This window comes from Zootoca vivipara, chromosome 11, assembly GCF_963506605.1.
Source record: "Zootoca vivipara chromosome 11, rZooViv1.1, whole genome shotgun sequence".
NCBI lineage: Eukaryota > Metazoa > Chordata > Lepidosauria > Squamata > Lacertidae > Zootoca > Zootoca vivipara.
Genome location: NC_083286.1, coordinates 4,870,157 through 4,942,245, shown reverse-complemented (window position 1 = coordinate 4,942,245; position 72,089 = coordinate 4,870,157). Strand labels below are relative to the sequence as shown.

At 42.5% G+C, this 72,089-nt stretch overlaps 2 protein-coding genes across 9 annotated transcripts; both read right to left on the bottom strand.

The window, feature by feature from the left end:
* Positions 1-26,433: 26,433 nt before the first annotated feature.
* PSAT1 (phosphoserine aminotransferase 1) lies at positions 26,434-45,990 on the bottom strand. 4 transcript variants are annotated; one of them, XM_035099932.2, is made up of 9 exons: positions 45,838-45,990; positions 43,440-43,500; positions 42,671-42,740; positions 41,439-41,644; positions 39,088-39,260; positions 38,077-38,246; positions 30,926-31,054; positions 29,606-29,743; positions 26,434-27,010 (listed from the first exon to the last, which is right to left on the bottom strand). In XM_035099932.2, the coding sequence occupies exons 1-9, from the start codon at positions 45,895-45,897 to the stop codon at positions 26,905-26,907; spliced, it is 1,113 nt and encodes a 370-aa protein (XP_034955823.1). In that variant the 5' UTR covers positions 45,898-45,990; the 3' UTR covers positions 26,434-26,904. The 4 variants fall into 4 exon arrangements, with proteins under 4 accessions (XP_034955823.1, XP_034955824.2, XP_034955826.1 ...); XM_035099933.2 differs by lacking the exon at positions 45,838-45,990 and adding an exon at positions 45,623-45,831; XM_035099935.2 differs by lacking the exon at positions 45,838-45,990 and adding an exon at positions 45,455-45,604.
* Positions 45,991-49,406: 3,416 nt separating this feature from the next.
* On the bottom strand, positions 49,407-71,314 carry CEP78 (centrosomal protein 78). Of its 5 annotated transcripts, XM_035100074.2 has the most exons (16): positions 71,127-71,312; positions 69,645-69,927; positions 68,414-68,592; positions 68,257-68,329; positions 66,663-66,766; positions 65,633-65,807; positions 63,650-63,763; positions 61,525-61,589; positions 59,544-59,649; positions 57,251-57,386; positions 56,397-56,442; positions 55,991-56,131; positions 54,163-54,240; positions 53,561-53,727; positions 51,993-52,146; positions 49,407-50,116 (listed from the first exon to the last, which is right to left on the bottom strand). In XM_035100074.2, the coding sequence occupies exons 2-16, from the start codon at positions 69,895-69,897 to the stop codon at positions 49,619-49,621; spliced, it is 2,289 nt and encodes a 762-aa protein (XP_034955965.2). In that variant the 5' UTR covers positions 69,898-69,927; positions 71,127-71,312; the 3' UTR covers positions 49,407-49,618. The 5 variants fall into 5 exon arrangements, with proteins under 5 accessions (XP_034955965.2, XP_060136048.1, XP_060136047.1 ...); XM_060280065.1 differs by having other exon boundaries at positions 68,257-68,592; positions 71,114-71,314; XM_060280064.1 differs by having other exon boundaries at positions 68,257-68,592; positions 71,127-71,314.
* Positions 71,315-72,089: the final 775 nt, after the last annotated feature.

Genomic DNA, 72,089 nt, shown 5'->3' with positions numbered 1-72,089 from the left:
AAGCAGGCATGTCCAGAGTCTGTTTTGGGGGCTTAATCCAGCCCCTGTGGCAGTTTATTTTTTCCTGGGGCAAAATCCCCAAAAAAAGCTCAACAAAAAAAGTCAACAACTTTGGTCGGCCCTCACGCGTGTTCACTTCATCAAATCTGGCCCTCTTTGAAAAAAAGTTTGGGTACCCCTGCAAGCAAAACCAGTATGGAGGTCAGCTGTTTGGCTGCTCTAAAATTAGTGGGCAAACAATCCACAACTGCTCAGGAGATGGTAACAGAAGAAAGGAAAGAACACATTTGTCAACATAGGAAACATAACTATCTGTCACTGAACCAATCATGCAACATTCTCAAATATGCCTGACCTAAATTTGCACACACACACACACACACACACACACACACACCAGCATAAATACTACCAATGCCCTGAAGCACAGGAGTTACTGGAGCTTTCTTCTGTCTCCCCAAACCATACCTGAGTCTAGCTCAGGGGTAGGCAATGTTGTGCCCTCCATATATTTATTGTTGGACTACAACTCCCATCATCCTGCCCACTGGCTATGCTGGCTGGGGTGTAGCTCCCCTTCTCATGTACAAACAATATGTTTGCAGCCTTAGCCACATAGCAGCTTAGAGACAGCTGCTTCATTAAATATGGCTATACCCATTTCACAGATGCATACAAGGATCACCAAATGAGAAAGCTACAACTCAGATGGCTTACCGTTAACCTTTTTCAGCTCATTCTAAAAACTTCCTTGCTAGATTCACTGAGGAAACGCAGAGTAGGAATAAAAATAAATGTACGGTACTCTGGCAGCTGCCTCAGCGCTGCCACTGTGGTGCCTTGTGACACATAATTAGAAAATAAATGGCAGATTAGCTTAATAATATTCATTAGTATCTAATGAAACTGAGAGTGTTTCCTGTTCAAAGCATGTTGAACTGTTAGTTGAATTTAAGCAAATTCTATATTTTTCCCCTTCGACAAATTGAGGTGGGATTGGGGGGGGGGGGTTTAACAACTATTAACCCTTTCCCTAAAGGCTGCCTTTGACGCACATGCTTGTCCAAACGCTGCAAGGGAAGTGAATGCTTAACAGAAAAGCAATACTTCCTTTCAGACATTGTTGTTCTTTTGCTTAGCCCCCCCCCCCTCCAGTCTAAGAATTTAATGATATGCAGAAATTATAGCTGTCTTGCTGACCTCCCTTGACAGTTCTTAAATTATTCAGCTATCAAGGGCCTGCTAAACATTAAATTAAGCATCCTCTCTCCCCTGTCCTAAACCATTAAGTTATGCAAATGCACAGATAATGGGGCATATGACAGCTGGAGGCATTAATCAAGCCGCTCTCTCTCTGTTATGTAGAAACTGCATCTGCCAACAGACAGAACAGACACAATTAGATCCCACTCAGTGGGGTGAGAAAGAACTACCTCGCTCTCTACGTTCATGTAAGGTTGTCAACCTGGGATTGAATAAGACACTCGGGAAATCTCTCTCAGTTTCACTCTGTCTAGTTTTAACTCCCCACCTTCCCACAAGTTGTTTTTTTCTCTCTCTCTCCCCCTTCCCCCCCCTCTCTCCTCCTAATACCTGCTCCCTCATCAAAATGAAAAATTACCTATAATTGTTATCATTTGCAAACAAAGCCTGTCATAAGTTCCACCTGCTGTTTACAATGGAGGGGTTTTTTTGTTTTTGTTTTTCCCCCTCTTGTGCATAATTCAGGTTCTTGGGGGGATTTTATATATTTGTTTTTTATTATTTAACTAACATCTCATGGCAAAGGAGGGAGGGAGGCAAACAGAATCCTATCCCATGTTGGCCCTTCCAACGTGTGAATTATTGCTTTTTAAAAAGAAATATACTCCATCACCCTTCCAGAATTTAGTGCTGAAACACAAGACTGTTGTCTGTGCCTGTTTATTTCTCACCAATAAAGGGCTAATTATTTGTAACTTAAATGTTGGCAAACATTTTACGCAATTATTTTCCCTTGGTCCTTATAATGTAGTTCCAGGAAAGCGATGTCTTCTGAAAATAACTGACCATCTGAATTCTAGACAGAACATGGAAGGTGGTGTAGGAATCCCTTTGGGTAGAGATTGTACCTAAAGGAATCTTGGAACAAGAAGCCCCGGTTTAGTTTAGTTCCATCATGGGATGGAGAACCTTTTTCAGCCAAAAGGCCACATTGGCTTCTGGACAGCCTTCTAGAAGCCACGTGCCAATGTTTTTTGTTTTTTAAATGGCTTTTATTTTTTTATCTATATCATTTTAAATTGTGGTTGATATTAATGCTGTATTCTTAGTTTTAGATTTTATTATTTATGTGGCATAACTGCCAAGTCTCCTGTTTCCCCCGGGAAATCCCCGTTTTCCCAGCTGTTCCTAGCTGAAAAAAAACGGATTTTTTTGTTTTTTCCCGGTTTATTCTGGCGCTGCGGCCATTTTGGAACTGGGCGGAGCATGCTCAGAAGCGACTTTTGATGCTGCTCTGCCCAGTTCCGAAATGGCTGCAGTGCGACTTCTGGCGCGGCGGCCATTTTGGAACTGGGCAAAGCAGCATCAAAAGTCACTTCTGAGCATGCTCCGCCCAGTTCCAAAATGGCGGCAGTGCTACTTCCCGTCTGCTATTTCCGGCCAGGTCCCTTATTTCTCTGACAGCAACTTGGCAGGTATGTTATGTGGAAATTGTTTTCCATTTGGTTGTGTATCTTTTGATGTGTTTTATTTATTGCTTATGACTTTTGTTATGTTGGTAATTATGTAAATCTTGTCGTGCTGTAAGCCGCCTTGAGCATTGTTTAAACTATGGAAAGGCGGCATACAAATAAAATGATGCTGAGGGGCAGAGGCAAAAGTGGGCAGAGCAACTGATGCCATTTTTATCTTTGAACAGTAGGCTAGTTTCTATGCACACCACTCCCTATCGCCCACCCAGGCAATCAAAAGGCATTCTAGAGGTCCAAGGGCACATGCCAAGGGGAGGTATGGCTTGAGGAACTGCTTCTCCATTCCTAATATGTTGGAGCAATAAGAGCGAAACAAAAACCAGTTCACCAACCCTGTTTTAAAAAGAAATGGAACAAAATACTCTGCAGCAGGGGCCAGCAAAGTTTTTGTGGCTTGGGCCGGTTCACAGTCCCGCAGACACCGCGGTGGGTTGCGCACGCATGCGCAAACGCTATTTGCGTGTGGAGACCCTAGAACCTAGGCCTAGAAATAAACTCAAGACATGACTCATATTTTTGGTTTGGTTTTTGGCAGAATTTAGGCCACAACTTTATTGATTACAAATCAAGTGAGTGGTTGCATAGGCTCTGGTTCCCAAAGCTACCTTAAGCATTCAATGAATATAAGCCATACCCCGAAAATAAGACATAGTGATAAGCGCAGCAGCAATGCCGGCCACGGCAGGAGAAACTACAATATGCCCGGGAAGCATCAAGATCTACAGTAGCTGCGAGAAAGGGGACAGCTCAACGCAGCACCAATAAAGAGCATAGGTCTGTTCATTGGCTGTGCCTCAAATAAACCATAACTGATTTATAAATGTGTAGCTGAAGTCATTTGAAATGGCAACTGCCCAGAAAGGGGTTTGCTGCTTATACTTTATCAGGTGTACCATGCATACATCCTATACGTCTTTTAGAAGATGTTTGGAAACTGAGAGTCCTACTCTTGTTTAACTAATAATCTGGGAATACTTCTTGCTCTGTGGAGGCTGAACTAGATGGGCATTTGCCCTTTTCCTAACTCTGTAGGTCTTCCTGTCAGAGGCTAATTCGTGCTTTCTGACTCCTGGAAGAATAGTGAGACAACCTAGAAAGCAGCAGTTTGTTAAGGGAACTAGGACTATAAAGTTGCTGAGTATTCTCTCTCCAGTGAACAACTTTAATAATACCAAGTAAAATTAAACACATGCAGGTTTTTAATGTCAATTTCAGCTTCTTCCATGAAGAACAAATAAGGATAATGGAAGTTGGCTTGCAGTCAGAATGTTGGTCCCTCTAGCACAGTACTATCTACAATGACTGGCAGATATTTCATATAGGGTTCTCTTTCTCAGCGCTACTGGGAGATGCCAAGGATTGAACCTGGAACCTTCCACATGCAAGGATGATACTCTACAACTGAGCCACAGTTCCTTTCTATTATAATTTAGCCTATTTACAATTAACTTCTTTCTAATTCATGTCCAGTTTTATTATTCTATTAGCTGGCCCTGCCACGCGTTGCTGTGGGTTATTTGTGTGATTTCCCCTACCCTGTGCCGATCCATGACGTATCCCTGTGATTCCCCCACTTCTCCCCTCACCCCCCGGCTTATCCCTGCAATTGCCCCCTCATCCCCCTCCCTCATCCCCCAACTCTGTCCTGATCCATGACCTATTATGCCCCCTCTTCCCCCCACCCCCGACTTATCCCTGTGATTTCCCCCCTCTCCTCCGTCCAACCCCCCCCCCCCCGGGGTTATACCTGTGACCCGTTCATTTTGCACACAATCATTCCCCCAATGCGTGTGTTCTGTAAAATTTTGCCCTGTCCCAACCCTGACTCCCCTACCTAGCTGTGTTATGTGAAATAACATTTATTCTACCCAAAGGCACAGCCCTGTAAAAGGCCCATATTCAGTTGATTGTATGCTGCGGCCTATTCCCCCCCCCCCCCCGGCAGGCCCCTAAATCCACTCAGCCTAGTCTGCAAAGCCGAGGCAAGATACTGTGGAGAGGGCAGGTTTCATCCCTGTGTCTCCCCCCACCCTGTTCTGACCCATTACCTATCCCTGCCCCCTATTCGCCCCCACCCATCCACCCCAGGCAGGCCCCTACCTCCACTTGGCAATGTTGGGCCTTGTTGCTGCAAAAGGCCTGTTTTTAATTGGTTGGGCCTTGTTGCTGCAAAAGGCCTGTTTTCAGTTGGTTGCTATGGAATTTTGTGATGTCATCTGGTGGCGCGGCTTTGGAGGCAGCAGTGGGCGATCTGCCTTTCTATTGGATGCTGCTGGAGTCTTCAGAGCTTCTGCTAGTGACGTCTAATTTGGGCGCCACTTTTTGTGTTTAATCATTATTTTAGGTATGAAAGGTTTGCTTTTTTGGGAAAACAATTATGCCAGATCGCTCACTGATGGGCATGGAACGTTGTGGCCAAATTTGTTACATTACAGGACTGGCTCAGGATGTTTTGCCACATCAGGAAAAAACAGAAAATGCTGCCCCCTTTGCTGCTGTCAACTTCTCATCTGCACACACCACCTTGCATGCCTCCACCACCTGCCTCCTCCTCAGCAGGCAGTGGGCATGCAGATGTGGAGAACGTAGTGTCTGGCAGATGATGAAAAAGGGGGCAGTGGGCCAGGGAGGAGGCAGCCACCATGAACAGTAACAAAGGAGGCTGACTCTGCTGCCTGAGGGAACCACCTCCCCTCGCCTCATGGGCAACCATGCTTTTTAACTCTTTTAATCTCTACTGATTTCCTTACCTGTGTGGTAATTTCAGACATTCATTTTATCATGAACACTTGTATTGTGGAAGATGGTCTTTATCAAGTTTAACTCATTTTACTTTTGCTTAATGTGCTGATAAATGCCTCCAAAGGATCCCAGCTGTAACAGTAATTATTGCTCTTTTAATGTTCTTGAAGGGAAACATATGCTTTTGCCGGTTGTCTTCCCATCATCATCTTATAGTTGCCATAACTCTTGGAAATATATTATGTCCCTATTTGTTGTTATGTTTTATTATTTCCTTAAGTTATTCATCCCACAGCTTTACAGATCTCTGTCTAATATCTTTCTTCTGAATATGTTGGTTCTACCCATCTGCTGCTCTTATGCTCAGATGTGTTTTTGTAGATGTGTTAAGTGCTGTGTGCTAGGCATACTACGAAATCATTGTAATCCCATTGAAGACAATAAAAAAATCTGTGGGAATTACTTCCAAGCAATGTATTTAGGATCAAGGCAGCAGCCACACAGAATAAAAGACAGAATAAGAAAAGTTTGCTTTTTTCCCCCTACCACCACCATTTTAATAATATATATATATATATATATATATATATATATATATATATATATATATATATTGCAGAATGGAATGAATGAGCTAATAAGTTAAGTGAGTGAGTTACATAGTCCTGAAAGCTCTGCAGTTTTGGTAAACACACAGGTTTTGTGTGTCTTCAGCTCTTCACAGCAGTAGAGGTTAGTTTCACGGCTTTTTAAAGATGATGATAGTTTGGTAGGACTTTCATTACGGTAGGAAATCCAGCTGCAATGTTTGTAGCTGTGGCTGCTCACTCTGCATTCGCCAAAGACAGTTCATAGAATCATAGAAACATAGAATCATAGAGTTGGAAGAGACCACAAGGGTCATCCAGTCCAACCCCCTGCCAAGCAGGAAACACCATCAAAGCATTCCTGACATATGGCTGTCAAGCCTCCGCTTAAAGACCTCCAAAGAAGGAGACTCCACCACACTTCTTGGTAGCAAATTCCACTGCCGAACAGCTCTTACTGTCAGGAAGTTCTTCCTAATGTGTAGGTGGAATCTTCTTTCTTGTACTTTGAATCCATTGCTACGTGTCCACTTCTCCTCTATATGACATCATTTTATATATTTGAACATGGCTATCATATCACCCCTTAACCTTCTCTTCTCCAGGCTAAACATGCCAGTTCATCTGGCCCTGGAGACTTGAATACATCTAAACTAGCCAAGTATTCTTGTATTACTTCCTTACTTGTTCGGGGCTGTGTTTCCCCTGTTGAATCATCTGCTCCATATTCTTCAGGTCGGGCATTGTTTTGTTTTTTGGAGAAGACTGAGGTAAAGGAGGCATTGAGGAGTTCTGCCCTTTCTCTGTCCCCTGTTCGCATTTCACCATCTTCTCCTCTAAGTGACCCCACTGTTTCCTTATTCTTCCTTTTGCTAGGGACATACCCATAAAAGCCCTTTTTGTTGCTTTTCACCTCTCTAGCAAGCCTGAGTTCATTCTGTGCTTTAGCTTTTCTGACTTTGTCTCTACACATGCTGGCTATTTGTTTGAATTCCTCTCTGGTGGTTTCCCCCTTTTTCCATTTTTTGTACATATCCCTTTTAAATCTTAACTCATTTAAAAGTTCTTTAGATAGCCACCCTGGCTTCTTTAGGCACCTTCCATGTTTCCGTCTCATTGGTATTGCCTGAAGTTGTGCTTTTAATATCTCACTTTTAACAAACTCCCAAACATCATGAACTCCCTTCCCTTTTAGTATTACTGTCCATGAGCTGGCTCAGTAGATTACTGTGTTCTCTGGGATGACTTCATAGGACTTCACGGCAGGGCTCCATTGATGCAGCCACGTGTCAAGATCATGTCCCTACCTATCAATTAAAAGAATTTAAAGATTTATCAGGAAAATTAACAACATAGATACAATATCATAATTTGAACGAAGTATTTAAGAAAGACAGGATACAAGGGTTTTGAGAACAAACATCACAATTGGAGAGAGATCTGTTGGAATGTAACATTAAAGTGCTGACTAAAATGTGGAATGAGCCGCGCTTTGGCGTGAATCACTGTCCTAGGCCCATTTGTCACATCACCCTTGATTTACCTCTGCACACAGACAACAGCTCCAGGAGCAATCTTTACACTCTTCTGTGCCTCTCCGCCATCTTGTCCAGCCTCTCATCCATTGTTCCCAAAGTCTGCTTGTTATTTAAATGTGGTACAAATATTACAACGTTGTAAGATTTTTCTCTAGGAAACCTTTAAAAAATAGGATCTTTACATTGTTAATCATCTGAGGGTAAGAAGTATTTGGCCACCTGGGCTTTTGATTCAATAGGATTTTAATTCAATGAGACCTAGAAGTGGTAGCAACCACATCAGATTTCAAAGCTTTTAAAACTGAAATGACAAAAGAAATTAATAAAACAGTGTATCTCTAAACTCTGGTTCTAAACTGCTTTGCAGATTAGCATCCTAAAGGATAGAATTAATGGCTTTTTAAAAATGCCATTTTCTGTTTTAAAGATTAGCACAAGGAAGAGGCAATGCAATTTTCAGTGACCCAACAACGTTCCCTTCTTTTCCTTTTGTATTTTACTCCAAGATACATTATCAGTTGCCCAGGACAGCTAGAATACAGATATTTCGGAATACAGGTCTCAGTCCCTGCCCATAAGGAGCTCCACACACACATCAAATGCAGAAACTCCAGCCACTCCGCACAAGCAAGAGGCTTTAATTTCTGAATCACTACTTGTACACATGCTCCAGTTGGACTTGAATAGGAGCAGCATTTGACAAATTACATCCTTTTCAATGGGCCCCTCTCTTTCTTTGGAATTCATACATCTTTCTGAAGTTGTTTCATGGCGCATCCTTCTGAAGTACTGTAGCTTTTGTGGTTTTTAGTCAATGAGTAATGGCGCAGCACTCTCCACTTTCAGCCTTGAAGTGAACTCTCTACTTGGCCTTAATAAATGCTCAAAGTAACACCAAACTGCCAGTAATAACAGATTCATTTCTATATGTGTAATATTTTCCAGCACCAATTTCTAGTGTTTTTCTTCCTATTGTTTTACAACCCCGCTAATTTTAAAGCTTTTTTTTCACCCCTCATTTTCAACCCATTGTTCCCTAATCACAGCAAGATCCCCAAGATAATTATAGATACAATCACTTTTGTGTGGTCAGAAGTTGAACTCTAAACCCTCAGGCCCCAATAAACCCCCGAGGTATGCTGAAATTCATAATAACCCTTGGTTCATTTTGCCATATTACTTAATTAATCCAGCTGCTCCAGACTTGCATTACTGGATATTAAAACAACTTGTCAATCTGTAATTGCAGATCTCCTTCCTCCCCCTTTTTATCTAATTCAGTTGTGTTATATTAAGTCAGTCTCTTCCCTGCACTCAGTCCCTTTGTTTCATTAACTTCTAATAGAAATGCATTTGATAAAATGACTTGGAGTGAAAATGCAATCTGGCCGGCATGGACGGTGAGGTCCGTATTTATGAAACCTTATATATACTTGGGAACTGCACTAAAACATTATTACAAAAGACAGTAGGATATTATACAAGAAGAGTATGGGAAATAATGTCACTACTCCATCCCCTACATTACTATGCACTGGTGAAACTTTGTATTCTTTCATTTATATATTTTGCTTTTACATAAATGTATGGCTTTTGTGACATATAGAATTGCCCACTGTGTAAGATCAAGCATCTTTTACAGTTTTTCAATGAACACCGAACACCCATCTCAGAAGGGTTCCCTTGCCATGCATATGCAAATTCAGTGTAAAATTAATGGAGAAGATGTCTGGGCATATTCACATGTCTGTGCAAAAGAGGACATGAACATTTAAACATTGGTCATTGGCTTACGCCTAAGATAACACATTCATCTGATTGGTTCACACATCCTTATGCATCACCTGATTCCTTTTACCACTTGATCAATTGCAGCTAAACTTATTTGAAACAATGTTATTGCGGTCATATTATCTATGGTGTTTAATCTCTGAAGGCTTACTCGTGTATGTGGGTCACCACTTGATGGTGTAGTGATGAAGTGATAATCATGCATGTAGGAACCAACTCATAGCTGGGGCATGTCTAAAAAAGGAGCAAGACACTATTTGCATATTATATAGTGTGGCTTTTCTTAGTATCAAAGGTGCTTGAGTCCACATGTATCTGTTTCATATTTGAAAATGTGTTTTTTGCTCTATTTTCTTACATATGGAACAATGCTCTTGCTAAATATAAAAAAAGCATAAGGGTATCTTTTTCTGACTTCCATTAACTTTTTCAGCGTGGAAGACCTATTAGCATATTATCCCAGCATTTATCTCACATGTGAGTTCCTTATAGGGGGAGGGGAATGAGCCATGAAGAGAAATTAAAGTTTTAGATTCATTTTTGAAGTTTCGAAGTGTTAAATGACATTAAAACCCGAACTCATCCTCATGTATATGATTCATAAAGGTATGTGCCAGTCTGGTTTAGAGCTTTAAATGTTTCACATGGACTTGGGAAACTTTGCTGCAAAGGCAAAAGCCTTACCACTAGGCAGAGTGAGGCAGCTGCTTTAAGCATCTGATCTGGGGTGCCATCAAGATGTTATGGGCAGAGCAATTAAATAAGGGGGGAGGAAGAGAATCTGTCTTGATAGAAGCACCAAATCCACCTGGCAGTTTTATGCTGGCCAGGGTGGAAAGTGGCAGGGACACCTGAAGGGAGCATGCCCAGCCTAGGAGCATGCCGGGGGAATGGATAGCTTTAAATCCAGTACTCCCAGAGCTTGCCCTGTTCTTCCTCAAACACCCTCCATTTGCCTTCTTCATCCACCTTTGTGGCAGTCTTTCTGACAGCAACTGGGAGGGAGCTTTTGAGCATAGGGCATCTGCAAAATTCTGTGTCCCTTAATTGTGCCCCTAATTATTATTACTGCTAGGTTGAGGGAGAAGCAGAGCCGTAGCTGGGGGGGGGGGGTTCCTAGCCAGGGTTTCTACCCTGGGTGAAGCCTCCAGAGGGGCGCCATTGAGGTTCCCAGCCTCCCAGCATGTCTGGACTTCAACCTGGGAGAAAGATGAAAAAGTGAATGGCAGCCGTAAACCGCTTCTGGTGAAACCAGAGCAGCGCACGGAAACGCCATTTACCTTCCCACCGGAGCGGTGCCTATTTATCTACTTGCACTTTGATGTGCTTTCAAACTGCTAGGTTGGCAGGAGCTGGGACAGAGCAATGGGAGCTCACCCCGTCGCGCTGCTTTGCCTTCCCCCCCCCCAAAGGTGCTTCATATTGAAAATAATACATTTGGGACAAATAGCAGCTGGGGGCATTTGTCTGAAGGGAACTTTATGCTCATAGTTCCGATCTGGAACACAAAGGGCAGCTCATTTTTTGAAAAATTTAAGGAGACAGTGAAGCACAAGCTGCTGTTTTGAAAAGTGTGCTTAACACAACATGTGGTTTCCTGTCAGTGACACACTAATAAATAAGTGCAAGGTGCAGAATACTGTGCCATATATATGATTATTATTATTTTTTCCTGCTAACTCATTTCTGTTCCTTACTCTGGTATGTTTGGCTTCGAAGACCATACAAGTAGGTTGATATTGTGGGACTAAATACTTTTGTATGTGATTCTTTTTCCTGCAATTCTATTTGTAAAATGCCTAATAACGGTTTTGATAGATAAAAAAAGATATTGTGGGACAAGGCTGACTGATTTTAAATGACAGCATCAGGAATATCAGTCTTGATGTCTTTCTTCCTCTTATTACGAAGAACGGCTGTTGTGAGCGATGCGGCCTGCTATGCCCCTGGATGGTGGTGTGAGTTACAATACTATTGCCTGAAAGCAAAAACACAATTCTCTGTGAACAGTGACACTGGTTTTGAGCATTGTTAACATAGGTCTTTGGTGTAATACAGTGGTACCTCGGTTTAAGTACACAATTGGTTCCGGAAGTCTGTACTTAACCTGAAGCGAACTTAACCTGAAGCGAACTTTCCCATTGAAAGTAATGGAAAGTGGATTAATCCGTTCCAGACGGGTCCACAGAGTACTTAAACTGAAAGTACTCAAACCGAAGCGTACTTAAACCGAAGTATGACTGCACAGTAGTATTTCTCCTGTTACCCCATTAATACAGTTATTACACAGCATTTATGAGCACACAACTTTTAACAAATTCATTTGAAACACACAAGGAAAAATACAATCCAGTTATCCATGGCCAATTTCTCTCCATACATGAAACCTACCGTTTATGTGGATTATTATAGCAAACAGCCACCAACAGCCTCATTATTCTCACTCGGGTCTTTCATGCAGGCAAAGAACCTCCCCTACTTGAATGGAGCATTCCTATGTTTAAGGCCCCTTGCCTTAAAAAAAAAGCTCTCCTTTACCGATTTCCCTCCCAATTTGGGTATTTAGATTATAAATTAATTTGGATATTTCCATTCTAAAAAAATGAAGGTATCTCAGTAACGCCCAGTGTGAAGAGAAGAAAATGTCACAGAGGCAGAGCAATGTTTTTATAATGAAAAGTAACTGTTTCAACACAACAGGCAGTGAAAAAAAGAAACCAACTTGCCTGTTTCCATCTCTCTACCAACTTCTGGTTAGGCTACAAATCAGATTAAAAAGCATTGGGAACAAACTGCTCTAAAATCAATGTAACCAATCTGCCTGACCTTAACTTCCAATAGCTTTTTATTATCTAGTTTGAGGTGGGTTGTTTTTGTTTTGTCCTTGTCTTAATCAGGGCCAGCTCTAGGTAGACCCCCGGTGGTGCGGTGTGCCAGGGCGTGCGGAAACCATGCTACGCCCTGCGAGGGCGGGGGCGCCGGAGCGATCTCCGTCCCTCAGCGCCAGGGCGGCCGACCTGCTCGAGACTGCCCTGGTCTTAATAAAGGTTGCCATTTGCACTTGATTCAAATGGGACAGACCATTTATAAATACAATTGGCACAAGCCCACATCCCAAAACCCCACCCAAATAAGCGGAGGGGGTGCTTTCTTAAGTGTCAGATAGAAGGACAGGATGAATGGGAAGTCAGTGGAAGAACACCTGCTTGGCATGCAAAAGATCCCAGGTTAAATCCTAGCATTTCTAGGTAGGGCTGGGAGAGTTCCCTGTCTGAAAGCCTGGAAAGCTGCTGCCAGTTAGCATTGACAGTAACAAGCCAGATGCCCCAGTGGTTTCACTTGCTGTAAGGCAGCTTCATATGTCCCTAAATCGGGGGTGGGGGAGAGAGAGATTTCAATCACTACTGATGAAAGGTGTAAGCCAAATGGACACACATGTCTCCAGGGTGCTAACAGTTACATTTGAAGTAATGCCACATATCTGCTTCATCACTGTTTATGCGCCGGACAGTAGCAGCCCTCAAGCACAGGCATGGAATGAAACAATGAATAGGTATTTTACTAGGAGCAGGGGACATTGGCTCTAAACTACAATGAATGATCAGGTCAAGCAATCACAGTTTTCTTAAAATCATACTCACAGAGAACCACCAGTCTGATATGCTTTAATAGTCATGTTGTCCAAACATAGTTTTTCTGCTGGTACCTGATTCCTAGCAGTTATGGTGTGAGCTTCCAAAGTAAAGTACTTTTAAATGCTTAACTCTCCAGTTGAAATCAGTGCTGGAGTGTAGGCTGAATTTGATGTGACGAAGGGGGTACAAAATTTGTCTTTCTTAAAAATACTAAAGTACACCCAAATATTTGATCAGTAGCAAAAGAAAAGCATGTTCAGGTGAACATGCATACCATTAAAAAAAGAAAAAAAGATTCATCTCATCATACAGTACCTACATTAGGAAAGCATATGCAAAAATTTCCCTGGATTTCTAATAATTTTCTGGCTAAAAGCAGAAGTTACATTGTAGGCTTCAGAGCACAGCAATTACGTCCCTCATTACCTAAGGCTTTGTCTCCCTCATGCGTTTGTAGTTTGAATAGCGGATGATAAAATCAAGTCTTTGGAAAAGAGCATCAAATGATTACAGAAAGCACTAGGAATTTTTTTAAAAAAAACCCACCATGCACAAAGTGTTTAAAATCCCATAAAAATTAGAGCTAAAATCTGATGGTATCAGAACAACTCTGAGCCTAGGCTCCACAAAATCTATGTAAAATATCTGTGACTGCCTGCCTAAGAGATTCAATTTTTCCTGTTCCCCTCCTCAGTAAACAATTACATTAAATATTACTAGCTTAACTTGAAATATTATATTCTGCAATAGTTTACATAGCCAAGATCTCTTAAATGATGGGTACATGATCTCATCAAGCAATGACATAACGGCACCCATGATTAATCCTATCAATATTACTAAAAGTAACTTAAAATATTCGCCTATAAAATTCTAATATTATTATTTATGAAAATGTGTCAAATCTGGTACACTGTAATGAAATGATTCACAAGTTTTATGTGCCTGTGCATCGCAATTATACTAATCAAAGCGAATGAGCTTCCAATCTGCCAGAATACTATTTATTTATAAACTCTGTAATTGTATACTAATTACATTCAGAATTAATTAATGATCAACAGTCATTTGGCATACTAAATAGTGGTGGTTGTGACTGCAATGTATTCTGTATGGAAAGCTGTTCAAAGGTGGCAGGTGGCTCAACCACAATAATAGGGATGGAATTCAGGTGAGACCCAGGTACCTAATTGGTACTATCTGGGAGCCTCACTATTTATTTATTTTTACTTATATTAGGTAAAATTTTTATTATTATTAATAATAATAATAATACCTCACCCATCACTCTGGGCAGCTTCCAACAAAATATTAAAATACTAAATGGTCTGTTAAACATTAAAAGCTTTCCTTCAGATGTCTTCTAAAAATCTGGCAGCTGTTTTTCTCTTTGACATCTGGTGGGAGGGCGTTCCACAGGGCAGGCGCCACTACCGAGAAGTCCCTCTGCCTGGTTCCCTGTAACTTGGCTTCTCGCAGTGAGGGAACTACCAGAAGGCCCTCAGAGCTGGACCTCAGTGTCCACGCAGAACAGTGGGGGTGGAGACACTCCTTCAGGTAAATAGAAAGCCATAGAAATATTTAGAATATAAACTTCATTTTTTAAATTTTAATAAAAAGATTTTTATTTTATCTATACATGTTGTTTAGTCATTTAGTCGTGTCCGACTCTTCGTGACCCCATGGACCATAGCACACCAGAGAAGCTATGAGCTATGCCATGCAGGGCCACCCAAGATGGACAGGTCATAGTGGAGAGTTTTGACTAAACATGATCCACCTGGAGAAGGAACTGGCAAGCCACTCCAGTATCCCTGCCAAGAAAACTCCATGGACAAAGACAACAGGCATATCTATACATACACACACACAATTAAACATACTACAGCAGGCCATGGCACATCTTGTAATTTTTTAGGCGCACCTCTTAGCCTGAGTGTATTCCATGACATAATGTTCCCGTTCACATGTAACAAGTGGCTTAGTGCAAATAAGCAATCAAATATGCAGCCTCCCAGAGGCTGCTCCTGCAGGCCAATCAGGTTGTTGCATTCTAGGATCCTACCTGCCTGTTGTTCTAGGATCCAAGCTTAGTACATAACAAAAAGAAAAGAAAAGACCCAAGGATCTACAATTACATGGAACAATCCTTGAAATATATATAGATAACACATAATAATACATAAAGGATATGCAGTTTTTTCAGGCAGACATCCTGGGACTGTTTTTAAAAACTCAAGCCCAATATGAGCCATTACTTCAACCAGTGTGTGACTGTAGGAGAAACCTCCAAAGAGTCTGCTGGCTAATAACTGTTCTCGTAATTGTTGAGAATTGAACCACACTGTTGCTAAGCTCAGCTGAGGAACAATCTAATCTTTTTTTTAAAAAAAAAATTTATTAAAATATTTTCTTTAGTTACAAAAGTATGTGCAACGTCTCTTTTTTCAGGTCATAGAATCATTAATGTGTATAAATTGGGGGAGAAGAGAAGGGGGAGAGGGGGTTGGGGTGGGGTGGAACAATCTAATATTGATGGCAACCTGAAGAGAGAGCGATGCAGTACAGAAAATCCTTTTCCTAAACATGGATCTTATGTCTTGTTGACATATGTGACCTAGGAGAAATAAGTCTATTATCAAACACCTGGGAGTACATTCCCAAACTATTCTAAAGATGCCTGTCATTGTACGGCATGGCCTAAAATCAATAGACTGGTGTCTGAACTCATTTATAACAGAGCGCTGTGTTGCAGCTGAGTGACACTAAAAACATACCCAGCTCTTCCTGTTACATTGTCACTATTTTCCCCCAATCATAAACTAAGGATGGAGAAGGCCAAGCAGAGCCTATGCCCTTTGTGAAACCCTAAACTATGGGATTGGTGAAGCCTTTTAAGTGTTGTGATAACAAATAATCCTGAGTGACCCTGACCCAAATCTTAAATATTAGATCCCATTCTTCACGTGGAGAGGACATTGTTAGGACATTTATCTTTTGCTGCCACATAGTGAAACACAGCAGGAAAGTAGACCCCCCGTAATAGAGTTCTCTTGAAAACTGGAGCTTCGGTATCCACTATTGATCCGGAAGTTGCATGAGAAGATTCACGTCAGTTTCTCAGATGTATCAGCGGGAGGGCTCCCCCAGATTCCTAAAGGAGCAAAGGATGTTAGAAGCTAGCCTTGCTTTGATCATTATCTCTTGCAAAACTTCAAGAATGATTGGCCTACCAATCTAGCAAAGCAAACAAGCTCTGCAAGGAGGCTGGTTATTGACAGGCCTTCCTGCAGACTGAATTCCACAATGTTTCAAAGAGCTTATGCAAGGCCCAGGCTTTGACAGATTGTTATAACTGCGTAGCAGCCATGAAGAATCTTTAAAAAAGAAAGAAAAAAGAATAAACTACAGTCTGCACAGAATTTTGCATAGCTGCAGTAACTAACACATGCCATGGTTACATGGGTAACCAGGACTAGAGTGCTGCAACACACTCTATATGGGACTACCTGCGAACCGCTTTTGAAATCTTCAGTTGGTCAAGAATTCAGCATCCAGGAGGCCTTCTGGACCATAGGCATATTATGCCCATTTTGGAGCATCAACACTAGCTACCAATACTCTTCCAGGCACAATTCAAAGTGTTGGCTATTATTTATAATACACTGAATGGCTTTGGTCCAGAGTACCTAAAATACTGCCCTGGTTCTAAAATCTGATGGAGTGACCTATCAGGGTGCCACATGGATGAAGGCTAGGATAGATGGGGTGTTGGACGGGACCTTTTCTGTCACTGTGCCCTAATTGAGAAGCTCATTCTCCCACAGGAGGTTCATGTGACTTTGGCTGCATCCACGCTATAGAGATAAAGCACCCCCTCCACCCAAGAATCATGGGAACTGTAGTTTGTTAAGGGTGCTATAAAATGGAGCTCTGTGGTGGGTATACTACAGGTCTCGAAATTCTTTGGGGGGACTTTAAATGTATGGCATGCATATCTGTAAACAGAGAGCTGCACTAGGGGATACAGATGTGAGGGCCCCTCCTTCTGCAGCAGTTGCTGCTGTCCTTTCCGTCATTTCTTTTTAATTTTTTTTACTGAGTGGGCACACAGAGTGATGCTCCAGGCCATGAGGCCTTTCATCTTCATTCTCTAGTTTGCTGTGCCTCTCATCTTTACATTCGGATGGTCCCAACAAGATGGGCTCAGAAGCATTCTGGGAAATGAAGATGGCAGGCATGGCTATCTGCAGTAGCAGATCCACTTGGTAATAAATTCCTAAAGCAACTACCATCACTGACACATGGAAAGCAGGGCTGGGTGTGGGGAAGGAGACTGACCAGGCTGCAGGATAGGAAGAAGTGAGTCCCTTTTTCTTTTCTCAAAACTTTTTAAAGAAGGTTTGTCTCCTCTAAAGCAAAAGAAAGAAAAATAGTGCCACCCCCATCCAAGGCCTTTCATACACTGAAGATATAGTTTAGGACCAACTCGGTTCCCTTGACTGTAATTTGTTTTCACTGCTTTTAATATTGTATTTTTAAATGGCTGTAACCTTCCCTGAACATTATGGTGAACGGTGGATAAAAAATATATAATATACAGTAATAATAATAATTGCTAGCTAGTACAGGAAGATGCAGCTAGTCTGCTGATACCTGACAGTAGCTTCTGTTCTGTGCATTGTTGGTAAATAAACCTCCATATTGCACAGCTGTCTGATTAGAAACTGCATCCTGATGATTTCCCCTCATGAGGGCACCTTTATGGTTTATCATACAGGGTAATTGCAGCTTTCTGGGGAAGGGATTTGCCAGGACTTGCTGATCAAAAGGTTGGCGGTTCTAATCCCTGCAACGGAGTGAGCTCCCGTTGCTCGGTCCCAGCTCCTGCCAACCTAGCAGTTGGAAAGCACGTCAAAGTGCAAGTAGATAAATAGGAACCGCTCCAGCGGGAAGGTAAACGCCGTTTGCGTGTGCTGCTCTGGTTTGCCAGAAGCGGCTTTGTCATGCTGGCCACATGACCTGGAAGCTGTATGCCAGATCCCTCGACCAATAACACGAGATGAGCGCCGCAACCCCAGAGTCGGTCACGACTGGACCTAATGGTCATGGGTCCCTTTACTTTTTTATATATAGTGCATAAAAAGTGTGTGTCTCCCTGCATCACTCCATGTCTTTGATGTAATGTTCAGCACATCTTAGGGTTGTAAAAGTGCAGTACATACCCAGAAAGCTGCTGAGAAATAGCAGAAGTAATAGCACTTAAAGTGGATAGTTAGCATTCTGTCAAAATTTGAGCACAATCCCAGTGGTTTCAGAAAATTGCTGCTGTCATTCATTATTTGTGACCTGGTATACAGTAAGGTTTCCAGATGTCCCCATTTCCCAGGGACAGTCCACAGATGTACAAATCAGTCCCCTGACAAAATCCATCTATTTAGTAGGAAGTTGAAAAGTGTTCCCGGATTCATCCCATCTGGCTGGGTTCCCCCAGCCACTCTGGGCGGCTTCCAACAAAACATTAAAATACAGAAATCCATCAAAAGCTTCCCTAAAGAGGGCTACCTTAAGATGCCTTCCAAAGGTCTGTTAATTGTTGTTCTCTTTGACCTCTGGTGGGAGGGCGTTCCACAGGGTGGGTGCCACTACCCAGAAGGCCCTCTGCCTGGTTCCCTGTAACTTGGCTTCTCGTAGCGAGGGAACTGCCAGAAGGCCCTCAGCATTGGACCTCAGTGTCCGGGCAGAACGATGGGGGTGGAGACGCTCCTTCAGGTATACTGGACCGAGGCCGTTTAGGGCTTTAAAGGTCAGCACCAACACTTTGAATTGTGCTCAGAAATGTACTGGGAGCCAACGTAGGTCTTTCAGGACCGGTGTTATGTGGTCTCGGCAGCCACTCCCAGTCACCAGTCTAGCTGCCACCATCTGGATTAATTGTAGTTTCCGGGTCACCTTCAATACATAGAGTGTATTGCAGTAGTCCAAGTGAGAGATAACTAGAGCATGCACCACTCTTGCGAGACACTCCGCGGGCAGGTAGGGTCTCAACCTGCGTACCAGATGGAGCTGATAAACAGCTGCCCTGGACACAGAATTGACCTGCGCCTCCATGGACAGCTGTGAGTCCAGATGATAGGGATGAGGGAACGCTCTCGCCATCCCTATGTGAAGGGTATTCCGTTAAAGGAATCCAGGGACTCAATGGTTTGGTCAACCCTGTGAGGGGTTGTGCCTGTGTCTGAGTCTAGGGGGACATCTGGGTGGTGGACATAGCTTGTTCCCAGCTTTCTGCCTATCCAGGTGTTCACCCTTGGCTGATCTATGCTGGTGCCCTGGGTCAGCGCTGCCTGCAAGGGTGCAAGGAGCTAGTTGAACCAGAGCCTATGCAACCACTCACCTGATGTAATCAATAAAGTTGTGGCCTAAATTCTGCCAAAAAACAAACCAAAATTTGAGTCTTGTCTGAATTTAAGGGGGAGGTTTAAAGGTCTGAGCATGCAAGTTACTTTCCAGTTTTTAAAAATGATATTTAATTTCAAACTAAAGCAAAAGAAATAACCAAGCATAACATTGCTGGGAGGTTCTGTAAACACCATATATTTAAAGCACAACTTCACTCCCATCCTCAAAAACAGTTCGTGAGAACTGTAGTTTCTTAAGGATATTGGGAATTATAGCTCTGAAGTAAACTACAGGTCCCAGGATTCTGGGTGGGGTGTGTGTGTACATCCATGGAATGCACAGAGTCAAAGTTTTGTCAAAGTGGAGCATCCAAGGCCCCAGAGATTTGGTGCTGTGTGAAATGTGGTAGTTTATGGGATGTTTCAGCTTCCCAGAGTCTCTTTGCACTTACAGGACAGGCCACCATAAAGATATGGCCTGCAGACCAATGACCAGATCCTTACTGGGTGAGTTTGGATCACATGTGTCTGCCACCACCATCATGCCTAGTTTGGCGATTTGACTAATCTAGAACTTGCCTTTCTTGTGCCTTAAGCAAACCATTATTTCATGAAATAGACCGTGATCTTCTGCTTCATGAGTGTATTGCATCATTTACGGGTTGTTAACGTCCATTATAAAGCAGGTTACTGTTTAACTATAGTTTATTTAATGGATAATGAATTCTCTATCAAACTGCTCTAGTATCTAAAGTCTATACCTGACAATTTTGCCTTCAGGCAGTAAGGACTCCCAAGAGGAAACACTATCTTTTAGTTGCCTGTTGCTCCAGAACGCATTTACACCAACATACAGTATAAGTAGCGATAACTGATGTGAGCGGGGGGGGGGGGGGTTGATGAGTTTCAGCTGCCTGTGGCTGACACCAAACTAGAGCTGTCAGGTATGTGGTGGACTTTGCCCTCTATCACCCCCTTCCATTATATCTAATCTCTACCCACTCAAACAAATATTTGCATATTAATTTTAAGTATATACAGCTATGGATATCCTAAGCTTTGAAAATAAAGGGAGACAACTAAACACAAGAGCTCTGATTTAGCTAAATTATGGCTTTAATCATTTTACTGGCAATTCCTGCTACAATAGTTCCACACACTTTAATCCCCAACACATAATTTCCTCAGCCCAAATGTTTGCAGATTAATGCATGGCCTAAAATGCCCCTTACCTCTCTCTATCTTTCTGGTCCTTCAAGACCCATTTTTCCCTGGGATTTCAGTTGCTGCATAAGCTTTTGTTTTTGCTACCAATACACACTTAATTCTTTAGCTGCTTAAAAACCTAATAAATCTTCATGTACTAAATAGCTTTGCTCTGTGTCTCCTTCCATCTCTTTGATCTAGCCATCCAGGAGTAATCCATGGGTAATTATAACTTCTGAGCTTCTTTTAGCCTAAAAAGAGCCAATTTATCACAAACTGTCATGAATCCTGATTTAAAATTATCAAGAGCCCAATTACCAATAGAAATAAGGGATACTTCTTTCCAATTAAAGTGATTGATTTCACATAAAAACCAAGTAACATTTCACTTTTTAATTATGCATTCTTATCAAATGTGAAGAGGTTCTCCCACATTTTATTTTACATTCCAAGAGTATACTTTAACAAACATTAATCATATGCTGATATAATGCCAAGCCTAATAATTTGACACCTTAATTTGACAGAAACTAATCTATCAAAATACCCTATCACTTTTAATGGTTAATCCTAGTTACTAGCATCTAGTAATTTGGAGAAGCAAAATAAGAAAACTGACTTGCTATATTCACAGCACAATGCTATGCATAGCTACTCAGAAGCAAGGTCTACTATGTTCAGTGGAGCTGACTCCATAATGACTGGTTAGAATCACAGCCTGATTCATCTATCATATTAAATCCATCCTATAAGACACTTCAATTTCATATACTTTTATGGGGGGGAATGAAAACCCAGTTTCAGATAAACTGAGACCATCTTTAATACTACCCATGATGAAATGAAAATATCAAAATACTGTATGTATCTTCAATCCCAGCAGACCAGAGAACTTCAACTCCATGCCAAAGCTTTTGCCATGCATTCCTGAACTGGTAGTTTTACAAGGGCATTGTGGGAAACAAATCACTTTTCAAATCACTGACTTGACGGTAATTCTTTGGTGGGCAGAAGACCTGCCTGGGTATTATGTTCTTTCACCCATGCTTCTTTTCACATGCAGAAAAGTTTTATTTGGGCTGCTTTCTTATTGTCATTGTTGAATCCTTGGATGAGCATTGAGGGAAAGGGGGGGGGTCCTGTTTAGTTACATTTTATTTTATGTAGACTTCCAACATATTACCCCTGGGATGGTGCAGGTGAGAAGTTGCTGTGGTCTAAACCACTGAGCCTCTTGGGCTCGCCGATCAGAAGGTCAGCCGTTCAAATCCCCATGACGGGGTGAGCTCCCATTGCTCGGTCCCAGCTCCTGCCAACCTAGCAGCTCAAAAGCACGTCAAAGTGCAAGTAGGTAAATAGGTACCACTCCAGCGGGAAGATAAGTGGCGTTTCCGTGGCACTGCTCTGGTTTCGGTGTTCTGTTGCACCAGAAGCGGTTTAGTCTTGCTGGCCACGACCCAGAAAAACTGTCTGCCGACAAATGCTGGCCCCTCAGTCTGTAAAGCGAGATGAGCACCACAACCCCAGAGTCGTCTGCAACTGGACTTAACTGTCAGGGGTCCTTTACCTTTCAACTAACCAAGACAGCATTCTCTTAAACTTCCATATAATGACCTAGTTTTCATGTCATCACCACTGACTCCCAGAGTTCACGTCTGCTTTGCTCTTCCATTGGCTTTTTAGGTCAATGTTGGATGGCAGCTAAGCCAAGGTTTGGCTTCTTGTCCAAACCTAGGATGATGGTTAAGGCTTCTCCTCCTCAACCACAACATGTAACCATAGGACAAAACTTGGCAATAGCTAAAGGAGGAGACACCTTAAATACATTCCTCAGTTCAGACACACCAAACCAAAGCTTGGTTTAGCTGCAATGCTGCATCTACTTAAAAGCCCAAGGAGAAAGAAGCAAGGAGGTTGTGATCTGCTCACTGGGATCAGCATGTTTATGCACTTGTGCAAAACCATGGCTTGTTTAGCATGACATGCCAATGCAGCCACTGGCGAAAGCAAATGAACTGGGATTTTGTAATAAAAGTGAATATATACATACAGAAATCTCACAACCTGTCTATTCAGCTCACTTTAATCACAGGCCATTCATCCACTGGTGGTCATCAATACTAGTATTTAAAAGGGCAGCTGGATATTGCAGGAGAAAAAGTAGTATGGACCTTCAGACTAGATTAAATAACTACGTATAGGACTGTTAAAATGTTTGTATTTGAAAGCAGATTACATATTGGGACTGTGGAGCTTAATTGAGAATATAATGCTAATGGGGTAACCAACACGGGCGCGTAGCAAGGGAGGGGCGATGGGGGTGGGGAGCCCCAGGCAGCACTCTGGCGGGGGGCAGCGCCCCTGGCCCCTCTCCACCCTCCACCGACAACGGCTGCCGTGGCACAACCACCATCGTGAAGACGCCCTGATGTTGCGCCGGCAACCTGTGAGCAAGCTGCAGAGCGAGGCTTTTTTAAAAAAACCTCACTCTGTGGCTTTCTCGCAGCTTGCCAGCGCCCCCTCTGCCCGGCAACCCGCTCCGTAGCACGCTCTGCTTCTTCCTCCTCGGGCGGAGGAGGTGAGGGGTGGGCCAGGGAGGGGCTACAGAGCGGCCATGCGCAGTCCATCCGGGCTGACACTGCTGCTCCCGAGCAGCAACTCATAATAATATAATAATAATTTATTATTTATACCCCAGCCACTCTCGGCGGCTTCCAACAGAAAAATAAAACACAATAATCTATTAAACATTGAAAGCCTCCCTGAACAGGGCAGCCTTCAGATGTCTTCTAAAAGTCTGGTAGTTGTTTTCCTCTTTGACATCTGTTGGGAGGGCGTTCCACAGGGCAGGCGCCACCACCGAGAAGGCCCTCTGCCTAGTTCCCTGCAACTTGGCTTCTCGCAACGAGGGAACCGCCAGAAGGCCCTCGCGGTGCTGGACCTCAGTGTCCGGGCAGAATGATGGAGGTGGAGACGCTCCTTCAGGTATACTGGACTGAGGCAATTTAGGGCTTTAAAGGTCAGCACCAACACTTTGAATTGTGCTCGGAAACGTACTGGGAGCCAATGTAGATCTTTCAAGACCGGTGTTATGTGGTCTTGGCGGCCGCTCCCAGTCACCAATCTAGCTGCTGCATTCTGGATTAGTTGTAGTTTCCGAGTCACCTTCAAGGGTAGCCCCATGTAGAGCGCATTGCAGTAGTCCAAGCGGGAGATAACTAGAGCAGTGTTTCTCAACCAGTGTGCCTCCAGATGTTTTGGGACTACAACTCCCATCATCCCTAGCTAGCAAGACCAGTGGTCAGGAATGATGGGAGTTGTAGTCCCAAAACATCTGGAGGCACACTGGTTGAGAAACACTGAACTAGAGCATGCACCACTCTTGCTAGACAGTCTGCAGGCAGGTAGGGTCTCAGCCTGCGTACCAGATGAAGCTGATAGACAGCTGCCCTGGACACAGAATTGACCTGCACCTCCATGGACAGCTGTGAGTCCAAAATGACTCCCAGGCTGTGCACCTGGTCCTTCAGGGGCAGTTACCCCATTCAGAACCAGGGAATCCTCCACACCCGCCCGCCTCCTGTCCCCCCCCCCCCAAGGCTGCCCCGTGCAAAAAGCAGCACAGACGGGGCAGCCTTACATGCGCTGTTCACACGCAGCAGCCTTATGAGTTGCCACTTGCTCGGCGAATTGTAAGGTTGTCGCAGGAGCAGCAGCGCCAACCTGGACGGAGTGCGCATGCACCGTTCATCCTGGCACGCGTGCCATGACATCACAACGCATGCACACTGCGGAGTGACGCCCCCGCCCCCAGGGGGTGCCACCCCGGGCAGCCAAGCGGCACCGTTCACCGCTGAACCAACGTGGTGCCCTCCAGCTTGCATTGTTCCTAACCAATGGTCATGGTGGGTGATGGGTTCAGCAACATCTGATGGAACCACTTTGGCAAAGCCTGAAGCAAGCAATATCCAGAATATGTGCAAATATGTGAGTTTACTAGCCCACCGCTGAACTGAGGTAGCAGATTCACATAAAACGCTTTTGAACAGATTTAAAACTTCAGGTGGTAGGACTGCGTGTGGTTTTAAAAAAAAGTCTCTCAAAAATAGTTTCACATCCCATTTTGAGTTTTCAAAGTTAAAACAAACTAGATCAAATTCACCAGTAATACTTTAAAAGACTTTTATTATTTTTCAGTTTAGTATATACAAAGAAAAACTTGGTTATTTTAAACAAAGCAGGGAGGACTCTTTCTTCTATATTGACCCACATGCTTTTAAGTAAAAACTCCAGGAATATAAAAGGGTTGTTCTTAATATGATGATGATGATGATGATGATGATGATGATGATGATGATGATGATGTATTAAACTGTACATGAGATTGTACACGAAATTGATGACTGTCTCCGTGGCTCTAAGAAATCCAATCTTGAGAAACGAACTGATCAGGTGGCCAAATTCTATCAACAATGTTATTTCATTAAAAACAAACAAACAGCTAAAGGAGCAATTTAAAGGGGGGAAAAGCCATGATCTAATGAATGTAGTCTTTGAGAAATAAACAGTTTTGGTTAAAAATTATTTTTAAGGGTAACATTATTGGTCAGATGGGTGAGTTATACCAGAGAGTGAACATGAAATAGAATGCAAGGGGAAGATATACTGAACCTTCTTTTCACAAGTTAAGAGTGTTGGCCATTTCATACATACATACATTTCACAACAGTTGTGTCCTACATGGACACAATCTCTGTACAGGTAATAATAATTTTAAAAAACTAGAATTATGTATGATGAGCAAGGGGGTGGGGTCATGGCTCAGTGGAAGAGCATCTGCTTGGCATGCAGAAGGTCCCAGGTTCAAACCCCAGTGTGCCCCTGTAGGGCTGAGACTCCAGAGAGCTGTTGCCAGAAAGTGCAGACAATGCTGAGCTAGAGGGAGCAATGGTCTGACTCGGTAAAGGAAGCAAGGCCTCTTTCTGCTGCGAGTGCATCTTCCAAGAAGGCACAAAAGGTGTGACATGGCCCCTGAACAAAAACATCATTGGGGGGAATTGTGTGGGATCTTGTGAACATGAAGGCAATATTGGTCTCAAAACAGGCAGGAAGGCACAGGGAAAGAAAGTGATTTTGGTTTCTGTGCAGTAGAATGGAAAGGGCGCCAAATGGAAATGTCTTTAAGTCAGAAGTAGTTCAGCATTTTAAAAGCAGGGGATAGAACTGCAGCACAGTATAGTTAAGTGTGTGCTTAACAATTCCATGGTCAAAGTCAGCAAAACTTAACAGGCTTCCTGCTTCAAAGACTAAGGCCTGGTGTTAACAAAGGATGGCTGCGAGTAATTCCCTTAGGCACTAGAGGCGTACTTGGAATTATTAAACATATAAAATCTGTTTCCGTTGAATGTTATCTAAATACAGGGGTAACTCGTGTTGCGTAACCTCCAGGTTACGGAATCTTTGGGTTATGGCCGGGCCTCCAGAACGGATCCTGTTCATAACCGGAGGTACCGCTGTATTTAACTTTGCTTACCATACTAAGCACACGATTCTCTTAAGGAGGAGACTAACTTCAGGAAAATGTAACAAACTGGCACCAGGGGAAATACTTTATGTAAGATGGGATTGTTTGTCAGATCTCTTACACTGAGAACAATTTCCGAGAGTTGCCATGTATGCAATACTAATTTCTACAACCCCTCTAACCCACTACCCAGGTCGCTCAACCATTCCTTCTGTGTCCTTTCTTTTAGCAGATCAAGATGATCAGGTGACAGCAAAACCTCTATTATTGTCCATGCCAGGTCGCTCAACCATTCCTTCTGTGTCCCTTCTTTTAGCAGATCAAGATGAAAGGTTTTTAGCAGGGGCAATTAGAATAAGAGCTATTATTTGATTACTGATGTAACCCCCCAAAATGTATTTTCTATAGTTAAGTTTTCCCCTCTATCCTCAGTACATTTTATTTTATTTTAGGCTGCTGAATTCTCTCCCTACTTACCCACTTTAAAAAACACAAATGGAACTGCATACCTCTAGGGACTGTGATAAAACACTGCGGTCAATTCTCAAAGTGCAGGGACAAGCAAGCCTGGATCTTCTACAGCCAAGACCGCTTTGAATATTGGGCAGATATAAGGGACACTGGGGTTTTTATTGGTTTCCAAAATCTGACTGTGGTACTGAAAGTTTTAGTATAGGAAATATTTCCACCAGCTTCCAATTCATTAGTTTTATTTCCAAGAGGGGCAGCACTAATTAATTCGAGTTCATGACCGATGCATCTCCATGAAGCTCTTCATGAATGCTGCTAACTTCTGAACGTCTTCTCTTGTCACAGCATTATACAAAGAAGCACGGATTCCTCCCACAGATCTGAAAGAGTAAAGGGAAATGCAAGGAAAGAGTACATTTGGAGAGTCCCCCAGTTTCACCAGTACCCTATATTATTTTTGTAGTCCAGAACATTCATTTATATTGAGGGGAAAGTAACCTCTTTCAGCTCTGCATTCCTTTCTGCTGCGTTCCTTTCTGGGCAAGCTTTTATGGGAAAAGATGCCAGAGGCAAAAGTGGGCGGAGCCTCCAATGTACTTTCTACCTCTGTATAGCAGGCTAGTTTCTACACACACCCCACTCTGTCCTCCACTACGCAAGCAAGAGGTATTATCAGAGTACAAGGGAACATTCTGGCAAGCCAAAAGCACTCAATGAAGTTGTGAATCAGGGCCAGTGAGGAACATGACCTGGAAAGGTGGTGTAGCAGCTAAAGACCGAATGTGGCGTGGTAAGAGTCCTGAGGGGCAGATAAGAGAGACCTGGATGTTGGGATGAATGATCGAGAGCCATTCATTTCCAGAAACAGAGAGAAGATCCAAGAAGCAGTTTTCACTGATTGTTTACTCTACCAAAGCAGATACTGACTGTGGGTACTTATTTCTGGAAATGCGCAGTTCCTACAGGAGACGCAGAGAGCTGCTTTTAACCAGTCTTGCCTTTTCTTCTCTTACAGGCAACATGTAGAGCACAGAGACTCTTGTTTGGACTTTAAGTGTACCTTTGCTCTACCGAGATGGAGTAAATACTGCATATTGCAACCTGCTCAAGTAAATGTCTTACTTCACTGATTTTTTTTTTTTGCTTCCATGAGTATTTTATTGCCTCTTATCTGCAACCAACCCTCAATGTGATTCCAGGGAAGGAGCTGCGTTGTTTTCTCTGCTGGTTTAAAGGCTGCCACATGCGAAAGTGAGGGGACATAGGTGGCACTCTTGGGCTCTGCCCCACCTTCTGCCAACCTAGCAGTTCGAAAGCATACTAGTTCAAGTAGATAAATAGGTACTGCTACAGCGGGAAGGTAAATGGCATTTCTGTGCACTCTGGCACTTGTCGCGGTCCTCAGTATACCAGTAGTGGTTTAGTCCTGCTGGCCAAATGATCTGGAAAGCTGTCTGTGGACAAACGCCAGCTCTCTCGGCCTGAGAAGCGAGATGAACACCACACCCCATAGTCACCTGTGACTGGACTTAACCATCCAGGGGTCCTTTACCTTTTACAAGCGGATGTGTTGCTAGACCACTGGATTTATGAGCCAGAGATGATAAAACCTTTAACACTTGAAGGCCACATTTGGTCTCCAGGCCTAGAGGTTGCCCTCCCTCAATTCATACCAACCTGGTGCTTCCAGATGCTGCTGGACCATAGTTCCCACCATTTTTGCCCACTGGCCACATTGGCAGCTGGCTGATGGGAGCTGGAGTCCAATAAGATGTTGAAGACACCAGGATGGGGAAGGCTGGTGAGTGCTAACAAGAGGCATGTGCATCTTGTTGAGAAGAATGGGTTGTTTCTAAAGATAGCAATGCTTTAGGTGCATACAAACTGAAAAGAAGTCTCAGGCTGTTCCTCCAAGAGTGCATGAACAGAAGAACTGTGAGTTTGAGATTGCATGAGGGGAGCAATAATTAGACCAGAGTGACAGATTTATTTTGAAGCATCACCTTGCAAGCATCACCATACCAGATGCCAAGAGGAAAGTGGGAGGCAGAAAGACCAGTACAAGATAGGGGTGGGGTGGGAAGATACAATTCCAACAGTGCAAAACAAAATGGAAGCATCTACAGAATGGAATAACTTGCTGGATCAGGCCCATGGCCCTTCAAGTCCAGCATACTGTTCTCACAATGGTCAAGCAGATGCTTGTGGGAAACCAGGAAGCAGAACATGAGCATGATAGCCAAATCCAGGTGACCACATAGCACAGTATTACATGATTCCTGGCTGGGAGGCATCACTAAAAGGCAAAGAAGCCAATGGCCCTTACTCAGAGGTAAACCACATGTTTTGCATGCAGCAGGTTCCAGGTTCAATCCCCTACATCTCCAGATGGGGCTGGGGAAGTCTTCCATCTGAAACCCTGCTCAAGCGCCATGTTTTCCGCTAGTCATGGCTTACATAGGAAGCTGGCTTATACTGAGCCAGGCCATAGATTGGTAGATGACCAATGGCCTGGGCTCAGTAGAAGGCAGCTTCCTATGTAAGCCATGACTAGCAAAAAACACGGTGCTTAAGCAGTAGCAGATTGGGGAAATGGTGACAGTACTTATCACCTGTCAAATATTTACTGTAAATACCATACACAAATAAGGCATTTCTGCTCATGGACTCTTAATTCATAGACAATTTGGGCATCGACTCTAAACTTAAATAAAAATTGGTTTGATTATAACATGACTTTTCAGTTTTTAAAAACTGAAAAATATCTATAAAATTGTGCAGTCACACATATAAGGGATTTTTTCAGACAACACTGAAAACACAGCTAAGGTTCTGCACTAATACAACCTGTGTTTTTTCACAGTTCTGAGAAATGACAATACTTCTCATTTGTGTGTGTGTTCAATTCCTACTGCTCTTTCCGTCACATTGTAACTCAACCTCAGCCAAAGCTTCTCCACAGACTTCTCTCTTACCTATGCCCTTTCAGGGATAGCATGTTGTTTTCTGTAGCTTGATCAAGGAATTTCTTTTCCAGGGCCTCATCACCCTTAATACTGCCAATCCGGAAAGGAACATTCATTCTGCTCCTGCTGTTCTTCTCCACAGGACATCTGAAAATTTCACAGAAATGTGATTACAGCCATATTTTGGCTTATCAGATCAGTACATATTAGTGAACTAAATTGTAGGTGGTATTCAACTAAGTTTTAATCAGAATAGGCCTATTGAAATTAATGGGCCTAACATAGCCGTGTTCATTCATTTTTGCACATCTACTCTGAGTAAAACTTAATTGACTACCATCCTATGTTTCCAAGTACAGTGGTACCTCTAGTTGCTGACACGATCCATTCCGGGGCGCCGTTTGCACTCCAAAAAGTCCTCAACTAAAGCCGCAGTTCTGCGCAAGCACGGAGCACAATAGAGCGCTTCTGTGCATGTGTGAAGTGCGCAGGACGCTTCTGCACATGCGCCAAAACCCAGAAGTGTATACTTTCGGGTTTGCTGCATTCACAAGCCAAAAAGACACAACATGAACCTAACGCAACATGAGGTAGGACTGTAACGTCATCTTTGGTCCACCACAGAAATCAGTTCTACTTGCAAACTCTAAAGGGCTACCTGAAAGAGAATTACATGGAAATTACATGGGGAGGTGTCAGATGACCTCATCCCTATATGTTGAAAGAATGCATGGAGGCATCTGCAAAGGCTAAACTGTTCTTAACCTGAGGTACCACTTTAGCTAATGGGGCGTCCTGCTGCCACCGCACTGCTGGGCTGGCACGCGATTTCTGTTCTCATTCTGAGGTAAAGTTCTTAACCCAAGGTACTATTTCTGGGTTAGCAGAGTCTGTAACCTGAAGCGTCTGTAACCCGAGGTATCACTGTACAGCTCAATTCCATCATAATAATGGCCACCACTTTTGTTGTGAATTCCTAAACAGCTGGCCGTATTAGCTGCCTTGAGGGGAAATGAAGGTTCTTCTGGCTATAATCTCACTTAAATGGGACTAACAAGCTAGAAGTTATGAACTGGGTAGGATGAAGGTAAACACATTACAGATAATGTTCCATTCAAAGCATGTTATTTCTAGCATGGCATAGTCCTCTTGCAATATGCACACATGCAGAAGCTGCCACTCCTGGGAGGAAGCAAGGCTACAAGCTGTTTCACCAAAATGCTAGTTTTCCACATGTGCTTGGGTGGAAGACTTGCTAAAGTCCTATGTAGACAAAGTCCTCTGAGATAGCACTGTACAGTAACAATGGGGAAAGTCAGAACAACTTACACATAGAATCCACTGGATCCGTCAATAATATCATAAATCATTTGTGACTTCATTTGGCTAAGCTTATCCATAGCTGCAGCTCCGCCATTGCTTCTTACCCAATTCAGGACCAAGCCTGTGATATAGATACTGGAATCAAAAGAGAGGAGGCACCAATTATTTGCAATGCTATGTTCATGTCTCAATAACAAAAAACAGCAAGTTTTGCTTACATGGTATAGAAGAGAAGTAAAACCAACAAGAGTGTGTGTTGGGGGACAGGGAAGAGACAGAGTCATCTGTCCCCTATGCATAATCTCACAAATGCACCCAGTACCTAATCTAAACTGGTATTCCCCTTGAAGACCAGAAGTGTGTCAAGCCAAGGTGTCATCCTGTTTCAAATGGCACAAGCAAGCAAGCCAAATCACATGCAAAAAGGCAAAGCATCATTTTATGGCAAGTGAAACCCGTCAGCCAAAGCAAGAGAACTTCCTATAGAATACTTTCTATTCTGGTTACAATCTAGCTGCCGGTTAACAGTGCTCTGGGAACACAATACTGCAGAGACAATTGGAGGCTGTAGATATAATACAAGGGCAAAATTGAAAATTCCCATTGTTTCTTCATCTGTATAGGCCCTGTCATGACTGCTGAAAATATGGTCTAACCAACAGGAGATCCGGTTGTGAAATACTGGTCAGATTAAAAGATCTTGGCTCAAGTGGCAGAAAAAGCCATTCAAACCTGCGAAAGATATTGCTAGCTTTGGCCTGATAACTTTTTCATCAAACATGGTATTTCCTATTTAAAATAACTAGATATCAAAGCTGCTTTTGACACTGTTGACAGGGGGCTGTTATGGACCAAATTGGAGACAATGGGCCTAGAACCTAGATTACTTTACTTGATCAAAAAGCTTTATACAAAGAACACCTGTCGTATAAGAGCAACACCAGGGAGTGAAATGACAGATCCTGCCATAAACCGAGGAGTAAAGCAGGGCTGTGTACTTGCTCCCTCTCTTTTTAACCTTTTTCTTAACGACGTCGCTTCTTCACTAAAACAGGTGGACACCCATAGCCCAAAATTCAATGCATCAAGCATCCCCATCCTCCTATACACAGGTGGTATGATTTTGCTTTCACAGACAAGAATTGGCTTAAAACGACTGTTAAATTCCTGTATTGACTATCTGTCCAGAATGAAATTGTGCATGAATTTTGATAAAAGGAAAATAATGGTTTTTGGGAATTCACGCAAGAGCTATAGCTGGGTATTTGGTGGGAAACCCATCCAGCAGGTATTCAAATTCAACTATCTGGGAATTACATTCCATCATAGGCGTCTTTGGTCCTCGCACTGTGCAACGGTGGTGAATGCCAGTAAGATGTCTATGCAGGCCATAATGTGTTTCTTCATAATAAGAGGTAATTCGCATATCCCCTCTGCCCTTAAGGTCTTCAACGCCAAAATTATAGCTCAGTTGCTCTATGGAATTCCAGTCTGGCTGCTAGGGTTTGCCCAGCTGGTAGAACGAGTGCAGGCAGATTTCCTCTTCAAGATTTTTGCTGTCCCAGGCTGTGTACTCTATGCAGCCTTGTGTCTAGAGGGAGGTCAACACAAGGTAGAGACTGTCGCCTGGGCAAGATTTCTTCTATGCTGGTTAAACATCTGCCTGACAACAGATAAAGATCCTCTCCTCAGCAAAGTTTTGTTAGATCCCTTTCTTTCCCTAGGGCTACAACAGTTTAATAAGCAACTCGGGCTGTCAGCGGAACTTTTGCGATCAATGTCCCTACGATCTGCCAAGGCTATAATAAAACTAGGTTGTGGGATATTGAACGCCAGGAACTAACAGTAGCAGCAGGGAAAACATGTTCCCCTCTTTACTTTCAACTTTCTTGGGCACATGAAATTAACCACAATTATCTTGAATTTTTGCTTAACCCTCAAGAAAGAAGGGCATTTTCGCAGGCCAGGTTTAATTCAAATCCATCTAACCTCCTTTGGGGAAGGTTCTCGGGCAGGGTGGAAGGAGAAAAATTTGCCCATGTGAAGACCACCTGGTGGAAACTCTTACACATATGGTTCTTAAAGGTCAACTATATGCTGACCTCTGCCAGCAATTCCTAGATCAACTCTGCATCCCCAAATGGAAACCAGAGTTGGAGGTCATACATGTTCTATTACTGGGGAATGATCAGGAGCTCACCAAGTTTGTGGCTAAATATCTTTATTTGGGGGGTTTTTTTGTCGTTGAAACACATTGCAGACTTCTGATCTCCCTGGAGACCTAGAGATGTGATGATAGACTGCCTTGCCTCTTTTCTTTTGGCAAATGTTTTGTCCCACTGGGGAGGTGGTAATTCTGTATTGATTTGTTATGGATGTTTGTAAAGGTAAAGGGACCCCTGACCATTAGGTCCAGTCGTGACCGACTCTGGGGTTGCAGCGCTCAACTCACTTTACTGGCCAAGGGAGCCGGCGTACAGCTTCCAGGTCATGTGGCCAGCATGACTAAGCCGCTTCTGGCGAACCAGAGCAGTGCATGGAAACACCGTTTACCTTCCCGCTGTAGTGGTACCTATTTATCTACTTGCACTTTGACGTGCTTTCGAACTGCTAGGTTGGCAGAAGCTGGGGATGAGGAACAGGAGCTCACCCCGTTGCGGGGATTTGAACCACCGACCTTCTGATCGGCAAGCCCTAGGCTCTGTGGTTTAACCCACAGTGCCACCCGCATTTGATGCAATAAAAGGTTTGATGATCAGGGCCGTCCTAACCATATCTGGCGCCCTGGTGCGGGCAGGAGGGGCGTGCGGGGAGCTGAGAGGCGCGGAGGAGGCAGCCCCAGGCTCACGCTCCCTGCGCGAAGCTCCGGAGGCATGCGGGGGGCGCAAGCCTGGGGCCGCCGCGCCTCTCAGCTGTTCAGGCGGCCCCAGGCCAGTGCTCCCTGCGCGCCTCTGGAGAGTGGCCTGAAGCCGCTCAACAGCTGAGACAGAGGCGCAGCAGAGGCGGCCCCAGGCTCACACTCCCCGTGCACCTCTGGAGAGCTGCCTGAAGCTGCTCAACAGCAGAGGCGCGCAGAGGCAGACACCAGCGTTCGGCGCCCCTGATGGCCAGGCGCCCTGGCGCCTTGTGCCACCCAGCCCGGGCCTAGGGACGGCCCTGTTGATGATGATGATTTAAAATAACTTAAACCTTTTCACCTTGAGCTGTTCTTTTTGCAATAGCCAGTAAGAACAATACTGTCCTGCTGCTTTCATGTAGCCATTGACAAACTTTTCCAAAGACAGCTACTGAATGAAAATCAGAATGCAAAGCATTGTCTGTGATCTTAGCTACAAAGAGAGAATTCTGCTTGATCACAGGTATTTCCCATGGATGTCACTTTGCATACTAAACTGCTTGTAAAAAGCTAAAAGCCATAATCCTTGACATACTTACTATAACTACTATTAATATTAAGCATTCATATAGTGCTCAAGACTCTTAAAAGTACATTACAGTGTTGTTTGTAAGGGTTGCTATTTTGAATGCAAGGAAGATGACTAGCATTATCTCCATATTACAGGTGGGGAGCTGAGGGATAATGTTGACCCAAGACTACCTTGTGAATTCAAGGCAGAGATTCCCAACTCATAACTCAGATTCTCAGCTAACTAGGAAGTTGCTCCTATTGAACCAAGCTGGATTATTGCTGAATCAACAGTGTGTTCATTGTAAGCAAATAGCCTGAGCCAACTGTATCTCACAGTGCTCACCCAAGTCATCTGAACTTTTACTGTCCCCATGTACAGAAAAGCATCATTCACCCTACTCAGCTGGCCAGCAGGAGTGTCCTTCTAAGGCCTGCCTTCTCCGGGGACCTTCTGGTTGGTCACTACTTTGGAAGCAGGATTGGGGGCATTTGCCTTTTATTTGTAAAGCTGCCGTTATGCCAGTGCCTGGATTTGGTCCCAAAATCACAGAAATCTGTATTGTCACTCAGGTACATGCCCCATTTCCAAGACATTACACAAAAGCCATGAGCATTACGGAAGCAGAGAACGCCCAGAAATCAGTGTTCCAATGTGGAGCGTGAATTGTGTTGAAGCTGGTATGGGGGCTCTAATCCACCTTCCAGACAAAAGGACAGACTTTGATGCCACAACACAAACCAGCACAAGCCTCTGGCAGACAATAAGCCTAAAATATTAAACATTCCTGTTCATTAGCTATTTTGTTCCATTTCCACATCACTCTTTCTCTCTACATTTGCACACCTGTTGCAAAAGTGTCCCATACTCAGAGAATTCCTGTAAGAGCTACTTCGGTAATGGTTCATTATATGTATCCTGTTACTGGATTTCACCTAAGCCTCTATGATCCACAAAAATACACTCACTAAATAAGTGGGGACAGGGAGCATAATAGAATGACCCACTTTAAAAGCCACATAGCAAACTTCCATGCCATCCCCAAAGCAGGTTTAGTCATAGATTTGAATATCCTTGTAGCTAGGAAATGCAATTTCTCCCCCCCCAGGGGGGGGGCTGTTAATCTTCATGCAGCAGATTAACGTCAGGAAGCCAGGACTCCTTTTGGCAAGAGGTTAAAACGATCCGTATTGGACTAATTTAATTCAGAGCTTCACTACAGCAGCTCATGGACATTCAGGTCAGGTCCCCAGCCAACTAACGGCTGCACAGAGAAGAAAGAGAAACAGTCAGATTTACCGAAAAAAGGAAAGAGAGTTTGGTCAATCTCTTGCAAGACACATGTTGTTTTCAAGAAGCAAAGGAGGCAGATACATCCTGCCAACCTGCAGGGTACAAATTTTACAACACTGTAAATATGGAATGTTATACGAAATGGGTAACTAGTTTACAAATATATAAGAAAAATGAAGTTTAAAAGTTTGCAATTGTCTGCCCTGAGTTTTGTGTCCCTACCACAGTATACAATTATTATGCAAGCTACTGATAATTTAGCAGTTATGGCTTCAAGGAGAATTCCGTTTTTCTTAATTGAAATTATTTTCCATGCATGTAAACCTTTCACTCCATACTCAGGTTACTAGAACAGGCATCTCCAAACTGCGGCCCTCCAGATGTTTTGGTCTACAACTCCCATGATCCCTAGATAAGAGGACCAGTGGTCAGGGATGATGGGAATTGTAATCCAAAACATCTGGAGGGCCGAAGTTTGGGGATGCCTGTACTAGAATAATGTAATGGGATGGGACTTAAACTAGGCACCAAAAATGACCAATAGATGCAAAACTCACCACTGGTCAAGCAGAAGAATGACCCATTCTTCCCTTTCACCACACCCCATTTTGTCTTCGCAAAGAAGCTTTCCTTGGTTTTTTCTATTTAGCCAGACAGAAACAACCAATCATGTTATATGGCATAGCCATATTTCCAAATTTTAAAATCCTTGCTATGTTTGTGTTGTGCTTGTCAGGGAGAGGGAAATGGTGCTTTTCTGATGGGGTTGTAAACACCCCTGAAAATGTTTAGTTAAAGGGTAATATAAAATTATTTGAAATAAAGTTAAAATACTCCATACATTCTAGAACACTCATACATGCCAACACTCACTATCGAATACCGGTAAGTAACTTTTGGCATGTGTGAATAAAATCTGTAATGCAAAAAGGTTTTTTGGGGGTGCCTATTGTGCGTGGTATACACATATTGCACAATTAAATACTAAGAGACCTGTTTGAACTTCTGCATCTGATATGGTTATTCTCCACCTTGCAAGGTAACATTCATAACATTCTTCTATTGGTACATCCTATGAAGTTGAAACAGACTTTTAGAAATGGGGATTTAAATGCCTGAAAGAAATGAAATGCCTGTTTTACACTCCTAGCCCATTACAGAAAGAAGTTGTAGGAACTGCTTGCATAACTAAAATTTTCCATTCACATAATTCATGTGCTCACACAGTAGAACTGAAGAATATTTTGTCCAGTGGTCACACAATTGCATACACTCACTCACCTCTAATTACCCTACTAACAAAAGCACAACGTCACTGCTGTCAGCAATTCAGAAACACACAGAGTAACCCTTTATTCAGCTTTGCCTTCTTTGCATCCAGAACTGCTAATTAAATTCCATTTCGTAACCATGATGCCTAGATGACAGTCAAAATGGGAAAGGCATGGTTGTTGGTTGGGATTTTGGTCTGGGGAAATAACCACCTGAGCCAGTTCAGCTTGAAACAGGTAAGTCAAGAGATGCATGTAGGCAGTGGAAGGGACTGAAACTGTGGGCAAAGAATTCCTCGGCTCAATTCAGACCATGATCAGAAGCAGACCTAGCACTGCCATGACCATCTTTGCGGTTTTCGCACAGTGTCGCAATGTGACACTACATGAAGGACACAACAAAGAATTAGTCAGTACTGCTGTGTAAGCCTACCTGCCAGCAGAATAAGAAGTCCAAAGAAAGCATTATGTCAAGGGTGTTTTCAATTCTGTAGTCAGTCCAGCTGAGGACCAATTGGAACCATAGCTGCCAAGTTCTCCCTTTTTTTAAGGGAAATTCCCTTATGCTGAATAGGCTTCCTCGTGAGAAAAGGGAAAACTTGGCAGCTATGATTGGAACTCCACTAAAATTTATACCACCCTGACATTTTATTTCACTGGGAGAATTTGGTTATGTCACTGAGACAGGACAATAATACCTTTTCAATGCCACAGTATACAAAAAAAAGCCTAAAACAGCTTCTGCAATGCAAAGCTGAACTATATAATAAAAATAATCCAAAGCAACAACTAACATTTATTTTCTGGAGTACCAGTAGCTTTACTTTCTGGAATAGCTTGGGGTGGAACCTTATCTCCCTCATCCAGTGGGTTCGGACAGCCACCTGTCAATAGCCTGACATCACAATGACATTAGATAACCTGTTTTTGCATAGCACTGTACACCAAATCAGCAGAGTTTGCAAAGCACTGCGCACCATTTGCAGATGTCTGCAAACTTCCATTTGGCCCAGTCATGACTTTATCTAGTATAGAGCAGGTGGGCAAGACTTTGCCAAAATTGCCTTGGGGGCCAAATGGAGAGGCCTGGTGGGCTGAATTTAGTCCACAGACTAAACCTCTGCTCGGCATAGTAAACCTCCGAGTAATTAACAAAATGAAATATATTGTACTGTGGCAAGATTACCTGAAGCACGGAGGAGTGTTGTATAGGGAGCTGTTCTCCACTTGCACTTTGTAGTCCAACACCGTCGGGCACTCTTTGAGTGCAAAGCCAATCAAGTCCTCACGTACTATAACCACCGTGACTCCAGCACAGCCTGCATTCTTCTGGGCACCAGCAAAGATTACACCAAACTTGACATTGGAAGTGGGGAGGAGAAAAGAAAGGGGAAATGGATATTAAATCCAAGTACAGTCATACCTCGGTTTAAGTACGCTTCGGTTTGAATACTTTCAGTTTAAGTACTCCACGGACACATCTGGAACAGATTAATCCACTTCCCATTGCTTTCAATGGGAAAGTTCGCTTCAGGTTAAGTACGCTTCAGGTTAAGTACAGACTTCCGGAAGCAATTGTGTACTTAAACTGAGATACCACTATACTCATTTGTACATTACAGTCATACCTGGGCTCCCAAACGCCTTGGGAGCCAAACGTTTTGGCTCCCAAACGATTGAAACCCGGAAGTGACTGTTCCGGTTTTCGAACATTCTTTTGGAAGCCGAACATCTACCGGGGCTTCCACGGTTTCCGATTGGCTGCAGGAAGCTCCTGCAGCCAACCGGAAGCTGCGCTTTGGAAGTCGAATGTTTCAGAAGTTGAACGGACTTCCAGAACGGATTCTGTTTGACTTCCAAGGTATGACTGTATAAGCAGAACACATACTGGTGTATGATCCTATACACACAAATTAAGGAAAAGATCACTGCTGTGAAACATTTGCAAGCTAAATCACTTAACAATGCATATACTGAAAGTGAAATACACTCAGGAGGTCCTTCTCAGGTGATAACTTGCAATGAGATCCTAAAGATGTTTTACTCAGAGCAGACCTATTGAAATTAATGGATCTAATTTAGTCATGCTCATTGAATAAGTGAGTAAAGGCATTACACGAATCACCTTGAGCAAACCAAGGTTTGAGATATTAGGTTACACTGCGCAAAGCAACAAACTGCCCTTTTGGAACTTTACCTTAGACACATCCACCGGCCTGGAGAGGAAATTGGATGACATATCACAAACTAAAACTGCCTTTCCAACATCAGGTACAAAGTCAAACTCCACACCATGAACCGTCTCATTTGCACAATAGTAGACATAGGAGGCATCGGGGTTAAGGTTCCAAGTGCTTGGATCAGGAATTTCTGAAGCAGGTAAGACAACAGACAGGTAAACAATGGAAATATTTCCCAACTAGTAGATTCAGAAGTCTGATGAGATACAACTTTCCTTTAAATATTGAACTTTGAAAGCAACTCTCGTTCAACAAATTTCCATTGCTTTGCCAGCAAATTCATTCTTGGACTTGCTACGAAAGGGAAACAGGCAATTATATATATATATATATATATATATATATATATATATATATATATAGACACACACACACCTCCCACCATGCTTTCTCATGATGGAAGTAGCAGAGTGTGTTAAATAAAACAGGATACGAGGTCCTTTCAAGATGCTAAAAACACAACACCATTCAAAATCATTTCAACATTCAAGCCAGAAAGCAATCTTTTGTAACACAATAAGGTAATTAGGAGAGGCACCTGTGGCCCTTCAGAGGTTGCTGGACTATGAGTTCCATCATCCCTGGCCATTGGTATGCTGGCTGAGGCTAATAGGAGTTGGGATCCAGCAAATCTAGTAAGCCATAAATTGTCCACCCTGATCTACATGATGCATGCTAATCCTCATTGATGCTAAGGTATCTTGTGAACTTAACAGGCTACTCACACACCCAAACACCAACAGAGCATTTTGCAAATGGCTGTGATATAATGTAGGAGTTGCTGCTACAGATATTTCCCCCGTGGTGACATGCGCAAGCTACACATGTATCAAGAACTACATTTCCCATCAGCTCCAGACAGCACAACAAATGGTTCTGAATGGTAAGAATTGTAGTTCAACAACAGCTGGAAGGCCACAGGTCAACCAGTCATGCTTTAGATAATAATTCAGGCTTCCCCAACCTGGCACTAGGGCTGGGCGGTATCTGGTTTTCAACCTCCCTGCAGTGGTGGAGGGTGTGCCATGCTTCCCCACAGCAGCAGAGGGCCTTGCCGGGCCTCCCCACGGTGGAAGAGGGTTCCACCATACCTCTCCACAGTGGCAGAGGGCGCGATACACTTCCCTACAGCAGCAGAAGGTCCCATTCTACCTCCCCATGGTGGAAGAGGGTGTGTCGCACTTCCCTGCAGTAGGAGAGGACCTTGACAACTGTGGCGATGGAGGGCCTTAAAATTTAAGGAAGTAGTAAATTTAATAAAAATATTACATGAACTTCCATATAATATGTTTTCAACTAATTTAAGAGTAGTTTAAGTGATTTACTAGTCAAGCTGCATCTGCTTCCCCACTCAGACGTCTAAGTGGAATCTGTGCATGCAGAAGCCCCACTGAGTTCAACTAAACTTACTTCTACTTTCCTGGGAGTAAGCCTCATTGAATTCAGTAGGGCTCGCTTGCGAGTAGACACGCATTTACTTGCACTACTTGCCGAAAAACATCATTCCCACAAGCAAGATGAGCGCCGCACTCCATAGTCGCCTTTAACTGGACATAACAGGCCAGGGGTCGTTTTCCTTTACCTAATGTTTGCACAGTCTCATAAGCTGCTCTGAAAGGGGGGGCAGAAGCCTAATTTATGCACTGCACAGCAGACACGCAATATCATCATGCATTTGGTTAATGGGTAGAACAAGATGTGTTTCATAGATACAGCAAGTTGCACTATTCTTTTTCATCATGGGTACTTCCAGGCCAGCACTCTTGTCAAATTGCATTTCTGCTTTGATCCTCCCTCTCCTGATTTTCCCACGCTCCTAAACTTTTGTTTTCTTTTTTCTCCCATGCACAATTTTACCCATACATGGTCCAATAACTTTGATATAATGCACCCATGAGGAGGGGAGGGCCAAGATGGGAGTGTAACAGCCAGATTTAGCCTCTCCTAAAAGCAATGTGCAGAAGCGGTTATATTTTCATGAAGGGGCGCACAGGTACCAACAGTGCACATTCAGCAGTTCTTGAAAAGACCATTAAGAAAGATGGTCAAGGTTCAGGGGCTAGAAAGCACCAGTGAAAGCTTCCTATCCAAGCCAAATCATAAGAATGGCTGCATTTCAGTAATGAGCTAACCAGTTTTCATACTTCTGGAACTATTTTTCTTTAGGATTGTAATATACACACACACACAAAACACACACACACAAGCACAGTTTGCTTTTACAAGTAACAGAAACAGTAAGCAGGAAAGAAAATGCACATACAACAGTTTAGCTTACACAAACGTTGAACTTTGCAAGTTTACTTACTTGTGTAACTGGAGAGTTTAGGATGAACAAGGTTCACTTTGGCATATTTCTCTGCTTCCTTGGCTGCTTTTGCTGACCAAGCTCCTGTAACCACATAATCAGCACACCTGGCTTCTTTCAGCCCAATAAGATTAAGTGGGACCCCACTGAATTGTCCAGATCCACCTCCTTGGAGAAAAATCACTTTGTAGTTATCTGGCATTTTTCTGTGAGAAGTAGTATCGGGAAAATGAAACAATACTATCAGTTCAGGATTCAAAATATTTGACAGTTGTTGTTCTCCAAATTAGATCCCTGGTGAAAATATCAGTTCTAGATCAATGAAACTTTTCTGATAAAATGATGTTTTACATTATTTGTAAACAGTTACTATCCAGTATTTCAACTGATACACAGTATTTCTGTATAACCATCTGTCAGACTAATAAGCATTAGCTATATAATAGTCTACATATTTCAGCTTTCAAAGAAAATAAGAAAAATGTTTTTAAATGTTTTATTTTAAGTTCCAGAAGCTCTATAAATGCTGGTACTGGACCAATCACATTAATACAACACGAAGAAGAAAGCTTTGTGCTGTGGTTGGATGACTGATGACAATGCAAAATTACATATAATCAACTAGGGGTGTGCTTGGTGCTGCTGAACAAAGTTTTAGCAGAGTGAGGAATCTTACAACACTGTTCCAGAATGAACCGCGGAAGTCAAAATTTATAGCCAGTCCAGATACATGCAAAAAAGTACCTAATCTCTTTGCACATTTCTTGTTTGGAGTCTGCGAAGCATCACTCTAAGCCCGCTTCCAGATATACTAGGCAGAATTCTAGGTTGCCCTGTGGATCTCAGACACTTCACATGCTTCAGTCTTCAAGCATGGACAACCAATGGCAAAACACCACAAAGGAAGGCCTACTCAGAGCAAGCTTCAGCAAATATTCTGTATCTGCATCTAAGCCATGGTACTGTGCTACAGTTGCAAGTATTACATGTATTTTGCACTTCCCAATACAATATTAGAAGCAATAACTGAACCTGCTGGCAACCTTTAAAAAACAAATCATTCTAAGTACAGGAGCACAAAGTGCTTGGTCTTGTGTCCATATCAATAAAACAGACACTTTGATGAACTTGCTGTAAAGAAATTACACACGGAGTGGGAACTGTACTACAATTACTACCGTATGCCTTCAGATTAAAGGCTTTTTAGAATGTGAATAAAAATGATCACTTACAAGAGTTCACGCAAGCACTTTTCAGCTGCTTTGACAATTTTTGAAAAATCAGACGATCTGTGGCTCATTTCTGCAACAAAATAAATGTATCAGAAATGACACAATACAAACCATGTCACTAAAATAACTTTGGCTTTATAAAATTGCCATCTTTTAATTCACCTTTATTCAATGGAGACAGAAAGTCAGTGGGTGCAGGAACTGTGTGTTCCTCCACTGAAATGAATGGGGCACTCTTTTCTGGCAGCACAGCTACGTACATCAGAGCTCAAACACCCTTTAGGAAACTGCTAGACCAGGGTGGCAGCTTCTGTTTCAGTAGCAAAGGGGGTAGAAACTGCAAAGGTAGCTGCATCCTCAGTTCACTTCACTGGACAAGTGAAAGGGAAATAGCAAGAGCTGGTGTTGCATAGCTGGAGCTGGAGCGTTGCAGGTGGCTCAGGAAGACCAAAGTTTAAAGTCCTGCTCAGCTACGAAGTTCATTCGGTGACTTTGAAGCAACTGCAGTTTCTCAAGCTTAACCTTCTACATTGTGCAACCTTGAGAAGAAAATGAACACCCCTGGCCCCTTCAGACATCTGCTTTCCAGAGCTCATTGGTGTAAGGGTGGGATAAAAGTGGGAGACATATTTCAGAAAGGATAATTCTCAAACTGGGAATGCCAAGATTTAAATGTGTAGCTCTTCCTTGTTATGTTCATTATAAAATACAATTAAAAGCTCCAAATGCTAAAAAAAAAAGACATCAAGAGTAAGTAAAAGTGCCTTACCAAGAACACTAATGCCAAGGCCATTGTAATTCACTAACTCTTTCTGGGCTTCTAACAACACCTACAAAAGAAATCAATTCGATATCATTTCAGTGTCAAATCTCACAAATGCTAGTTATCAACAAAACACCTCACATCCAGAGTCATTTCATGCACAGCATTTTGGACAGATCAGATCTGGCATTACTAACACTGGGCACCATCCCCCCCAAGTAAACCACTGTAAAATAAATGTATTTTTCAATAGCCATTGATATACATGTGTTTAGGTACAAGTTATATTAAACATCAAAGTTCCTTTCTAGCTGATTAATCAGATTCAGCTCAACAATAAGACACTAATGCACAATCATTTGATTAGAAAAGGTACCAAGCTCATGTTATTAGGGATGGGGAATCCGTGGTTCTCTAGCTGTTGTTGGACTACAGCTTCCATCTTCCATGGCCCCATGGGCTGGGGCTTATGGGAGTTGGAATCACACAACATCTGGAGGGCCACAAGGTTCACATCCCAATCAGAATACTGTGTATGAAGTTTAATTCAAAGGAAAATGTTTGCTGTAGACTTCTAAAGCAGTCTTTTAGAAAGTAGCAACAACTTCACAGCTTCCCATGGGTGTAGCCAGGATTTATGTAAGGGGGGGAGGGAAGAACCTGAGATAGTTAAATATTTTTATTGATTTACTTGATTAGGACAGGGCAGCTGCCCCCCACCCCACCCCTGGCTATGTCCATGCAGCTTCCAAGGTCCAAAAGAGAACAATGCACAACAGTGCTTTCAACTAACTAAAGCACTTAGGAATGCAATTCTTATGGAAAGCTGGAAAAATAATTTATATCTGAGAAGGAGCCAAACCTCTCCCATATGTGATTGGATCAAGACAGATGCTGATGTAACTTTCTGAGCAGATGAGTTTACAGTCAGCATATTACTATCATATGTTGTATAAAATCTATTTCTCCAGTTGTCTGACATTAAACTAGGATATCTGCAAATGTTTTCCTGCCCTCCCTACATGTTCACAAAGCGTTTATTCAGCAGTGGTAAACAAAGGGTTCTTTTCATTCCAGCCCCACACACAAACAAAAGGGGTAAGCATTTTTATTCCATGAGCTCTTATATTAGTAGCTTTTTAAATTGGAAAAAACCAAGCAAACCATATTCCTCTTCATAGCTATTGGAACAAGGAAGGAGGGAATTTAGGTAGTTTTTCCACAGCTGCTGGGACACACATCCACAGAAAGAGAATGCGTACTTTTCTTAAAACCCCTGAAATGGCCCTTGTGTTACAACTCAACAAAACCTTATCCTGTAATAAAAGCCATGCAAAGCATTTGTTTAGGAGCGATAGGAAGTTAAAATGGGTAACCAATACGTAGTAGATCTGGGAGCATATGTGGGAGGTTTGACATTTTGAAACAGCCATATGTCCTTTTAAAGGGAGTGGGAGTCTGAGACAAAATGCCCTTTGCATTCTTCCAATACAAGGCTTTGGGAGTTAAAAAGAGGAGGGGGAATACCCTGCAATGCAGGCATTCGTTTTGCCAGGTGTTCTGGGACAGCCTTGAAAAAGGCATTTCCCCTCCTTTACTATTGTACCTGAAAGAGCAAGGCGTTAGAAATTGCTCTTTAGTTAGTTCACTGTCAGAATAGAAGACGCCAGCACAGCAAGAAGAGAAACGAAGATATTAAGAGGCGAGCTAGTGCTAACTTGCCAGCTAATTAGCGAACTTGGGAAAGATCCAGTACAGCACTTTTTAAAAGCCCCAGCCTTTCTCACCCTTTGCTCCACTTTAACCACGAATGCAAAATCCCTCCTTTGTTACAACTTGCTAACACCCGTCTCGAGACAGCTCTCCGACGGGAGAATACGAGAATGTCCTCTGTACTTAAAGCAAACACTTGCAAATTGCCCCTTAAGAGATACCGCTTCCACAGCCCCGTTCAACGGACTATCATAGCTGTTGATCTTTTCACATAACAGCGTAGAGAGGACGGGAACACAAGCACACACCTTTTGCAATATCGCTTAGCATTGTGAAATGTTGATTTAGGGAGTCTCTTCCCTGATCAATGATCTGCAGCTCCTACTGCGAAGATAACCCCAGTCCCGAGGGCACCAAAAAGCGCACACCCCCAACGCAGTTATCTGAAGGGCAGCCTTAAGTTGAGTGAGGCTTACTTCCAACTTACAGCGCAAGCCTACTCGGAAGCAAGCCTCGCCTACTTCCATGGTTACGTGAATACAGGACTGCAGCCACCACGGCGACACTGGCTTCCGAAGGCACATGCATAGGATCGGACTGCGCAGTGCAAATTCTCCACACTTGCGCATCTTGCCTGCTGGATTTAGCCAGGCGCTCTCTGCGGATTCAACGTCCCCCGCGGTGCACGTACCGGCAGCGGCAGCTTCGCAGGTCCCGCGCCGAAGTTGGCCACGTGCTTCTGGGCGTCCATGGTCGCAGGCGATGCTTCCTCCGCGTCCCTCTGGGCTTTGTGGGGATGCAGCGCCAGCCGCGTCTCCGGATATTCCGAAGCATAGCGACCTTGACCGTGCCTGCTTTCCGATTGGCTCCTTGTGCCTGGGTATGGTAATTACCACGCTCCGATTGGCCAGCGGCTTGCGTCTAGCCAAGCCATTGGCCGGATGGGCGCAGGAGAGAGGAGATGCAAGGCAGGAGGCCGATTGCAACATTCGACGGGCTCCAGCAGCTGGAGCGGCTGCTTGCGGCTAGTCGAGGCAGCGGCAACCTTGGGCGCCTTGGGTGCTTGCGGGCGCCTGTTCTCTTTCAGAGGACGACGAACTCTATTCTGGGCACCTTGCCTGCCCTCGCCTGCACCATCAGAGCAATTATGATCTCTGCAAAGCGTTTCAAAAAGAGTACTGTACTTAAAAAAAGGGGGAAGGCAGGGTGCCCTGCGGTTCTAGGGCGGATAGACGGGAAAGAAGGAAGAAAGGGAGCTGAAGTCTAGATTTCTTTGAAACCAGACCACCCCGCACTGAAAAGGAGAGGGCTACAAACGCATGCATATTGGAATGCGCTGGCTCCTTCCTAATGGACAGTGGAATGCCCTCTTTGAATGTGGCACCTAGCGCCCACTAGAGAGACAGATTTTTCCTAAACTACTGCAACTGGGACGCGGGTGGCGCTGTGGGTTAAACCACTGAGCCTAGGACTTGCAGATCAGAAGGTCGGTGGTTGGAATCCCCGCGACGGGTGAGCTCCCGTTGCTCAGTCCCAGCTCCTGCCAACCTAGCAGTTCGAAAGCACGTCAAAGTGCAAGTACAGTGGGAAGGTAAACGGTGTTTCTGTGTGCTGCTCTGGTTCGCCAGAAGTGGCTTTGTCATGCTGGCCACATGACCTGGAAGCTCCCTCGGCCAATAACACGAGATGAGCACCGCAACCCCAGAGTCAGTCACGACTGGACCTAATGGTCAGGGGTCCCTTTACCTTTACTGCAACTATTTATTTAATTTGTGAAATGTATATACCGCTGGTTGTAAAGGAGGGGCCGGAATGAACCATTGTATAAATTAGTTGTATGCTAGTCTATAGGAATACCCTATACAGTCATACCTCGGGTTACAGATTTTTCAGGTTAGGTCTTTTTGGGTTGCGTACCGTGCAACCCAGAAGTACCCGAACGGGTTACTTCCAGGTTTCGGCGCATGCACAAAAGTGCTAAATCGCGCTTTGCGCAGACGCGGCGCTGCGGGTTGTGAACGCTGCTGGTTGCGAACATGCCTCCCACACGGATCACGTTTGCAACCTAAGCATCCACTGTACTTTAAAAGAGAGACATCAGGCCTGCCGTTGGACAAGGCTAATATTGCAATGTTCTGTCCACCCACCCGCCATAACATGTAGCACACCATAGCCTGCAGTATTCTGGTGATATGGCTTTCTGTAAATTTCCAGTGTATTTCTCTAGAAAACAGAAATAGAGGCTAAATGACATCAGGGAATCAATGAAACTAAACTGAGTACTATATTGGAACCAGCATTTCAAACCTAGAACATAAGGGAGAGCTCTTCCGATCCACAGTTGCTGGCCTGTACATAGGCAAGTTTTGCACCCTTGCACTTGGCCGCTTATTACAATGGCTATACACAAATTTGGATATGACTGAACAAAAAGACTTAAAAATGAATAGTTGGGTTACCGACATGTTGCTCAGGGGTGCACCTGGTGCCTGCAGAGACATTCCCTGGTGCTTATATGTTCCTTCCCTGCCACTGAAATTGGGTTTGAAAGAAGCATTCTGTTGCAGTGGGTAGAATAGGGCATGGGTGATTATGTCTATGATAGTTTTTCCAGTTTTTGAATGTGCCCACAATCTCCAAAAGGCTGATGGCCTCTGACTTAGAGCTTTCAATTCTGTAGTAAGATCAGGGACAGAGCACAAACATTGAAATCCAAAGGTCCCATGTTCAATCCTACATTCAAGTAGGGATGTGAAAGAGCTGGAGAGAAAAAATGGAGTAATGTCCCAACATAGCATAAGTTAGCTTCCTAGGTTTACCCTATGTTAGCAAACCAATTTATCAAGCATTGATTGTACTAGAAAGAGGGTAGGAATTAGGGATGCAATTTACTTTTTCAGTGTAATATTGGGAAACTGGAAAGAAACTCCATTATTAATTCAGGTTCAAATTATCAAAAAGACAAATGGTGAAATCCTCCCCCACTCCCACCCCAAAAGCAATGTGGCGTGGAGGTGAAGCAACTGATGTTGAGTAGATATGAATTGTGCACACAGCACATTTCAGAGATTATGAAATGGACAAACTGACGTCATATGAAAGGGCAAATACTCTCTCATAAGTTTAAGCAGGAAGCTGCCAACAAGTTCATGATATTACTGCATGAGACCAAGAAACCAATGCCTTCAGTAGCTTCCCCGAACTGTAAACAACTGTGAAATTGTCCAACCAGCCAACCTAATACTTATATATTCAAAAGAGAACAGAAGCTGTAAAATGACAAATTGAAATTATGGACACTGCAAGACATTCTGATAAGCTATGGAACAAACTGAGGTCAGAGTATTGATGTAAAGCTTTTGCCATGTCAAACACAAACACATTCAAAAGTAAAACATTAACCACCATGCATGGGGTTCTTTTAAAAGCCACAAAGCAACTACAGCAAAAAAAGACATTTTAATTTACATGCTTCTTAAAACAAGTTGAAACAATTTTTGTAATAAATTATTAACACTCAAACCTAAGTGTTAATCAAACTGCTTTGTTTGCTAGGAGTTAACAGTACCATGTACAGTACTGTAAATCTAGGATTAAGAATGATGAAAGTCTACTGCTGTTTTGCCTTAGTAAAAGTACCGTAGTTGTTCCATGGAAAACAATTAGCTTTGTTTATAGTCAATTCAGGTTTAATACTTAAAATAAAATTAGTTTTAAATTGGTATGAGAGCAAACTGTTCACTGTAGGCTGAAATCTGGTATAACTTTCATGCCTATTGCTATAACTTAGGTTTGGTTCACACATGCATATCATATAGGCTTTTATCCAGCATAGCACTAGGTCTTTCATTCCATCAGTTCAAGGATTTCTTCCTCCCTCTCTTCCCCTGCATACCCCCTAAATCAGTTTGGATGCAGTTTGAACAAGAGTCAGTCATCAAATATTTTTATATTTTATAATATCCACAGTTAGTTAAAATGAAAAGCAAAAACTTTTGAAATACTCTTTTTAATCAATAAAGCTCCTTTAAAGACAAGTTATACTTGCGTAAAAAAAGGGAGAGGGAAATACTAAAAAAAAGCCACAGGCACTTAATTTTTTGTATTTGATTCCTAATATTGGTATTCCGTATGTGAATAATCTATACAACATCAGACATTAAAACTTGTTAACAAAATATTTTTTAGACAAAGTAAAAAAATTAAAAAACATTTTATTCACACAGCAAACTTGACTCATGCTAGAATTGTGCACAAGAATTATCGGAATCACACGGGATCCTTTATAAAACAATATAAAAAGTAAAACGCACAATCCTTTTGGATACTGCCAGCGAGTATTCTTGCTAAGATTTACATTGCAAGAAATTAGGCATGACATAGACACACAAAGTGCTGCATAAAGTTTTTGAAGCATGCATTTATCTCCAAGACCCATGAAGTGAACTACCCAATAGTAATGTTTTGTTTTTTTAAATACCTCCCATAGAATGGATGCTTTCTTGTATTTCAGAATCGGAACCTACTGTGTCATTTCTAGAAAGGTCTGCTTGATGTACACTTTGATCTCCAGCAACAAAGCTTGCAGTATAGGGAAGTCTCTTTGAGGAAACTTTACCATTTTCACTAGAAAGATTGCTGAATTTGCTGCTATACACATTTGCACTGGGATCAGAGACTGAATGCCAACTAGCAACTCGTTGCCTTACAGAGGACCCTCTTGCTTCCAGTTCCACAGGTTGGCTGCTCTTCTCAGAAGACGCTGCCTGGCTGATTTTTGATGCATTTTCTTCCATTCTCAAACTTTCAACCTTACCTTCAAAGTCTTGCCATAAACTTTTCTTGGGCTGCCCAATGCCCTGGAGTTCTTGTCCTTCTGTTGTAGCAGCTAGGACATTATTTGCAATTTGAAATGGAGCTAAATCAGTCTGGAAGGAGATAGGATCAGGAAGAACAGCTGAACCAGCATTCTAGGGAGGAAAAGAAAATTAAAATGAACACCAACTGAATCTCTGCAGCAATTTTCTAACTAGACTGCTATGTTTACAGTCAGAGGGAGAACTGCTTCTTTCCCACCCCAGTATAAAACATCATCAATGTGCTCAGAGTTGGCTACCACTTCCTCTACACTGGGAAAAAGGGAGATAGCTAGAAAGCGTGAAATAAGCAAGTCTCACCAAACTCATTATCATATTAAAGGTAAAGCTAAAGGTAAAGCCGACCTTCTGATCAGCAAGCCCTAGGCTCAGTGGTTTAACCCACAGCGCCACCTGGGTTATCATATTATCATATTAGCAGCTAGCAATTCATTCCAATATGTCTTTTTATGGTCTATTCCCATTTGTAAGCATTTTGACAGCATATGCTACCATCAGTCACATGGATGATTGCTCCATAATGTTCAACACTTGAGCATTATGCAACAAGGCAACAACAAGAATCCACCAACAGCATACAAATCAATATGGCTTACTTGACCAAACAATCCCTCCCCTCTCACAAATGCAAACAAACCTCACTGCAGCCAACTACAGACAAGCAACCACACTCTGCCCCGCAATCCCTCTCAACACCAAGGAAATGTAATAAGCGAATAGAGAACCTACCCAGTTAAATGCTGACAAAAAACCCACATGCACACTATATAAAAGAACATAAGATTCATCACCCCTCTCCCCCCCTTCTTCCCCAACCTTATACTGTATACAACACTAATGTCTCATATCAAACGTAACTGATTTGGAGAAAAGACTTCACAATCCAAAAAAGAGACAATGCATGTAAACCAAGAAAACCTTTAATAAAAAATTTTCTTAAAAAACCCAACTTGATATGCATGTATAAAAAGAATGATACTTGACTGTTTGGTATGTCTGGCCAAATAATTTAAGACTGACTGAGAGGATCTTCTTACCACCATAATCCAGGTATTGCCAGGATGATAAGGACATGTATTAATATTATTCTTTCATACCCACTGTTCACCATAGGAACCAAGATACAGCAATTCAATATTCAATATTCAGAACAGCTTAAAACAAATTACAGACACAAGAATTGAGTGGGTTCTCAAAATACTTATCAAAGGCCAGGGTAAAGAGATCAATATAGAGGATCTCCCTGGCTACTCCCTCAGCTATAGAAATCTCTCCACAGATCAATGATCAAGCATCATTTAGAAACGCTCTGATGTTTTAATAGTTAGTTCACTTGGCTTTTTAGGCACAATCCTAGGAGACTTGAGTTTTCACCATTAACAGCAATCCAAAGCCTCACTCAGTCTGCCCCAGGCATAAAGAAGAGGAGTTTGGACTTGATATCCCACCTTTCACTCCTCTTTTTTCTCCATACAAATGTTGGAGCAGCAGTGCTGGAGAGGACAGCCCTACAGAGCTTCCTGCAGCCACAACCAAGAGGCCTGTGGGGCAGACTTACTCTCCACCAATTAAGAACTCTGAAGTATCTTATGGCTTCTGGGACACTTCTAAGGAACCATAAATTGCACTCTTAACTGTATTTGGTAACAGCTTATATTTCATTTGCACAGGGAAGGTGGTTCCTTTTCTAAAAATGCTGTCTAAAATCCTTGGACTTCAATTTGTAAGCCGTACAACCAAAGGTTTCATTTGGGTATCTCCAATAAAATGGCAGCTATTCCAAGAATCTGAATGGAGAATAAAACAGTGTTTGAACCACAGTTTCCTGGAAGTGAAGACACACAAGAGCATAAGAAGAGAGAAGTCATGAAAACATATTTGTAGGTGAAGCAAAAGGGGGAGGATTTAAACAACAACACACCAGATGAATTTTGAGCAGGCTGTATTCTTGACTTGTCACCATACTTACTTTGGAATTCTCCATGTGTTCTTGTCTTTCTTCTTCAAATGACTTCTCCCTTTCTGTTACTGCTGGTTTAGCTACAGTAGAAGTCATTTGAGGATGGGCAAATAAACCAAAATCTGATTGATCTATACCAGCCATTGCTGCAAGCTGTCCAAGTCTGCATGATAAAAGACATACCATTTTAAAATTTATATACCATTTGATTGTAAGAAAATATTTAAGCAGTTTACAAAAATCTAAAATAAAACATTATAATTGTCGGTAAAATCATACGCTAATACAGCTGCTCACAGCATAAGTATAGAGAATAAACTATTTTTAGATTTCTCTCCAAGAATGAGTAGGTCAGGCTGGGAATTTGGAGAGTGCGCCATGGGTGGTACTCAAAATGGCTGCTGTTGGGTGGCATTCCCCCGTACTAGGAAAAATATACGATGTGGCCATTCCACACAAAGCCCAGGAACTGTTGTTGCTAGCTTGGAGGTCACTCCTTTTCACTACATGTGCAGCATCAACTAGTTGGCTGATTGCCAGGGAGGGCAGGCTCAATTGAGGGGGGAAGCAATGTGTGGAGTGGCAACGTCATATTTTTTTCCCTAGTACAGGGGGATGCTCTTTGTTGGAGCATCTGTGTCTGTGTGTGTGTACACACACACACACACACACACACACACACACACATGCATGCATGCAGAGAAAATCAGTATTGTGTGATCTGTAGAATCGGGACCAGCATAATATAGTTGACTTCCCACGGTCTGGTGGGAGTGGGGAGGACAGCAATGAATTTACACATAATTTTGTGTTATGCCACACTAGCAGTAGTTCCATTAAAAATGATGGGAAGGGGAGGGAAATGAAGTCAGGAGGAAGAGAAGAAGCTGTACATGTGCATAGCAAAGAAAGGCAGCTAAATGAAGTCAATTCCTCTGCCCTTTCTTCAGCACTGAAAAGTTAAAGGAAGAGGGAACATAATTTCTTGAGCATTTAAGCAGAGAAGAGGTTGAATGGTTTTGAGTTCATAGCACCTGACCTTTCATGCACCTTTATTCTTCCACACACCAAGCCCTTTAAAAGGGTGGGGAAGAGACTCTGTAGCTTTCTCCTCCTCTCCATGCTGAAATGAAATGCCCTTCTGGGCATTCAAAGTAATGGTCACCACTCTACTTTTCCTTTCCATGCCACCTTTATCTCACAATGCACAGGCCAGTAACATTCCAGCTTCTTCCATAGCATGTTCAGGATTCCCTCCAAAGAAGACGTGCCCCACCCTTGCAACCAATTGGAGGAGAATAGGGTGGGGCCTTCCAACTCTAGGAAGTGTTCTATATGGAAGGCCATGGGCCTCATTTTCAGTAAAGTTAACATAGGTCAGGTGACCTGAAGAACAGAAAGAAAGGACTTGACAAGTGCCATGGTGTCTGCTGATAGTGGGTTGGCGACCCCAGGATTACGCAAACTTTTGAGTGGTGAGGATCTCAGAAGATGAACCATTGATGGTTTTGAACTATAACAAGCTAATCTATTACAATGGATAATTCCAAGGGTAACTCAAAAGAACACACTCTTACCCTGCGTCTTTTAGAAGATCTAAAAAAGCATGAAACTTTTGGAAAGAACTCTCAATGCTACCCAAAACACCTTCATCTTCAAGAATTGTGCTGGCTACTGACTGTGCATGGAGGACCTCTGACAAAGAGCAGTTTAGATTCCGTAAGCGGGTGTTTTCTAGTTCCAGCTAGAAGAAATCATGAAACATAATTTAATTAATACTAAATTAAATACCTGGCAACTTTGGGAAACTGAGGGCCACACACTTTTCATATTTCGAATGTGGCCCTTAGTGCAGAATAGGTTGCTGTTATTTTCCCGTAACCACCACCCCAACAATATTATATACACTCATTTAAACAAAAGCTATATTATGAGATAAGAGTTTAAAAGCCCTGAACAGAAAAGAAATTATATCACACTGAGTGTTGATGTCCTTATGGCTTTAAAGCTGACAAACTGTGTATGCTCTGTTGAACTCAGTTTGAAAAGCCTCTAAAACTTAAAATCCTAGAAAATTCAATTTTCTACTTATGTGAGAAAAAAGGCTGAAACAATATTTAAACCATGAAAGGTTAGTGTCTCTTTTTTAAAAAGTGCTAAGAAAGAAAACAAGTGCTACCTCCGTTATCCGTTCTTCAGCAGTTGCCCTCTCTCTTCGTTCTTCTTTTAATCTTAATTGACATTTTTCATAATCCATCTGTCAGAAAGAAGATCATGGTTTCTTAAGGGTAAAGGGACCCCTGACCATTAGGTCCAGTCGCGGATGACTCTGGACTCTGGGGTTGTGACACTCATCTCGCTTTACTGCCCAAGGGAGCCGGCATACAGCTCTGGATCATGTGGCCAGCATGACTAAGCCGCTTCTGGCGAACCAGAGCAGCACACGGAAACGCCGTTTACCTTCCCACCGTTTACCTTCCCACCTATTTATCTACTTGCACTTTGATGTACTTTCGAACTGCTAGGTTGGCAAGAGCTGGGACCAAGCAACGGGAGCTCACCCCATCGCTGGGATTCAAACCTCCGACCTACTGATTGGCAGGCCCTAGGCTCTGTGGTTTAACCCACAGCGCCACCCGCGTCCCTTCTTAAGGGTCATATAGCTCAAAATTAGATTCTTTGGGATTTATGCTTTAGAATTTTGGAATTTCCAAAATTTTCTGGGTTACCTCTGCTCTCGAAATCAGGGGTTTTAACCTCAAAAGACAGAACCATATTAAAATATGTTACTGCTGTGTCTGTATACATCCCATACATAGGTAAAGTTTAGATACATGGAGCGAGCAGATCAGTAGCATTACCCTCACTCTGATTAAAACAATTATTATATGGATGTAACTACCAGTAGTTAATTTTTAATTACAATCTTGTAGTTTCCTATAGTAAATCCTTCAAGCAAATTTGGCTCACTCCAGTGGCTCTTGTTTGAAACATTTAATTTGGAAGAAGAAAAGGTTACTAACATGTCACTTTGGAAAGAAAACAGCTGTAAAGGGAACACAATCAGTTAAAGGTCTAACTTCTCTCCCCCATCACACACAGAACTCACCAATGAATCTATGGGAATATTTTACCCTTAGACTACTACCGTATACTAGATAACATTGTCAGAATTCTAGGATACAGTATTTGCATCAGAGGCAGAGCAAGTAATGAAACACACCATGTCCTACACAGAATCTCTCAGAGGTCATAGCTAAGTGGTAAGGTAAAGGTAAAGGGACCCCTGACCATTAGGTCCAGTCGTGGACGAGTCTGGGGTTGCGGCGCTCATCTCACTTTACTGGCCGAGGGAGCCGGCGCACAGCTTCTGGGTCATGTGGCCAGCATGACTAAGCTGCTTCTGGAGAACCAGAGCAACGCACAGAAATGCCGTTTACCTTCCCACCTATTTATCTACTTGTACTTTGATGCACTTTCGAACTGCTAGGTTGGCAGGAGCAGGGACCTCACCCCGTCGTGGGGATTCAAACCACCGACCTTCTGATCGGCAAGCCCTAGACTCTGTGGTTTAACCCACAGCGCCACCTGGGTCCCCTATATTATAAATTACATATTGTCTAATCGAAAAAAAGCTTAATTATGGGCAGACAAAGTGCTATTAATTTTTTGCGACTGTTGCCCTTAGTAAATAAGACAAGTTTTTTTTTCTTCAAAGTTGCTTATCTCATTGCTTTTGTTACTACAACTCCCAAAGCAAAGTGAGGTACCAACTGCACATGTGGTTTCCTTGCCTGCATTCATCTGGATCACAGCCTATATTTGCAATTCATTTCTGTATTTATAAAAATTTTAAAGACCTGTACATCTAGCAGCCTTCTAGAAAAATTAAGTTACCGGTATATGGGGTCATTTGCAGACTATTTCTATGTGCCTAGTCCCACGCACAAAGGCTAATCACTGAATTTCATTTGTCTTTCATAAAATCTAAAAGACAGAAACCATACCTGTAACTGATGGTACTGTTTTAACTTTATTTCTGGTGACTTTGTGGCATCAGTTTCACATATAACATCCTCTGCAGCGCCATCTGTCTCCGTTTCAGATGAAGACACACTTTCCACAGTTACTTTCACTGGAATGCCAGCCTGCCAGTAGGCACAGTATACAATTATGTTAATGATCTCATTTTACAAGTAGATTATATAACATTAGTGAACGTCTGTTAGATATCTTTGATTTTGCCTCTTCTACAAGTCCAGGTCACACTGTACTTGTTACTGAATTTAAGTCATAAACTTCCCTAAGGAAGAACCTTTACAATCGGACATTGTCAAAAAGAAACTGTCCTTCCCAAAGCCAGTGATAATACTCTCTTGTCTGTTTCCTAGAAATGAGGAGAAATTATGTTACCTGGATTTGCAATGGAAATTCATGAGTAATCTTCCTAGATGCAGCCCTAAACACAAATTAAATGTTTTAAGAAATGGGGAGGGGGAGTCTGATGCTTACAGCTCATGATTTCACAAATTTAAGCAAAGCTTATTTCAGCCTGAGATCAAGTCTTCATGTCAGTATTCCCAACTAAAGCCTTCACTTTCCCTCCACCCAAAATATTGTTAATGTACAACGGCAAGCTGCTGACAGTAAGTAATTCATAGTAGACTGTGAATGGGGTCAGTGGAATCTCTGTCCCTAATTCACTTGTGTTCCATGTTTATTTGCAGAACCAGATATTCCTATTTAGATGAGTTCACCCACCACAGCAAAAGCTATGTACCTATTTCTCCAGTCTCTCTTGAACTGATACAAATATACTAGCTGTGTTCACAAGAACATGGTATACTGGGAGCATTACTTGATTTTCACTTACATTTTCTACATGGGCACAAGCCCTATATGGCATACATGTACAGCAACTAGCCACAAGGTAGATTCATGTGTCATCAAAGTAGTCACTACAATATCAAGGGTTATTTCTATCCCAGACACAAGCCAAGCTTTTCAAAAGAGAGTGGTGATTGTAGGGGTCTCTAAAGAAGTTGTTGAGTTGCAGGGCATTCAGAAGTTGAGCTACTAAGTACAACACAGGTGCTGATGTCACTTATTTCTTAAAAAACTATAGCACTGTACGTTTACATATCTATAACACAAACTTAACTCAGTGAAAATATATATACTGGGGCTACCTAAAAATATACTAGCCTCTTCATTACTATAATCCACAAACCATATGGCATTTTTTCACTGCCTTCAATAAATATTACCTGTGCTGTTTTGCACGTTCAGCAGTACGCCAAGGCAGGAAGCCACGTGCTCCTGGAGGCAAGGGCTTTGGAACATAGCTGTCTTGATCACACAACATTGTCTTACTAGGACTTAAGGGCTTTTTTGATGCAAATCCTGTATCATAGCAAGCAAGAGAAAGAAGAGAAATTGCTCCAGATAACATATGGGGGGGGGATACAGAATTTTAAAGATTTAGGAGACAAGTAGTAGATGAAATGGGTTTCTGCTGTCAATCCAACGTCAATCATCTAAGATTTTACTGAGAAATTGTTTTGATTCCATAAGTCCCAGGTTACATTCCACAAATGGAAAGTACTACAAAGTTGCAGTAACTTGGGGAAATGCTGATTAAAAGTCAACAAATAATAATTCTCCTACCACATAGGTTCATAAAACTTTATAGGACTTACTAGTAACTTGCTTTCACAAGGCTAATGAGGACTAATGTGTAGCAATAGGGAATTCCCTATTGTTGTACATTAGTCCTCATTAGCCCTATGAAAGTGTACGATTTTTAAAATTAAAAGAAAAATTTAAAAGTTATGACAGAGGAACTTAGGTTAGGCAGAGCAAGCTATATAGCAAGCACATCAAGGCCACCATCTCTCAGAATAACCAATCTCACAGGGTTGCTGTAAGTGTTGTAAGATATAGGAAGAATCATGGGTGCTGCCTTGAGATCATTGCAGGAAAAGCAATATAAATGGAAATTCAAGACTTAAAATATATATATTATTGTGGTTTATATTCCAGTCACTAGAGCATGCTGTTGATTAAATTTCAGATTTTATATATAAACATTGTTTTAACATAAATTTTCTTTTTATAGTCAGATGCTGGATTCAGGCCAAGTCTCACCATGTTGAACAAGACTCATGAGTACATATACTTAAGATTCCAATTGCACAGTCCAATCATATCCATTTTCTTCCATGGGGAAGAAAAGTGCCCCGCTTGGTGGAGATACCATCCATGGCAAATGGCAATCTTGTAGCACAATCCTATGCATGTTCATTCCCAGGTAACTACACAGAACTGGAGCCTTGGTGTCCAGAAAGTTCATAGATATTAGCTCGCATGCTTACCTCTGTGTCTCCAGATAACTGAAGCAGAAGTAGGAAAATAGCCAGATATATAAATTAATCAAGATAATATATTTTAGATGCCTTTCAATTTAAATAGTCATAAAAATGCCTTGGCTGGCTCGCTCAGAAATTGTTATAAGTTTAAGGTTTTTTCCATGTCAACTAGGAAGCTCATATTTGAAGCATATATAACAAACTCCAATTACTAGAAAAGCCTTAAAACAAACCTTTTTGTTTAATGAAACATCACTCAGGACATTAAATTTACTGCATGAGGTCAGCACAGACCTCACTTAAAATTAGAACGTTGGGCTTCAGGCGATTCATTTCCCCTCCACATATTTCAAATCAAGCCTGGATTGTGAATGGATTTAAAATGGAAGGCAGTATGCAACTGTATTAAGGAAGTGATGCCATCCATATTTGCATTCACTACCCCGCCTTAGCAAGTGGTCCATGACCCTTTGTTAATGGTGACAATGAGCTACCACCTTAAGCTTTAGCTTGGAAGCAGTGGGGAATTATCTCTTGAAGTTTCACTAAGGTTGAGAGGATTGTATGTAAAGAAGGTGAAGATCCCAGTCCCCCCTCCCTGGCTAGCTTCAAGGTAGAGAAAAATGTTGGGTGATTTGGCAGCAAGAGGCAGAAGCACTTGGAATGCCTAGGCTAGTGTTTTTTAAAAAATAATTCTACTTTGAAAATGAGAAGCACTTCAAAAACTGTCCCAGTTAGAAAAATGCAAAATGGAATCAATCATTTTGTTTGCTGGTTGTTGGTTTGTTTTTGAAGCTTTCATTCTTCAAGCCAAAATAATTTTCAGCCTTGCCAACTGGCTGGAATAAATTGACGTATGACTAGCTCAGCCAGGAGATAACCATGGTTTAGTAACCTAGAGTCTAGACACACCCCAATTTAAATTCCTGGAAGCACTCGTATTCCAAAATCCTGACTGTTCTGCATTTTTTGTTCACTAGTAACTAAATACGTGTTGGAATATCTTTTTTAGTTTATTAGGCAGTTTCTTAAGTTTCTTCTTATCATTTGTTTTACTATTTCATTTTTTTTACAGTCTTGCTTCTAAACAAATATGACCATCTATATATATATATATATATATACAAGCCGTATCTACTCATTGACATAGCAATTAATTTTTATATCAACTTGCACAAAGCAATATAGTTACCAATACGAATAGTAGCTTTTCCTTTTCTGCCATTTCCTAAGACAACTGTTCTTTTTTTAGGTTTATTTTTAAGGTCTTTTGAGGGTGGAGATGGAAGCCACTTATACTGGAAGAGAAGAAAAAGAGTGCATATTTTGATTTAGTAGTAACTACTTCAATATGAACATCCTTACTTAAATTGATACCAGAGATTGGGGAATAAAGGAGAAACTTAAGAATTTTAAATGTATTTAAAAATTAATCTATCATTTGCATACTTCCTGGGCTTATTGAGTACGCCATTCTCAGGCCTATGTGATAGTGATGGCAACTGCAAAGAAATCTTTCTTCTCTGCCACATCAAAAGAATTGCCTGCAACTGAGCTTTTTCAGGAGATTCACCAGACTTAGTCACCAGAAACTGCTTGCTCTGATGGTTTTGCCCAATGCATCATTGATAAACTAACTCAAATTCAGGTAGGTAGCCGTGTTGGTCTGCCGTAGTCGAAACAAAATTAAAAAAAATCCTTCCAGTAACACCTCAGACACCAAGTTTGTCATTGGTATGAGCTTTCGTGTGCATGCACACTTCTTCAGATCCCTGAAGAAGTGTGCATGCACACGAAAGCTCATACCAATGACAAACTTAGTTGGTCTCTAAGGTGCTACTGGAAGGAATTTTTTATTTTGTTTTAACTCAAATTCAGTCTGGCTTGGATGCTGTAGTTCATATGTAGTCTACAACCACCCATTGGTGTTGCTTGGATTGACATAAGATCATTCTCAAGGATGTTGACAGGGTGCTTGGGATTTTTGAAAACCACATTTAAATGGCAACATCACATGCCTTGGCTAGCACAGATCTATCTATCAAATTCTGAACAAGACTGGTAATATTAAATAATATTAAAGGCCAGAATTTCAAATTGGCAGTGGTCCAATCATCCTTTTAAAAAATCAACACCAAATAAAGAAGTTTAGCCAGTTTTCAACCAGCACCAAATCTTTCTCTTTGGTGGAATGATGGTATTGGTGCAAGAAGAATTCCTCAAGGTATTGTTGAATGATACACCTCTCAACCCTTTTCAGTCCAGTACAGTGGAACCTCGGTTTATGAACGCGATCCGTTCCACGGAGGCGTTCGTAAACAGAGGCATTCGCTCTCCGAAGGCACACTTTTGCGTGTGGCGCCGATAGAGCACTTCTGTGCACACACGGGCTGCGCAGATTGCTTCTGCACATGTGCGAGCTGCGCAGATCGCGTCTGTGCATCCGACGCCACAGAACCCGGATGTAAACAGAGGCGTTCATAAACGGGACTGTTTGCAAACCGAGGTACCACTGTATCAGCAAGAGACCAGTAGCCCTGGTAGGGGATCTCTTTCCTGAAGGTCAACAAGGACATCACCTCCCTACTGATCTTACTGGGCCTCTCAGCGGTTTTTGACCATTTTTGACCATTCTTTACACAGTTTAGAACATCTGGTGGTGGTGATTCTCTAGTAGTTCTTCTGTTTTGTCTAATTCAACACTTTCAGTCACTTATCTTCATTGGAATTCGTGCTTGGATTTCTACAGAGTTTTATATCTTATTTACTATGAAACTACTGAGTGAGGTCATTCAGTGCTTTGGGACCAGGTGTCATCAGTATTGTCCCAGTCTTCAAGCAGTGTCTGGAAACTGGATGAATTCAAGAAAAACATAGAGGCAATGCAAATAGGAAATTATCAGGATCTGGAGCAAATTTATTTGCTTGAGATAAAAGGAAGTGTCTACCTGTCTGACCAAACTGCAAACCTGCTCTGAGCACATTGAAGAAGCAACCTAATGCTAGTCTGAATTTTTAAAACATGCTCTGCCTTTTTATAACTCAAAAGTTTTTTCAAGAGTTCCATTGTCCAAAATGTAATGAGCAGAGAAATGACTGGCACAATTATTTGATATTTTATGGATTATTTCATTATACTAGTAACTACAAACAAACTCTGTTACAGAATATACCTCCATGTTCCTTCCATTTGCATTCATCAAAGCTTTTTCAATTATTTTCTTCATTTCAGCATGATCTACAAAAAAAGATTAACAAAATCATTTTCATGATATGCTATTTTTTTTAGAACCCACTGTCATCCCTTTCAGCCTCTTCTCTGCCCTCATTTCTACTACTAGAGTGGCTAAAAGAACTACCTATATATATTGTCTCCATGGCTCAACCCCATATCTATCAAAGAGCCAAGTCAAAGGATCTAAATATATCTCCAGAGTTATCTAAATGCTAGTGCAGAAAGAGGGACCAGGAATTCACTGTCTCAATGATTGTCTAAACAGAGCTTCGAGGTTTTGCGTTAGTAAGTTATTAAGACACTAAACTAAGGTTATTAAGTGGAAAGAGGTAAAGGGATCCATGGCCATTAGGTCCAGTCACGGACGACTCTGGGATTGCAGCGCTCATCTTGCTTTATTGGCAGAGGGAGTCGGCGTACAGCTTCCAGGTCATGTGGCCAGCATGACTAAGCCATTTCTGGTGAACCAGAGCAGTGCACGGAAACAGCGTTTCCCTTCCCACCAGAGCGGTACCTATTTATCTACAGTCATACCTCGGGTTGAGTACGCTGTGGGTTGAGTACTTTCGGGTTGCGTACTCGGGGGACCCAGAAGTGTTTATTTCTGGGTTCTGCTGCACGCACATGCGCAGAAGCACTCGATTGGCGCTTCACACATGCGCTAAAGTGCCGCTTGGGTTAAGTACTTTTCAGGGTGCGGACGACACCCCAGAACAGATTGGGTACTCAACCCGAGGTACCACTGTATTTGCACTTTGATGTGCTATTGAACTGCTTGGCAGGAACAGGGACTGAGCAATGGGAGCTCACCCTGTCGCAGGGATTCGAACCGCCCACCTTCTGATCAGCAAGCCCTAGGCTCTTTTTTTACATCACAAGAGATACAGGCATGCACTTTCATATGGTGAATCTGTCAAACAGTAGTGTCTTGCAATAAATAAAAAAGAACCACGCAGACTCAAAGATCCACAGTAAAAGAAAAACTTTGCATGGAACAAATTTTTTGCCAGAGTAGAGTAAAAGCAGAGTAGAGTAAAGAGTAAAAGAGAGCAAGGAGAGAGAGCAGAGAGATAAAGCAGCTCACTGAGCCCAGGAATTTATCTCTCCTGGCTCCACGTGACTCTGAGTTAGCCAAAACAATATGAACTTTCCAGAGTCTCCCAGCACTTTCCAGTTTCTGACCTCAAAGGCCTTATTCATGACAGAATCTACTGCTGGAGAACAATGGATATATAACCAACCCACACAGTAGGTTTGAGTCACTCTTACAAGCTCAATGATCATGAGTATTGGCCTTTGGTGTTAGAAGGCAGGTACCTGAAGCCTTTTAAGCTTACTGTACTGAAGACTGGTTAGATCTGGGAGCTTTAGGTTCATGCAATTTTGAAGCGCAGCCCCTAGAACAGGGAAGCCAATGCGGTAACTTCTAGATGCTGTTAGACTACAATTCCTATCATGCCTGACCATTGATCATGACAACTGGGGCTGATGGCACATCTGGATGTCACCACATTGGCTACTGCTGCCCTAGAGTGTGTATGTTCCCATCACAGGTACCAATGAATGTACTTTAGTCACGTTCTTCTACACAACCAAAATGTTTCCATTTTCTTCCAAGGCACCTCAGCTAGTCACTTCCTTACACATGTCTCTTCGCTAGTACATGGCAGCCAGCAACAGACATGTATAAAGAAAGAACATGAACACCTGCCTATTAGTGTTCACATTGGGGAGAGAGAAGGTATTAAAGAGTACTTTATTGCTCACTTTTGTGGGAACGGGTCCTCAGTAGAGGCAACAGAGAGCACTCTCTAGCATTTGTCCAATTCAAAATAGGACCCTGTCAAAAGGCAGAATCCTAGACAGAATCCTACAATACCTGCACATCTGTAAATCTGGTTTTGCCCCACAAGAAGCAGCTCTCTCTATAAAGAGTGCCCTGAATATCCTCATTCTCAAGGGGGTGGGGAACATAAATGTCACATTGTTTTTAAGTGCATTATACTTTTCTAATTCTAATATACATTTTTATACTGCAGGAAGTGCAACCAAAAGAAACATACCTATTAATGGATTTTTCCTGATGTCTAGAACCACAATTGTTTTGTTGGTTTCAAATATATCCAAAAGTGATCTAGCTCCCTCAGTGGTAATTCCGCATTGCTGCAAATCAAGTGCTAGAATATTAAAGAAGAAGAATATTATTAATTGGCATGTTCTAGAAGTATTTAAACACAGATATAGCAGAATGTTTACACAGACCCTGCTCAAACTTCAATGAAGTGAAGGTCCTGTGTGAGTGCCTGGAGGCGGTTGGAGGATGGATGGCAGCTAACAGATTGAGGTTGAATCCTGACAAGACAGAAGTACTGTTCGTGGGGGACAGGAGGCGGGCAGGTGTGGAGGATTCCCTGGTTCTGAATGGGGTAACTGTGCCCCTGAAGGACCAGGTGCGCAGCCTGAGAGTCATTTTGGACTCACAGCTGTCCATGGAGGCGCAGGTCAATTCTGTGTCCAGGGCGGCTATCTATCAGCTCCATCTGGTACGCAGGCTGAGACCCTACCTGCCTGCAGACTCTCTAGCAAGAGTGGTGCATGCTCTAGTTAACTCCCGCTTAGACTACTGCAATGCGCTCTACATGGGGCTACCTTTGAAGGTGACTCGGAAACTACAACTAATCCAGAATGCGGCAGCTAGACTGGTGACTGGGAGCAGCCGCCGAGACCACATAACACCGGTCTTGAAAGATCTACATTGGGTCCCAGTACATTTCCGAGCACAATTCAAAGTGTTGGTGCTGACCTTTAAAGCCCTAAATGGCCTCGATCCAGTATACCTGAAGGAGCGTCTCCACCTCCATCATTCTGCCCGGACACTGAGGTCCAGCACCGAGGGGCCTTCTGGCGGTTCCCTCTCTGCGAGAAGCCAAGTTGCAGGGAACTAGGCAGAGGGCCTTCTTGGTGGTGGCACCTGCCCTGTGGAATGCCCTCCCAACAGATGTCAAAGAGGAAAAGAACTACCAGACTTTTAGAAGACATCTGAAGGCAGCCCTGTTCAGGGAGGCTTTTATTGTTTAATAGATTACTGTGTTTTATTTTTCTGTTGGAAGCCGCCCAGAGTGGCTGGGGAAACCCAGCCAGATGGGCGGGGTATAAATAAATTATTATTATTATTATTATTATTATTATTATTATTATTATTCAACCTGAAGTTGCCAAACTCTGGAGGAAAAAGAAGTATTATGTTATTTCAACAAATTATGTGTGATTTTACACACACTTTGCCCACTAAATTATTTGCCCATCACTCAGTCAGTTTCATGTTAACTGGTCTCATACATAATCAAGTACATGCACTGTTATTTTCATTACTGTCCACACATAGCAAGAAGTCTCATTCTTCTGGTCATGCCTACTTACCATATTTTTCCGTGTATAAGACTAGGTTTTTTCTCTAAAAATGATGTCAAAAATTAGGGGGCGTCTTATACATGGATACCCCCCCCCCCATTTTCTTAAATCTGAGTCTCCAAAAATAGGAGGTGTCTTATACATTGGGGGGGGGGGTGGATACGGTAATTGAGATTATTCAGTGTTATGTCTGAGGAGCAAACGCTCCTGATAGTGGAGCAACAGCCCTTATTCCTCATGCTGCTGAAGGCCCTCCCCAAACCTAGTCCCTAACTGATAAACCTCATGAAAATAAAGTTGAGGGAAGGGTGGAGAGCTAAGAAAGGGACAGAAGAAAGCAATCATGTTGGGCCAAATTATTTAAAATGCAGAGCCTACATGTGGCTTAACAGAAGGCTTAACAGAAATTCTTTAAAATAGTTTGTACTTAAGAATGGTTCTAAACCTTATTTATAGGACCATATTAGAGCTACAAGTTAGCTCACAGAAAAGGACAGGGAACTTGACATTCCTCTCCCCATAGTAAGGAACAGACCTTGTAAAATATGCAGTAATTTACTCCATGTAACGGGAGTAAAGGTGTTGTATCCTACACAAGTATGCTGTTTACAGCTATATCTATAATTAGCACCTACCTTTTAACCATAGGTCTTCTCCAAGGCATTCAGCTAAAACAGTAGCACCTCGGTCACCAATAAGTGAGTTGCAGTTGAGCGTAATGCGCCTTAAGCCAGCCATGCAGTCCAAATCAGGTTTCCTATAGCGCAGGCTCTCAGCCCAAGCTTCACTGTGTCTTTTCAGTGCTTGGTGCTTTCAAAGACAAAACCACCAAAATGCAAATGCAAATAGTTGCTGCAAATGCCAGCTAGAATACAAAAACTGAATGACCATTATATTGTTGAAGGTATAATGAGAGCTAAAACTAAAGTTAAAGTGATATTAAAACACACTTGAGAATAAGTTACATTTCAAACTCATTCTTTACTATGTGAAGACAAATAGAATGCTGCATGCCTGTCAAAACTGAATGGATTGTATTACTGTGAACTTCAGGAAAACTGGATGCTATGTTAGAAGTTAGTATACTGGGGCTTCAGAAGTAGTCCTAGGGACAGGCAATTTTCATCACAAACAGAAACATATGCTTAAATATAATGGATTTGTGTTACAGAAGACTCAGGGTGCAATTCTAAATATCCTAAACTAGGGAGTAAGGCTTGCACTCCAAACCTCACTAAGCCCCACTGAATTCAATAGAACTTACCTTTCAGTAGACATGGCTAGAATGGTTAGAATGACATTGTAAATCCCTTAAAACTGAGTGGAATTTACTTCCAAGTAAAAATCCTGAGGATCATGCACATCCACCAACATCCCTTTGAAAGCTGACATAATTTGAAGTCAACTTTTCAATTAAAAAATAAAAGCCTTTCACATGTGGGAAATGTTTTTAACATGCCAAAGGGCATAGAATTAGGTTAAACGGGACATTTCAAATTTTAAAAAGTCGTCTTATAGATGAGTTGATACATGGACTTAGCAGACAAGACAGCAGATATTGCCAAGGCTGTCTGCTTAATATGCAGGTATAGTTAACATTTCGTTCACATATAAACTACAGAAAGGAACAGCAACATTTACATCAAATTTCAAAAGTGGTTTTACCTTTAAAATGTTGGCCATGTGTTGGGTTCCTCGCCATGTCAAACTGCACCCTGTAAAATCTATAGTTTTGATGCAAGGTGAATTCTTCACACTCTGACAAATCACTGAAAATAAAGAGATATGTCACAACTTAAGTATAGAAGGTTGCTATCTTGTACAGCTTCAAGCTCCTTTTAATCATCAATACATTCTCACTTCATTGATCACCAATGTTGTGCTGCCATATGCTTGCAACAAGGGTGGCAACTCTAGAGTGGCAACTGCTGTACTAAGCAGTCTACTTTCCCAAAGCATTTGTAAAAGAAAGAAAAAAATCCAAGTACTTCCCTTAATTTCAGTGTCATTTGTGTATTCATACATCCTATCACATAGTAAATTGTGGGAAAACACTATTGTACAAGTGTTTCAGTTAATGCAGTTCCAAGTTGTGTTTGTGTGTGTTTGCACGTCATGTACTACAAGCCAACAAGTCACCAGTTCCTCATGCAGTATGTCATTTTTCACTCCTCTGATTGAAGCTCGTCAGCCTCACTGCTGAACAACACTACCTAGTATCAGTGGTATATTTCTAGAGAATACAAATTTGAACAGTTATGGCATGTTGGGACCTCCTTGCCTGGCCAACAACCTCACATCCTTGCCCCTTCTACAGCAATGCAGTTTGCCCAATAGAAACATTCAAGGCAATAGGAAGGTTTCTTTTCAAGTCTAAGGGGTGAGAGGTAGCCTATGTGCATACAGACCTTTCCCCACAATGTGTGAATGGCTAAGGGTTTGGGGGTGGGCAGCAGGGCTGCAACAGTGGGAAGGGGCAGCAAGGGCTACCCTGCACTCTCTCTCATGCAAAGGTTGAACGCCTGAGAAAGGCTATCCAGGGGTTCCCAAACTAAGGCCCGGGGGCCGGATGCGGCCCAATTGCCTTCTAAATCCGGCCCGTGGACGGCCCGGGAATCAGCATGTTTTTACATGAATAGAATGTGTCTTTTATTTAAAATGCATCTCTGGGTTATTTGTGGGGCCTGCCTGGTGTTTTTACATGAGTAGAATGTGTCCTTTTATTTAAAATGCATCTCTGGGTTATTTGTAGGGCATAGGAATTTTTTCCTATTTTTTCCAAAATATAGTCTGACCCCCCACAAGGTCTGAGGGACAGTGGACCAGCCCCCTGCTGAAAAAGTTTGCTGACCCCTGGGCTATACTCTTCTGTGTATTTCAGGTACATTTGCTCCTCTTTACAACTCAGTGCACCTGAAGCAGCTGCCTAAGTTGTCATACAGAAAAACAGATAAATCATGACCACCAAGGCAGCGACGGATTTCCAAGATACCATCAAATTAACTTATTCTATGAACTTCCGACAGAAGAAAGCCAAGATGTAATCAGAATGCCATTATTTTATTCAAATGTGGAAAATGTTTTTAACATACCAAAGGACATAAAACAAGGTTAAACAGGATTTTCAAATTAAAATGTACTAACTACACCAGTATTATGAATGTGTGGGACTGAGCACAAACAGAAACAAGATGTATTTTTACAAATGACACTGTGTCGCATATTAAGTCTAGCTTTCTTCAGAAAATTCAGAACTTACTTTCCAAACCTCCATCACCAATTGGTGAGTCTGCTAAAGACAGTCTCTCTAGAGATGATGTGTTAGCCAACCCCTTCAAAATAAAGAATATTAGTAATTTTAAAATGGGCACAGAAGTATTTTTATGAAAACATTTATTGCAATTGAGCAGTCTTACTTTTGTCAGTAATATTAAGTCTTTTTCCCTCAAAAGCAGTCCCTGTAGTTCCAAATTTACTAGAGCACTTGATCTCATCAGACAACTTTTAATAGCTTTACATAGTTGACCAGTAAAGTCTTTGGATCGAATTGCTGGAATTCTCCTTCTTACAATATATGTTCCCTGCTTTTCAACACCTAGAAAACAAAAAAGCTTATAAAATCATCAGAACAAATACCACTTAAGCTGATTGACTGATTAATTCTGCCTACCATTCCATTTTAGCTACATAAGCAGATGCAAATTCCTTTGTATTAATGACACCATGGCTAAAGGCAACTTAAACATACTGCAAGTCACATAATAATAATAATAATAATAATAATAATAATAATAATAATATCTTATTTATATCCCACACTCCCCGGCCGAGACTGGGCTCAGGGCGGCTAACATCAAATATATAACATTGGTATAAAATCAAACAATAATTAAATTACCTCCTAAAAACAAGTCAGGATCAAATTAAAATCTAATTAGATGGCTTTCTGCAGGATTGGGATTGGGAACAGTAAATGTTCATCAGACCCAACTGTTTACGCTATTCTTATATGGGCCTGTGAGAATGCTGGAAGGCCTCTTTCATACTAGTTCTTATACAAAACAGGAATGGGAGTCAGGCTGAGCCCTGACCAAAGGCCTGGTGGAACAGCTCCGTCTTGCAGGCCCTGCGGAAAGATGTCCTGCAGGGCCCTGGTCTCTTGTGGCAGAGAGTTCCACCCGACGGGAGCCAAGGCTGAAAAGGCCTTGGCCCTGATCAAGGCCAGCCTAATCTCCCTGGGGCCTGGCATCTCCAAGCTGTTATTATTTGTAGACCGTAAGGTCCTCCGTGGGGCATACCAGGAGAGGCAGTCTCCCTCTTCTATTGGAACCTGAAGAAACAAATACTAAGGAGTATGAATGAAAAAAAATGGACCATTAAATGAAAAAAATGGACAGAAGGGGGGAGGGGACAACCCCAAATACACAATGCTTATCATAATCCAAATTTTTCTTTTTTCTTTTTTTTTTAAAAAAAGATAACTTGATGAGAAACTTGCAGTATTTCTGCTTTTGTTTGACTCTAACTCTCATCATCCGTAACCACTGACCATGCTGAATGGAGCTGATCAGAGTAGGATTTAGCACAAGAACACAACTTTATGAGAGAAAGACCGGTCATATGGTTAACAATTTAACTGGTCACTACCTGAGTCTCTATGTCCCTGATGATGAAAGCTTCTTATGGCAATAGAAGTCAAAGTTTTGTTGTGCCTGATAGCATCCAAGAGAGGTACCCAATCAGCAGGTTTGATGCGATCTGCATTTATATCGAGAACACCAAGACGCCGTCTAGCTTTTACAGATTGAAGTGGGACACAGCCCTGAACTGAACAAAGGTGCTCATAATGAGAGTAAAAATCCAAGCTGCACTGTCTTCTTACTTTGACTGAGTCAATCATTTTTAGTCATGTATTGGGCTGCAAATGAAACTAAGAAGAGAAAACAAAAGATAATGTGATGTTATTTCAACAGCTACAAACGATAATTGGCGCATGCTTTCCTGAATTCACCAGAACTATGGCTCTGTCCAAAGACTTTCCCTTCAAGTGATGCTTTGAAAAAGGCACTGGACTTCTGTGTTCCCTTACTGCAGAAGAGAACAACTTAACTAGGAGAGATACTGCACTTATTGGAAGATGAAATCTTTCCTGGATGCAAGATATTAAAGCACACAGAATTAAGAATCAAATAAATGCAGTCTCCTGGTTCACCTCCTCCCTGCAGTGAGAAGAGCATGGGAGGGACCAGACAAGCCTGAGGTCTCTCTCTCTAGATAACAGTCCATGGGGAATATTCCCATGCCATTTATTCCTTTACTGTATATTCAAACAGCTAAACAGATAGGAAGAACATAAGAAGACCCTGATGGATCAGGGCATAGACATAATGGCTAGTAGGCATGGGCATGGTGGGGCACCTGCCTTCCCAGTAAAATAATAGAAATATGTAACAAACTGACCTATCATGTCGGTTCAGCAACAAAAGTTCTGGCTAAGCCCCTGCCTAGTAGCTATTGACAGCTTTCTAGTCCAAGAAAATACAATTACAGTATCACCATCCAGGTCCTGCAACTATCGGGGAGAAACCATCCTAAGGAAGAGCGCCATTGAACACCTTGAACCTCCCTGATATTGCCAAAATCCAGGAGCTGTTCTGAGCCTCGTGGCGTCTCCGGAAACAGCGCCTCGTAAAACCGTGGTGGAAACGATTCAGTCAAGAAGCTCGACTCGTTTCCCTGTTTTGCTTGGATGAATAATACAGCCTCACTTAATGCCGGATTAATATTTCGACCAGTTTTTCCTGCGACCATTCGCGGAGAGCGCGAGGCAGACGAGAAGCCGCAACAGGGTTTGCGTCGCAGCGGCAGAAAAAACGGCTTTTTAAGAGGTTCGCGACGGGGCCGTTTTCCTGCCTCTTAGTCCTCTTACCTCGAAACAAAATTTAAAAATTCCAGTAACACCTTAGAGACCAACTAAGTTTGTCATTGGTTTGAGCTTTCATGTGCATGCACACTTCTTCAGATACCAATGACAAACTTAGTTGGTCTCTAAGGTGCTACTGGAAGGATTTATTATTATTTTGTTTCGACTACGGCAGACCAACACGGCTACCTACCTGTAACTCTTACCTCGAGTTAAAATTAGGAGACGGCCGAAAGCAGCAGCGGCGGCGGCCTTCTTCCCCCTTCCTCAGCTCCGAGTCTCCCCGCGCTGCCCGAATGGCACAAAATGGCCCTCCTCGCTCCCTGTAGCCGATGAACCCGCTTTGTGTTTGAGGAGTCGCCGTGGAAACCAGCCGCTCTCACGGAAACTTCGCGGGCCGCCGACTAAGTACAGGGAGCCGCGAGGGTCATTTCGATCGGCGTTTGACGTAGCCGGCGGCCCGCGAAGCGTCCGCGAGACCATCTGGTTTCCATGGTAACTGCAGCCGCGGGGCTGATAAGCGACAGCGAGCCAATAGGGACACTTTGATGCAGTTCAAGAAGTGCGGGGAGGCTGGAAGCTGCAGAAGACAAAAAGCTGAAAGGAGGAGTCGCGCACAGTCCGCTAGGCCGCCTTCGAATGTTTAATGTAAGACCCTCCCCGTCCCCGAAGTTATCTGCCTTTCCCAGCAAAACACTAGAAAAATGTAATGGAGAAGGGGGGTGACACACTACTAATTTCAAAACCATACCTGAACAGTCAATATTTATTTGAAAATTTGTAACAGGTAAACTTAGCCCATATGACATGACCCCCCCCCCAAAAAAAAGACCTATATATTTCTATCATGTTTTCATTGGGGATGGGGGCACCTGGCATCAGAGAATTTGGATTTATAGAAAGAGTATAGCAATAACACACGATATTCGCACGCGAATTATGGGAGCAAATGACAGAATCAAGGCAATTACGCAGGTAATATCAATGCCTTAAATATTAGCACTTCTGACCCTATTCGGGTGTTCCCTGTATTCACATGCAAGCAATCGCGAAATGGGGAAGGGCCCTGCTGCAAAGCCCCACCGTCTGGCCTGTCGTTTTTATTCCGTGTATCGCCTGCTGCCTCGACTTTGAGGGCCAAGTTCTGTAACGCAAGGAGCCTTCTCTGC

Bases quoted from the DNA above. Each gene is read 5' to 3' on its own strand.
- CEP78 (XM_060280065.1), bottom strand. From the start codon at position 69,897: ATGATTGACTCAGTCAAAGTAAGAAGACAGTGCAGCTTGGATTTTTAC. The intron at 56,132-56,396 runs GTAACATAATTT...GCCTACTGGCAG, and splicing joins AATTTCCATTGCAAATCCAG to GCTGGCATTCCAGTGAAAGT. The intron at 50,117-51,992 runs GTAAGTATGGTG...TTTCCTCCCTAG, and splicing joins AACACATGGAGAATTCCAAA to AATGCTGGTTCAGCTGTTCT.
- PSAT1 (XM_035099933.2), bottom strand. From the start codon at position 45,775: ATGCGCAAGTGTGGAGAATTTGCACTGCGCAGTCCGATCCTATGCATG. The intron at 43,501-45,622 runs GTAAGCCTCACT...TTTCTTTTGTAG, and splicing joins GCTTGCGCTGTAAGTTGGAA to GTGTTGTTAGAAGCCCAGAA. The intron at 27,011-29,605 runs GTAAGAGAGAAG...TTACTCTTTCAG, and splicing joins CTATCCCTGAAAGGGCATAG to ATCTGTGGGAGGAATCCGTG.